The sequence below is a fragment of the Pleurodeles waltl genome, chromosome 3_1 (genome assembly GCF_031143425.1).
Source record: "Pleurodeles waltl isolate 20211129_DDA chromosome 3_1, aPleWal1.hap1.20221129, whole genome shotgun sequence".
In the NCBI taxonomy this organism is placed as follows: Eukaryota; Metazoa; Chordata; class Amphibia; order Caudata; family Salamandridae; genus Pleurodeles; species Pleurodeles waltl.
In genome coordinates, this window is record NC_090440.1 from 1075384543 (window position 1) to 1075456631 (window position 72089).

The window sequence follows — 72089 nt, forward strand, 5'->3', positions numbered from 1 at the left end:
ATGGTGGCAGGGGCTCCACCTCCTCCTCAAAAAGCCGCTGTAACAGGCAGGGGACATCAGTGTTTAGTATTGTTTTGGGGGATGTGTATTCTGAACATGACCCGCTGGGCATGCATGTGCCTTAGGATGTAAAAGAACCATATTGGAAAGGGAGTTATAGTGATATGTGTGAATTGATTGTGGTTGGGCCGAAAAAGGAAGAGGGCAAGCAGTGCAATGAGTGCTCTCATTCTAGGGATAGTGGTCATTGGTCTTACACAAACCTTACACAAAGAGGGTTAAGGAGGCATTACGGAATTGGGGGAAAGGATTCACAATTTTCCAAGCTATCATAGTGGAACGCTTTCTGAACATGGGGGCTCAATTTGCATGCTATCAGACAGGATAGTGTGCCCACATGATGAGCTTGGTGGCATGGCCTGGATGGACTACAATAAAGTGTTTAGAAGGATTAGGGCTGCTAGACCCATGTTGACTTGGGATCAGATAGACATGAACACCTGGATAAGCTTTATAAAGTCCCAGCAGCTTAACTCAACCCCTAGTCAGCCCTTTTTTGTGGGCAAAGGGGTGAGCAGCAGCCTGGGAGGAGGGGGGAAAAAGGGTATTGTTTAGATTACAATAAAAGATCCTGTACCAGACCCACTAGGACATGCACATGTAAGCATTGCTGTTCCTTCTGTGACTTGCCATCACACCCAGAGGAGAAATGTTTGAAAAAGTCTAAAGACAGAGGAACCAAAAAGCAGGTATGAGCACGCTTTTCTGATCAAGGGCCCCTTTCCAGTTTAATTGACAAGCAATGTTGCAATAACCCCATGTCAGTGCAGGCTCTGTACGAAGGTTTTAAAGAAGGTTTTAGCATCCCAGCAGCAATATGTGTAGGTGTCCCATACTGCAAAAATCAACAGTCATTCAGGTCAAATCATAGTTTTGCCAGGGCTAAGATTCTCAAGGAGATAACCTGGGGAGAGTGGCAGATCAGTTTGCATCTGTCCCACTTGAGAATTTTGTCTGCTACCCGCTGAGGGTAGTCCCCAAAAAAGAGCCTAAAGAGTGTTGGTTGATACACAACCTATTGACACCTAAGGGTCAGTCTGTGAATTGAAATATATTGACGTGACCTTATTCTCAGTCAAGTACACTTATCTTGATCAAGCAATCAGAATGCTTCAGGAGCTTTGGCCTGGGGTGCTGCTAGCAAAATCAGACATAGAATTTCCCTTCCATGTGCTTCCTGTACACCTAGAGGATTTACAACTACGGGATTTCCGGTTTGAAAGCTCTTTTTATTTTGACAACTGCATGCCTATGGCCTAATCGGTCTCCTTTGCATATTTTGAAAAGTTCAGCACTTTTCTGGAATCAGTTTTCAGAACGAGTTCAAGACATCAGTGGGTATTGCACTGCTTGGATGACATCCTATTTTTGGGCCCCCTTTGGCGCCAGGGCCTTACAGGCCTTAGAGGCCTTACAAAAACTGATTGGATCTTTGGAGTGCCCCTGAGGCAGGGTAAGACTTAGGAGTCAGCCACAACTATTGAGTTCCTGGGGATTGAGTTGGACTCCATGAGAGGGGCATCTAGGCTTCCCTTGGAGGAAGTTCATGTTTTTTCCAAGGCCCTAAAGATTTGCCTGGGGGCAAAAAAGGTGACCTTGTATCAGGTGCTGGTAGTGGTTGGGCAGCCGAATTTTGCTCTTCGCATCTTCCCATGGGCCACCCATTTTCCTGGCCAATTGCTCAAGCCATGTCTGGCTTGAAGGTGAAGCACCACTATACCAGGTTGTTGTGCGAGGTCTGCCAGGATATGAGGAACTGGGAGGCATTTCTTAGGAATTTCAATGGAGTGGTAATGTGGGCCAGGCCAGCCAGGACCAATGAAGAGATAGGTTTGTTTGTGGGTGATGCGGACAGTAAAGGTTTTGGTGCAAATTTAGGTCCTGCTTGCTGTGCTCAGCTGTGGCCAAAAGAGTGGGTGGGGTCTGGTTTGCTCACAAATACTGCCATTCTTAAACTCTTTCCTATTCTAATGGATGGCAAAGTTTGGCCAGAGTAGTTTCACAACAAGTCTGTAGTATTCTGGTCAGACAACATGAATGGGGTGGAATGCAATAAACAACAAGCAGCGAGGTGCAAGATGATTCTTAGAATGTTGAAGGAGATTGTGCTATTGTGTTTAAAGTTGAATGTCATTTTTACATCTGTACATGTGCCTGATGTACGGAACAATGCAGTGATGCTTAATCATGTTTTAAGATTCAGGCCATCAGGTACCATCATTCAGGAGCATCAGAGTTCCCTGCACTGTCCCCAGGGTGACTGTGGTGGCTTGATTCCCCAGTTTACTATACCTCATGGTAGGCAGGTTAGCGCCCACAATGAGGTGTGCCTACAAGAGGACATCCTATACATACTACAAGTAGTTTTTGGGGCACATTGGGGAGGGCACTGGTTCACAAGTCAGTTATAGCATTTCTTGGGTCCAGAGGAGAGGAGAGGCATACAGTCGCTTACACCAGACAACACAATGCTGCTCTATCTTTCTTTGTGAGGATGCTGTGACACGCCAATGGGACAAAAAGCTTTCCTAGTCTAGAGGGGGTTGAAGGGTTGGCAGGGTTTGAAAAGGAACAAATCGGGCTCTAGGCACCGCGTTGACATGGTTAGGCTAGCGGCTATCATGTCCACCTTGGGGAGTATTTGCAGGTCGCAGGAGGTGGTCTGTTTCTTCAGGGTGGCATTTGCACTTGTATTTTATGGGGCACTGGGGGGAGAGGAGCTAGTGGCCAAAAACAAGAGAGATACAACTGACGGTTTGCTAACATTCAGTGGCCAAATGGCTCCCTAGCAATAACTATCACCCATTCAAAGACCGACCAGATGGGTAGGGACAATGACATTCTGCTGCATAGGGCCCCAGGTAATGAATGCTGTAACCTGGGAAATTTAGAGTTTTCTTTTGCCCACCATACTTGGGGGACTGTTGGTCCCCTATTGGTGCATGAAGATGGGATACCACTCACTAGGTTTCAGTTCTGTAGGGTGCTTAGCAGTGATCTGAGGGTGCTCAGTTTGGACCCTACTATGTATGACTTGCATCCCTTTAGAACTGGGACCACCATTGCTGCAGCAGGGATGGGGTTAGCGGGGTCGGTAGTGTAAAGGATTGGCAGGTGGAGATCTGATTGCTGCAGGCGCTATGTGAGATTGAACGTGTTGTAGTCATCTGCCTCTATTACCTCTTTTTCCTTTCTATTCTCCTGTTGATGCAGATGGACAGTGTAAGGATTTATGGCAGGTAATGAATATCTCAGTGCCTCCTGTCAATGTAGGAGCAAAAGGTGTTACATAAGTGCTGGTGTTGGACCACTCATATGTGAGGCGTGCAAAGGTTTTCTATTCCGCAGGTGGCTACGCGGACAGGTTGAGGGAACCAGGATATCGATTGACTTTCTGTGGTTAATGGGGACTGCACATGGCCCATCTAAGAAGTGGATCAGACAAACTCTTACCTCTGGTGTATACGTCTTCAAAGATTATTATTGTAGATCTAAGCTGCAATGAACTTACTGAGATAGCACGGAAGGACTTGTGTTAGTTTGTTGTCTCTGAGATGGGCTGACTTGAGAAGAAATTCCCCGCGACTGTGATAGCATGGGCAAACATCATTCCCAGGTTGATTTGGAGAGGTGGTAAGTCAGTCAGAGCCCTCAATGACTGTGAATGTGTGAGAAAGATAATTAGTTAGTTGTTTAGTTTGGCTAGTTTGTCTTCTATATCTCATGGTTGCATGAATTGTGAGTGTTTTTTTTTCTGCAGGTTGGGGTCCACTTGTCTAAGATGGGTAATGAAATGCTTCTTGAAAATACGTTGGCATGGTTAATTTATTGCCTCTGTTAATGCAGGGCGGCAGAAAGTTGGTGAACTATGCTCACTTGTGGAGGAGGTCATGATTGGTGGGACAGTTGAGGTCCATGAAAGGCATCCTTTTAGACCAAAACAATAGAAGCCTCACAGTACCCTCCAAGGGGTGGTGGCAGCAAGCTGAAAGGAGATTGCAGGAGCATGTGGGGTTGGGTAAGTTGCTGACATGAAGCCCTTACCTGGCAGCCACACATGCAGGTACAGCAGGTGCATGCTAGCATAGCCCACTGGGGGAAGAAGATGGGTGTAGGAGAGTGCTTGGCATCGGTATCCTAGCAGGCAGATATGCCCCTTGCACAGGAACATCCCAGTATGGGAGACCAGTGGGTGAGGTTATACTATAAGGAGGGATCAATCCATGTCCAATTTTATAGGTAAATTGGTGCACTCAGATCAGCTAAAAGGAGTTTTAAGAGAAAGGGACACTGGTACCAGTCATGATCTCACTCATGAAGGTATGTTTTAAAGGAAGCACAGGAACAATCTTAGCAATGGTTAGGTAACTCCTATGTACTAGCATCTCTGTTAAGGCTAGGACTTAATCTCTTCAAGCAAAGATATAAAATTGTGGATTTTTGCCCATAAATTGATAGACGTGTTTTTGGATATATGTGCTAATAAATCCACCTGGGGTCTTTCAACCCCTAACCTGAAAAATTTGATTGGTGGTCTTGTTAGTGACATTGGTGTGTTGAGTGTTTTAGGGCAGGTGATTGGTTTTTTTTTTCCAAGGGACATCAGAGATTGCCAGCCTTTCTTCCTGCATGCCCCCACCATCATCTCCTTTTGAGCATCAATTTCACTTTCCATTGCAGATAACAGCGTGCCCTCAATCACTTTTCGTTTCTTGGCTTTACACACTAATTTTTCTACAAACAAAACAGTGACTTGTAATTTCTATCAATTTAAGTGTGATTCCTGGAACAGTTGTCAGTTGCACTAAGTTTTGATAGTGATTATACCATCACAATCCAACAATGGTATGGTTATGTAGGGCATAGTAAAGAAGCAACATCATTACATTTATGAAAATGAGTATACATTTATGTCTGATCTCGCCTGCTGAAAAGAAAAGCAGGACTGTTTTTTTCACCTTTCTTTCTATTTCCAACAAAAAGACAGTCAAGACCATTGGCTCTGTCTACTATTCTCTGGTATCCTGAGAGTCAGAGGACTATCAGACCTTCAGTAGCATCCTAAGGTATTTCACCCTGCTACCAAGGGACCTGCGCCTGACTCAAGGGACCTCAAATCTCATTCTAAGGTCCCACAACCTACAAGAGTATGAACTTGTATCTAACTACATGAACTTCTAGTAACTGTTGTATGTGCTTCAGCCTGCAACAAGAAAGTGCCAATTGTAGCTTTTCAAACTCCAAGAGCATGTGAATGCTCAATTTAGTTGGTTTTTTTGCATTTTCTGTTTGTTTAAATCCTGTGTCTTTGGCAGGTGCAGAAAACAGTAATTAGTAGGACACAGCATGTAATATTAACATGTATTGCGGTAGCCAATAGGTCTGGTCTTTTGACCTCCAGGGTAAATGTGGCGGTCCCACCACCAGCAGGCTGGTGGCGCAGACCACCACATTATGAGTGTGGCGGGTTGGCCTCTGCCAACCCGCCACATCTCCACTCATACCGCCATAGTGGTCGGAACCGCCGGGCTGGAGATGATCATCTCCAACCTGCAGTCCACAGAAGGCCACTGGAGGTATTAGGAGCTGGCTTTACACCATGGTTTTCGTGACAGAAAGACTACCGGTGACAGGGAATTTCTTTCCTGTCACCAGTAGATGGTGCCCCCACCACACCAGCAAGCACTACACCCCCGCCTCCTCTTCCCACCCCCACTTTACCTTCAGCCACAGCACCCCTATCACCACCCCACCCCCATCTGCTTCAGCGCAGCCCTCCCACTACCCCAACCCCCTTCCAACATACATGCACACACAGACACCCACATGCACTACGCATACACTTATTCACCTACATTTACATACATGCATCCACTCACACGCATCCATACATGCATTCACAACAGCATCCATACATGCATTCACAACAGCATCCATACATGCATTCACAACACGATACATACACGAATTCAAACATAGATACTCACCCGCATACACTCTTACATTCAGACACACATACAACCACGCATACACACATTCATGCAGACATGCAGATACCGCACACTCACACATGCACAAACAACACCCCCCACCCTCCCACCTCCCTTTCGGATGATCACCATACCTGTTCTAGGGATAAGTCATCTGGGAGGGAAAGGGAAGGAGGGTGCTTACTCTGCCAGCAGCGCCCCACCAGCAGGACACCGCCAGGCTGTATCATGGCCCATAATATGGCAGGGCGGGGCAGGTGGTGGAAACACCAGAGCGCCTCCACCCACCAGCACGACTACTGCTGGATCTCTGCCAGCACTGGCGGTCTCCTGGTGCCCGCAGCTTTGGTGGTCTTCATGAAAGACTGCCAAAGTCGTAATGAGGGCCATGGTCCTCGTTTTTGGTCAAATATGGGTTTGAACAAAGTTCATTGGTTACTTCACAATTTTCAATGTTTAATAATAGACTAAAAGGTCATTTCACATTAGGTATCTTCTGTGCCTACCTAAAGATAGCCATAAATAAATACCAGTTGCATTTTAGTAATAGTGCAGCTCAATAGAATATGGATTTGCATTTGAACTTAAAAGATTCAAAAAATCTACATCCTGCTTACTCCAAGGAATCATACTACGGTAAAAATGTTCGGTATGTCATACACATAGGTTATATTTAATACTAACTTTGAACCACACTTTGGGTGGGAGGGAGCACATTTTATAACTTTTAAAAAAAATCAAACCAATCAATCAAACAGTATTTGTATAGCACAGCTTTATCATCCATGAGGGTATCCGTGTGCTAATAAATTTGCAGGTCTTAGTCAAAGAGCTAGGTCTTGAGTCTGCATTTGAAATCTGTCAAGGATGGAGAGGTTTACAGGTGGAGGGGAAAGTCATTCCAGGTCTTGGTGGCGATGTAGGAGAAGGACCAACCCCCACTGAGGCTGCAACACCTGTGTGTCTGGCAGGCTGATAGAAGTTTAAGCAGGGGTCGAGGTAGACCTGTCTTTAGTTGTGTAGGGCTTTGTAGGTGTATGTGAGAAGCTTAAACCTGCCTATCTTCTGTTGGGGAGCAGGTGGAGGTTCCTGAGGTGCGAGATGATGCAGATTCATTTGGGAAGGTTGAGTATTAGTCTGGCTGCAATTTTCTTTATGGTCTGGAGTCTCTTAAGGAACTGAGTGGAGATGCCAGCATAGAGAGCGTTGACGTAGTCTAGCCTGCTGGTGATGAGGGTCTAGGTGACGATATTTCTGTTGTTGATGTGGATCCATCTGATGATTCTGAGGAGCATGCACAGGGTGTGGAACCAAAAGGGGCGACCACGTTGATTTGTCACTTTATGGTAAGTCTGTCGTCAAGGATGATGCAAAGGTTGCGGGTATGTAGGTGTGGGTACGAGTTCAGAGGGCCACAGTTGTCCCAAGTGTAGGCGTTTTTCCAGAAGATCAGTACTTCTGTCTTGTTGAAGTTAAGCTTGAGGCAGTTGTTACTCATCGAATTGGCAACACTGGTCATGGCATTGCAGAAGTTTGCTCTGGCGGTGGAGGGGCCTTCAGTGGGCAAGAGGATGAGTTGTGTGTCATCTGCATATGATGCTCAGTCCATGGGTCCTGATGATGTCTGCAAGAGGAGTCATGTAAGTGTTGAATAGGGCGGGCTGAGGAATGTTCCTTAGGGTACGCTGCAGATGATGTACTTTGGTTTGAGGTCAAGTGTGGCAGGTGGATTCTCTGTGTTCATCCCATGAGGAAGGATGCGATCCACTTGGCGATGCTGTTGAGTCTGTTGATGAGGATGTGGTGAGATACAGTGTTGAATACAGTTGATAAGTCAAGGAGGATCAGGGCTGTAGTCTCACCACAGTCAAGAAGGGATCTGATGTAATCGGAGGCTGCGATCAAGGCCATTCCTTTTTTGGCGTGGAAGCCGAATTGGGAGGCATCGAGCAAGTTGTTTTTCCTCAGGTATTCAGTCAGCTGGTGAGTGAAAGCCTTTTCAAGGACTTTGGCAAGGTATGGGAGTAGTGAGAGGGGCAGTTATTTTTGAGTTCGCAGGGGTTTGCAGAGGTTTTCTTCAGGAAGGGTCTGACCTCATCTTTCCATTATGCCAGGGAAGGCTACCACAGTGATGGAAGCGTTGAAGATGTTAGTGAGTTCTGTGTTGAATTCCTTGGATCCGACGTTGAAGTAGTGGTGGAGAAAGGAGCTAGTAGGTGCTCAGGAGTGGATGGAGGACATGATGGCTGAAGTGGTCTTTGTGATGAATGGAGTCCATGTGGTGATGGCGGGACTGTGTGCATGGGTGGGTCGGAGGTGTTGACTTGGAAGCAGGAGGGCTGTGGTACAAAGTTGTTGTAGATGGAGGCTGTATTGCTGTGGAGATAGTTTGACAGGGTGTTGCAGACCTCCTGTGGAGTGTGAATAGTGTTATCAGTGGCAGATTTATTCTAGGGGTGGGGGGAGCTCATTGATGAAAAACTTCCACAGAGGTGGAGTTCCGTGAGTGGTAGAGTACCACTGCCACCTGCTCTAGTAGCACCCTGTCCTGAATGCACCCAATCTCAGAAGCCCTAAGCAGGGCCAGACCTGGTTAGCCAGGCCTGTCCCTGCTTAGCGCTTCCGAAATTAGGCACATTCAGGACAGGGCTGTAGGCAGAAAAAGTTGCTGTTTCAGGACTGTTGTGCACTGGCCTGGCCCATACATTCCACGGTACCTCTACAGGGGCATTGTAAGGGGGTTCTAGGCTGACTCCAGATACAATTAATGGAAATAATCAAATGTAAGGAGGGAATTAAATGAAAATATAGAATGTGCCTATTCAGCAAGTGCCAAAGAAGACACAGGTGCCAATGATGCAGGCCTCATTAGCCCAGATTACTTCCCAGTAAATTGGCAACCCCAAATTTAATATGAACCACATGCCTAGAGCAAATGTAAACCCTTTCTAGAATCAGAATCTATTTCAACAGTTCCATTCATAGACGGTGCAGTGAATAGCCACCCCTGTATCATTTTTAATGACTACTGGTGCTACCTGTTATACTGTTAGAGCAGAGGTAGTTCCAAACCTTTCACTTTTGAGAAAGATTATCAAAGTAGTGGGAGTTACAAAAAGACAAATCACAAATCCAGTTTCAGAAGAGTTTTCAGTAAAAATAGGACAATTTGAAGAAAAGCACAGGCTTGTAGTGTGTGATTTGAGTCCCATAAACCTGTTAGGGAGCAGTTTATTTCTTGCAAAATTTACTATACACTGGATGGTGTTGAATTTCAATTCCATGGTGGGTGTTTAAACTAGCACAACAAGAAGCTGTAGAATTGTACCCAGTGAGGAAAGTGAAAGAGTTACCCTGCATTGCAAGAGACAGTGAACCCAGAAGCATGGGATCTTACAGGGAAAGACATCTGACTCAACAAAGGTGTAGAGCCAATCCCTATTATAATAAAGCCAAACATAGTCTTCACAAGTACACAACCACACAATTTGACCCCAGAAATAGTGGCACGAATGACACTGATAATCGAAGACATGTTGAGGAAAGGCATGCAGAAGGAAATCATTGGAAGCCCTTGTAACTCCCCTGTTATGAGCTTGAAGAGACCCAAAGGTAAAATTAGAATCATGCAGGACCTTAGAAAGATTAATACAATTGTTGTACCATGTTGTCCCATGGTACCAAATCCAGCCACCATCTATACTGCAGAATGGTTTACCATTTTAGATCTCTGTCAGACATTCTTTTTGATACCATTGTATAAGGATAGTCAGTTCTTATGGTCTTTTAAGTTTCAAAAGAGAGGTTTTGCATGGTGTTGAGTTCCACATGGGTCTACAGTAATTCCTTCTATCTTTAATCAGTCTTTGAAGAAAAGTCTGGAATTCTCACAAAATGCCTGTAGCTCTGTTCCAGTAAAGTATATTGATGACCTACTTGTGGCATCAAGTACTCGAGAAGCTTGTAAACAGGATACCATAGCCTTGTTGAATTACCTTGATGAGACCGGACATAAGGTGTCCCCAAACAAACTCCAGTGTTGTCAAAAAGAGGTCCAATACTTGGGGCATATCATTGAAAAAAGAGCAAGAAATGTGTCACATGAGAGAGGCAATGCCATACTGTGGATGAGCCCACCCAGAACTCTAAGAGAAGTCAAAATATTTCTGGGAATGGTTGGCAACTATAGACAGTGGATTCCAAACTTTCCTTAATGGCTAAGCTTCTACTGAGGATATTAGGCGAAGATGTGTCTGATCGCTTCGGTGGAACGAGTACTTGAAAGTTTTCCTAGAGATGAGAGTAAGTCTCCACCGTGCTCCAGCACTAGGAATGCCTGATGTTCACACTGTTTTGCAGTGAGAGGGAGGGCTGCATGCTCTCAGTGCTTACTTAAATGAATGAGGATTCTAAAAGACGATTGCCTTACTTTTCAATTACCCTAATGTAGTGGACCATATTTAGTTTTAATGGGAGTCAGGAGTTTAGCTTAGCCTTCTGGCTTGCAGGCCTGTGCCCGTGTCACGTATTGACTTTTAACCTACTTAACCTGCTCTCTTTTAGCACATTTATTTAACTACTTCTTTCCAGATGGCTGCTATGTTTATAGTTAGGAGGATGTTTTACTTTCACATTATCAGTGCCACTCTGTAAAAGAGTCACTATCAGCATCAAAGATAAATGAGATACGTACGTATTCACATTATGTACTTTCTCACTTTCGTGTGACATTCAGATAATGTAGCTTTTCATGGAATTGCTTATATAATTGCAGCCCCAAACATGCCTTCTTATCTATTGTTTGGGAACATACCTGCGTCAGGGATTGCACCAGATCTGTATAAATACACCTCACACAGACAAGATTATCAGAGGGATTCCTACCAGATGCCATCAACGCTATCTATGCTACATGTCGCCTTGAGGCAGACCCAGCCTTCATGTCACAATGGAGTCTGATCTAGAGACCTCATTTCAAGGTAAAGCGGGTTGGGGCTCTTGTTATGGACATGGTACTGGCAGATTAGGTTTACACACCTAGCTCTCTTTAGGCTAGAAATCATGCTAGGGTCTTAGGGTTTATTTTAGACCTACTTTACATCTTATTTTATTGCAAGATGGTGGGGGTCTTTATATTCATGACTCTTGTTTTCACAATTCTGTTTATTGCATTGTTCATTATCTTAATCATTGCAGCTCATGCAATTTACAGTAGGTTGCAGTCTTGTTTATAAACCCTAGTGAAAACATCATTGCATTTTCTTCATTGCCTATGTGTGATAGAGACATGTTGCTCATGTGAGATAAGGGTAATCTCCGTTTAACCACGACGTCGCACTCTTGAGTCCATGCGTAAATGCTGTCACAAATAACATTTTACTGTTTGGGTTTTTGGTGAGGTACTGCTTGTGAGCCAGAAGGGTTGGGCTGACAGATGTGACTTGTTGGAGGATTGGCCTAGTCACATACAAACAAAGATGCTGTCATCCCTAAACCAGCAGGCTTGCCTAAAGCAAGAGTAAAACTACGACACTAAACCCTGTAGTCGCAGGAGTGCCGGGCTTCATTACAGCTGTTGGTGTCAGCAACAAGAGTTGTAAAAACATAGGCCCTCATTATAACCCTGGCGGTCCATGCACCACTAGGCCACTGTGGCGGTCTCACCGCCGCAGGACCGGCAGTGCAGACCACCATATTACAACTGCAGCAGTTTAGCCACTGCCAAACCACCACGTCCCCCCATCCCGCCGCTTTACTGCAGCCCGCTGAGCTGGAGGTTTCTACCTGCAGCCAGGAGGAAGTCAGATAACCACCGAGGTCATTCCGACTAGTGACACTGCCAGTATTTTCATGGCAGTCTCATCACCACAAAATGCTGGCGGTAAGGTATCCCGACTACAGGAGCTTGCATTCCTATCGCTGGGATACCCCCTCAAACACCTTCACACACACACACGCATGTACCCACACACACACAATCACACACAGACACACCCCCACTCACACGCACACTCACAACATTCACTCCCATAGACATGCATACATACCTATACACTTTACACATGAACACACAGACTCACCATCCCCCACCCCTTCCTTCAAATACATACATACATACACAACACCCACCCACCTCACTCATCTTCCCACAAAACCCACCCACTTCCCAATCGTATCTCACCACACGCATGCAAACACACACACACACCATATACACAACCATTCATACATGCACCTGCACGTACTCACTCACCCCCTTACCCCTTACACTTTCACCCCTGCACACACCCTCACCCCATCCACATGCATACACATGTGCATCACCATCAGCACATTTACACACAGGCACACACTCATGCACACACAGACACTCCCCCTACCTCCCCCCACATTCATGACACGCATACACACATACCCATTCACAGGCCCCACACCCTCCCCTTGCGGAGGACACGCACGCTCTAAGGGGATGGGACTCAGAGCTCCCAGCACCACCACGCCAGAAGAAGACTGCCACACAGAATCACTGGTTGTACTTCTGTGGGTGGTCTTTTTCTGGTGTGGTGGTATCTGCAGTGTAACGGCCTAAGCGCCGCCGACCGCCGTGATGAATGCCGCCGGCTATACGACCGCTGGCGGTCATAATAGGTCGGTCATAATACGGCAGTCGGAAGACTGCCAGCACTGGTGGTCTTCCAGCAGCCACGTGGTCTTGGCAAAAGACTGCCTTAGTCATAATGGAGGTCATAGTGATGGGGCACCCTTTAACTGTTGTGGTCCCCTATTTAGTTGAAATGTTGCTTACCCAAACCAAGCCGAATACATAACCAGCAGCAGATTAACTTAGTATGAACAATTGATCCTGGATGTCGACCATATAGTTTTCAAAAGATGCCAAACACTGAACCCTTCAGAGCATTTACTGTTACCTGGAAATGACGTAGAGGATGATGAGCTTGATCATGATTGCCTTAATGTCACAGATTTATGAAACAAGCCTGAGAAGTAATGAGGGTGTCCTGAGAGCAGCTCATGCTGTCTGTACAATTCAAGATTTAGTATTAGCATCATGGCTTCGAGGTGTACCTCAGCACAAGTTGCAGAATTAATTGCCCTAGCAAGAAAATGCAGTCTAATGGCCCAAATGAGGGTGACTATATTTACAGAAATCCAATATGGGGTTGGTGTGGTTAACGACTTTGGACAATTATGGTCACTAATGGGTTTCATGACATCGTTAGGCACCCAATCAGAAATGGGGATCATATAAGAAGACTTTTAGACACACTGCAGTTTCCAACAGAGCTTGCAGTTGTGAAATGTGCAGCTCACATGAGCAACAATGGATATGTCACAGTTGGAAATTAATTTACTACACTCTGTTATATGTTTTGACTAATCTCTGATCTCCCGCAGATTTCCTACTCCATGTCCTCCCACCACTCTACCTGCCATACTACTTATGGAGGGCACTGTGCAGCCACATGAGGGACATACGCAGCTGATACGCTGCTGGTGTGCTGGAGGCATGCCAAAGGCACACCCATCTGTGCCTGTCTGCACCTGAACCACGCCCAGTGCCAGGAACCCTGGCCCTTCACAAACCCACAGATAATGCACTGTACACCTTTGTGCCCTGGACAACTGCTGCCTTGCATCATCGTGAACCATTCACCTGCACCTGCTGCCAGTTCACCGCCAACCCAGCTCCAACCAACACCACAGCAACCAGCACCATGCTCAAATCCCGGATGCCGACACCCCCGGGAACAACCCAGCTGCCTCCTGATCAATGCAAGATCTCTCTGCAAATAAGTCACTAAAGTCTGGGACACCATCTTTACCCTTGTTCTTGACATGACCTTTATCAAGGAGTCCTGACTCACCCCCACATCGGCCCCAGATATTACTACGGCAACACCCAGCGGCTACAAGATGAAATAGCATGACCGCACCAAAAGTCATTGAGGTGGCGTTGCCATCATACAAAAGGAATCAATCGCCTGTACTATCAAGAATGAGGAGACCACAACGATCATGGAACACACAAACTTCCAGTTCTGCACTGATGATTAAACTACCATTAAGGGCAACCTTGCATACAGAACACCAGGACCATGAACTGGCCTCTGCAACGCCATCGCTGAATTTATCACCTCACTTGCCATTGTATCCAAACACTAACGTCTTCCTGGGAGACCTCAATGTCCACCAGGCAGATACCAACTCCACTGACCTCCATGAAAGATTGGATAACATTGGCCTCATGCAGGTGGTCAGCGACCCCACGCACAAGGCAGGACACACACTGGACTTTTCTTTACGTCCAGAAACAGAATCAGATAGAGCCACACCTCAGAACTCACTTGGTTAGAGCATTCCATTGTGCTCTTCACCCTCACTGGACCTCTCCACACTGCCACTAATTGCCACAGCACCACCTACTGCTGCTGGCCCAGGGTCACTCAGCAACAATGAACCCACACCTTCAGCACCACACAGCCCAACATCACCACCAACCTGGACCAGACAGTACAGAATCTCAATGCCTGGATCACCAGTGCCACCAACTGAGTCACCCTGCCAAACCAGCTAAAATGCACCGACTCACTAAACGAAGCAACTGTTACACCTCATAACTCAGGATGTCAAAGTGCAGGTGTAAACAACTGGAAAGAATATAGTGCACCAGCAGGAACCACATTGACTGAGCGACCTACAAATCAGCTCTCAACAACTACCACCGCCAGCTCAAACCACAGACCTCTTCACCATTGTCAGAGAGGTCACCTACCCATCAGCCACTGAAAACTCGATCCCCTCCACACAAGAACTCTGTGACACCCTCAATGACCACTTCCACAACAAGACAGCAACCATCTACAGAAACTTTGATCCCCAAACCTAGAACCTCTTCATCAACCATTCAACCACCACCGCCGACCACCCATTCAATGCATGGGAACATCTCAGCACAGCAAACACAACCACTCTTACGAACACCATCCACTCAGGAGCACCCACCGACCAATGGTCTCACCAACTCTTCAACCTAGGAAGAGACAAGGTCAGCCGTCCACTCGCCACCATTCTCAATGCCTCCATAACCACAGCTACCTTTCCCAGTGCATGGAAACACATGAAGGTTAGACCCCTCCTCAAGAAACTTTTGGTAGACCCCAGTGAGATCCAGAACTATCATCTCATCTCCCTGCTGCCATTCCTCGCCAAAGTCCTGGAGAAGGCCATCAACCTCTGGTAGACTTGGTATCCTTGGCGTTGTCTCACCTAACTTTTTGCCTCTGCTTCCCAGGTTGTTGATGTGTGCTGACTCTGTTTCTGTCGTTTTTGATTCTCTGGGCACTTTACCACTGCTAACCAGTGCTAAAGTGCAAGTGCTCCTATGTGAAATGTATGTGTAATTGGCTTATGCATGATTGGTATATTTGATTTACTAATATGTCCCTAGTATAGTGCACTAGAGGTGCCTAGGTGCTGTAAATCAAATGCTACTACTGGGACGACAGCATTGGATGTGCCACCCACATTAGTAGCCCTGTAAACATGGCTCATCCTGCCACTGCAGTGTCTGTAGGTGTAGTTTTGAACCTGATCAATGCAAGATCTCTCTGCAAATAAGTCACTAAAGTCTGGGACACCATCTTTACCCTTGTTCTTGACATGACCTTTATCAAGGAGTCCTGACTCACCCCCACATCGGCCCCAGATATTACTACGGCAACACCCAGCGGCTACAAGATGAAATAGCATGACCGCACCAAAAGTCATTGAGGTGGCGTTGCCATCATACAAAAGGAATCAATCGCCTGTACTATCAAGAATGAGGAGACCACAACGATCATGGAACACACAAACTTCCAGTTCTGCACTGATGATTAAACTACCATTAAGGGCAACCTTGCATACAGAACACCAGGACCATGAACTGGCCTCTGCAACGCCATCGCTGAATTTATCACCTCACTTGCCATTGTATCCAAACACTAACGTCTTCCTGGGAGACCTCAATGTCCACCAGGCAGATACCAACTCCACTGACCTCCATGAAAGATTGGATAACATTGGCCTCATGCAGGTGGTCAGCGACCCCACGCACAAGGCAGGACACACACTGGACTTTTCTTTACGTCCAGAAACAGAATCAGATAGAGCCACACCTCAGAACTCACTTGGTTAGAGCATTCCATTGTGCTCTTCACCCTCACTGGACCTCTCCACACTGCCACTAATTGCCACAGCACCACCTACTGCTGCTGGCCCAGGGTCACTCAGCAACAATGAACCCACACCTTCAGCACCACACAGCCCAACATCACCACCAACCTGGACCAGACAGTACAGAATCTCAATGCCTGGATCACCAGTGCCACCAACTGAGTCACCCTGCCAAACCAGCTAAAATGCACCGACTCACTAAACGAAGCAACTGTTACACCTCATAACTCAGGATGTCAAAGTGCAGGTGTAAACAACTGGAAAGAATATAGTGCACCAGCAGGAACCACATTGACTGAGCGACCTACAAATCAGCTCTCAACAACTACCACCGCCAGCTCAAACCACAGACCTCTTCACCATTGTCAGAGAGGTCACCTACCCATCAGCCACTGAAAACTCGATCCCCTCCACACAAGAACTCTGTGACACCCTCAATGACCACTTCCACAACAAGACAGCAACCATCTACAGAAACTTTGATCCCCAAACCTAGAACCTCTTCATCAACCATTCAACCACCACCGCCGACCACCCATTCAATGCATGGGAACATCTCAGCACAGCAAACACAACCACTCTTACGAACACCATCCACTCAGGAGCACCCACCGACCAATGGTCTCACCAACTCTTCAACCTAGGAAGAGACAAGGTCAGCCGTCCACTCGCCACCATTCTCAATGCCTCCATAACCACAGCTACCTTTCCCAGTGCATGGAAACACATGAAGGTTAGACCCCTCCTCAAGAAACTTTTGGTAGACCCCAGTGAGATCCAGAACTATCATCTCATCTCCCTGCTGCCATTCCTCGCCAAAGTCCTGGAGAAGGCCATCAACCTCTGGTAGACTTGGTATCCTTGGCGTTGTCTCACCTAACTTTTTGCCTCTGCTTCCCAGGTTGTTGATGTGTGCTGACTCTGTTTCTGTCGTTTTTGATTCTCTGGGCACTTTACCACTGCTAACCAGTGCTAAAGTGCAAGTGCTCCTATGTGAAATGTATGTGTAATTGGCTTATGCATGATTGGTATATTTGATTTACTAATATGTCCCTAGTATAGTGCACTAGAGGTGCCTAGGTGCTGTAAATCAAATGCTACTACTGGGACGACAGCATTGGATGTGCCACCCACATTAGTAGCCCTGTAAACATGGCTCATCCTGCCACTGCAGTGTCTGTAGGTGTAGTTTTGAACCGCCAATTCGATCTGGCAAGTGTACCCATGTGCAAGGCCCAAACCTTCCCTTTTTAAACATGTAAGCCACCCCTAAGATAGGTCCTAGGCAGCCCCATGGGCAGGGTGCAGTGTATGTTAAAGGTGGGACATGTACTGGTGTGTTTTATATGTCCTAAGTCAAATACTGCCGAATTCCGGGCTGTCTTTAAATAACTTTTAAGTGTAGTTTCCCTTTGGGAGCAGATATAAATGTGGAGTTTGGTGTTTCTGAACTCACAATTTAAAAATACATCTTTTGATAAAGTTGTTTTTTAGATTGCCAGTTTGAAAATGGCACTTTTAGAAAGTGAAGAAACACAAATGATGAAACAGGATCAAGACTGATTTGCATATGGCTGGGTCCAGACTAGTGAGGCATGGGGAGCAAAAGAATTGATGGATTAAACCCAGATTTATGACTGGGGATGAATTCTTGAATGGTTCCACATTCCGTCCATCATTTGTGTTTGTTTATTTTTAGAAAATGGGCATTTTCTTACTTAAACCATTCTGTGACTCTGCCTGTTTGTGGATTCGCTGTCTGGGTCAGACTGACAGTTGGGCTGTTAGTGAATCCCCTTTAGACAGTGACACAAAGGGAGCTGGGGTGTAGCCTGTATATTCTGATGGGCTATCTGAGCTAGCATGGAAGGAGGAGCAGTCACCTACACCTGAATAGGCTGTGCCTGCCCTCACACAGTAAAGTCGCCAACCCCCTGGTTTGTGTCTGGGGCTAGACCTGGGCAAAGCAGGATCCTGTGAACAACAGAGACTTTCCTGTGAACAACATAGACTTCCCTTTGAAGTTTGCCTACTTCAAAAGGCAGAAAGGGATATAGGTAGTGGACCCAAACCCTAGATTTTGAGGTTACTTCTGGAAGTGTTGCCCCTGCCTGTGACTGTGCGTTGTTGGGCTATCATTGAAAAGGGGCAAATACTGTACTTTGTTGTGCATTCCTGCTTGAGAAGAAACTCCAAGGGCTTGAACAGAGCTTGCCTCCTGTTTTGAAGTCTCAGGGCCATCAAATACTTCCTCTGTCAGCACCTGGACTCTCTTCTGTGACTCCGGCACTGCCCAGTGGTGTCCTGTCCAGCCTCTGTGCCTTTGAGAGGTGAAGTTGGCAGAACAAGGACTGAAATACATGCACAGAACACTGTGCAGGGAAATTATTGATGCATGACCTGCAGCATGGTTGAAAAACGACGCCCCACCAGCTTCTCAGCTAAAATTGAAGTACCACCTGCATTGCGGCTGGGAGATCGATGCATCGCGGCTGGAGAAATGACGCAACACCCACTTGAAGCTGCTGATAACAACACAGACCCCTTGTAGCACAGTTTTCCAACACCATGCTGCCAACTTCTCACGTATCCTCGCTAGGGTCAAAGTCATAGTGAACCTGCACGGACTCAAGGTGCCCTGACTGGAAATTGATGCACCACTCTCTTGCGGGAGAGAAAAATGATGCATTGCTGACCCGACCAGAGAAGAAACAACACATGGCCTCACTTGTGAGTGAGGAATCAACGCATTGCTGACTAGTCTGACGCACACTCACCCGTGCTTCTTTATTTTTGACGCAAACCAGGTACTTTGTTTAAAATCAACTTTTGCATTGTTTTCTATAGAATAAGACTTATTCTTTTGATAATGTATATCTTGACATGTGTGCTGGATTGTTGTTGTTTTGGTCTTGTTTGATTTAGGTAAATATTACCTATTTGTCTAGACTATTGAGGTGTCCATTTTGCAGTGTTTTCACTGTAGTACTGTGTGTGTTGATACAAATACTTTATACATTGCTTCTGGGTTAAGCCTTTCTGCTTGTGTCAAGCTACCAAGGGGGAAAGGGGGGTTAACCAGGTGTGTTTCTCCTTTGCCCTGACTAGAGTGAGGGTCCTTGTTTGGACAGCAGGTAACTTGACTGCCAACTAAAGTCCCCATTTCTAACAGATGGGTTACAATAACTGGATCAAATGGTCCCCATTCAAGGTCACCCAGCCCAGGACCAAAGTTCCCACAAGGTGCACAGTCTCATTGTAGTACCTCAAAAGCCAGTAGCTTCCAGTTATTGGAGGCCCCTTTTCAGTTCCAAAACAAAGCGATGTTCGAGTGCCAGCAACTAGGTTCATTGCACCCTTGGGATAATGATGTCCCCATAAAACTTCGAAGTCCACACAAATCCGACAGGTTACGAAGGAAGAACATGGCACCAAGTCAGTAGGGAATATCCCCAGAACAAACAGAAGTCCCATTTCTTTTGTTTGTTTTGGGCAAATCTTGAAGAGTCCTGGCTGCACACCTGACTCCTACCATAAACAAATGATATGCCTCCCCCTCTTCCCAAAAGGCTTCCAAATGCCCAAAGGCTATTTGTTGGACCATGTCCCTCCAAACGAGCAAGGGTAGCATGTCACTGAGTAGAAGGTGGTCAAAAGGTTCCAATCACATCATTAAAACACACACACATATTTGGGAAGAATCATTAGAGAAAAAAGGAAAAATCCCACGAAGATCACCCCATCAAAACATTCTCCTCTGCCATGGTGAGATGAAAGGATCAAATGACCCATAAAATAAAACTCAGGTGACCCATGACTAAAACACTAACACTTCCTAAAATAGTGGCCCCTGCTAGAGCCACCCTCAAAATAAATGCACTAAAACATATGGAAAAAAGAAAGGTGCAGGAATCTCCTGAGACATAATAACAATATATTTTTTTCTAAAAGCTAACCTAGCAACCAAAGCTCTTATCCAACAGGTCTGTGACTGAACCACGATTTCACCATCTTCACAGAGGCCCGCCACCTCTTCAGCAACAACTTCCAGAACTCTGACAAGACCTGTGTGCCAAGACAAAGACCACAGACTGTTTTTGGACTGTTTTTACAGACACTCTTCTACGAACTCTCTTACCAAAGGAAAGACACTTCTGATACAGTAGACGTTGAGGGAATAGCAACACCCCCAATCACCGGAAGACTGTAAATGTTTCCCCAGGAAGCCATCCTGAGACCTTTAAGATTAAAAAAATTATGTATTATTATACCATTGTAAACCCTCTGTTTGCTGTGCGTATGGCCACATCCATCGAAAACTATCAATCTGCCTAGTCATATGGAGTCCACCTCAATGCATGAGCCTTTCCCACATCACTTACAATTACACTAAACCTAATGTAAGTATTTCACACGAACTACACAGTGTGCTCTTACACAACACATGGTATCAGCACGGCAGCCATAGGGACCCAGGCAGCAGCCAGTCCATGCTACGTCTGTGCACTGATACCACATGCCTTAGGCACAGTCAGGTTTCATTTATCCCAGGAGGTAGCCCCCTAAAAAGCAAAATGTTTCATCCACCTGTACCTTTGTAGAATCAGGGCCAAGTTACAACCTAGTAGGGTAGAGCCCCACAGAGTAGAAGTAAACGTAACTCGGCATGAGACCAATCCCACAACACTGTACCTTTACACAAAGTCTAGCAATATTCAAACTGAGCTAGACGGGATGTGCAGGCTGGGCACTGTATGGTAGGACACTGTTTGGCCCTGAGGCTTTATGGAAAAGAGGTTCTTGGAGATAGCACAACCACTGCACCAGTGCACAAACACATCCACTGCTGCTTCTGTCCGTGGCTCCAGGGTGGCCCTTACCATGTCTGGGGCCATCTTCTTTAAGAACAAGTGTACCCCAGACATGAAGTTCCTGTATAGGGCTGTCCACCTTTATGATACAAGGGGAAACAAGACTCATAGGGAAGGATTGAATACCAGCATAGATACTCCATGTCAGGAAATCTGGGATGATGAGATAGACAGGTACCCATGGTTGGAGTGGCAACCCGTAACTGTACAGAAACTTAGACTGGATTCCTTGTGTTTCAGAGGAAAAGGGGTGATCCTGCTTGTTACAACTGAGAACTGTGAAACAATACTGCAGGTATCAGACGTTCACTGGGGAACCTTTGTGCTGATGGACTTCTACTGGCATTGTGGAAAATGTTCCGATACCCAGCTCGTCCCCGAATGGCAGGGACTCCGCTCCCTCATGACCATACACCTGACCCTGGTCATCCCTGGAGAAGAGTTCCAACATCCGCTATACATGAAAACAACCCTCTTGCATCAGGCTTGAGGAAAAAGAACTGCCAATTATTTTGGCTACGCTCAGTACAAGGGCATTCCGAAAGAGTTCAGACTATTCACTTATGTTTAAGTAAAGGCGGGAGGATACATACCCTTCTTCACCCTATAGAAAAATCAAATGCCCACTGGTTGCAGATAACCATGTGGGAAATGTTGAAAATGATCAACAATACTGATGTCAGCCTCAATGCTATCAGAGGAGAACTAAGAGCCATCCGCCTTATGGTGATGCAACATCGGTATGTGTTGGAGTTGATGATCGCGATGGAGGGTAGGGTATGTACCATGATCGGTGCCCCCTGTTGTACATTTATACTGAGTTAACACTTCAACAATGGGATACTAACTTCTGCCATCCAAGCACTGCATCGTCTTTAAGCCAACATGAAGAAGGAGGAAAGTGACCCTGATTATGACTGGTTATTTGATAGTTTTTTCTGGCTCCCCCTTTGGGTGACCAGACTGTGCATGTCATTGTTTCCCATCCTCATTCTTGTGCTGTTTCCGTGTTGTTTCCTACAAGTTTGACTTTCCTGATGTAAAAACATAGGCCCTCATTATGACATTGGCGGTAAGTCCTGCTTACCCCATGCCGACTGCCGCCAATATACCCCGACCGCGGCGGTATACAGCTATCGTTATTATGACCCACACATAGCAATCTGTATACAGACATAAACACAAGTCCGCCAGGCCAAAGGTCAGTGATAAAATGGCGGTAGCAAAACCCACACCGTTGTGCCAACAGAACTACGCCCACATCATTATGACCCATGAATCACTGTGGCAGACATTCAACCACGGTAAACCGTTGGCGGTACATACTGCTGCGCTCAAAATTTTACATACAGAACAACACCACATTGGAGAATTCAAACTACATACACCTGACACTCATACACACACCACTATAAAACACACACACACTACCCACATCCCTTTATGACCCTTGACAACTGAGAGAGACACACCAAGAGCACCCACAGAACACCATCACCCATACACCATCCACACACCTCACAGCACACACCCTAACACATCACCCCAAACACTCTCCCACACACCACACACACACACAACACCCATGGCACCACAAAGACACCCCAGGTTCTCAGAGGAGGAGCTAAAGGTCACGGTGGAGGAAATTATCCGGGTAGAGCTACAGCTACTCGGATCACAGGTGCAGCAGACATCCATTGCAATGAAGATGGAGCTATGGCGGAGAATCGTCGACAGGGTCCATGCCGTGGGACAGCACCCCAGAACAAGGGATGACATCAGGAAGAGGTGGAACGGCCTACGGGGGAAGGTGCGTTCCGTGGTTGCAAGACACCAGATTGCTGTACAGAGGACTGGCGATGGACCTCCACTTCCTCCCTCACAACTAACAACATGGGAGGAGCAAGTCTTGGCAATACTTTTTCCTGAGGGCCTCGCAGGAGGAGCAGGAGGACTGGACTCTGGTAAGTCAAACTTTTACTATTTGTACCCCCTACCTGCATGCCAAAACATACTCCCACCCTCACCCTCACTCCACCACCTCCCACACACCCCACCATCACAACCTGCCCATCCCAGTACCCAGCACTGCATGCACCACCAATGCATGGACACCACTCACAGCCCTGCATGGACACCCATGACCACAGCATGCACACTAGGGAGAATCACCTAGCCCACAAAATAACTACTCACACAAGGCAAAAGCTGACAGGGCACTCACAACCATAGAGGCCAACACACCCATGCACAAGATGTCACAAGCAGAAACAATAACACTGCATTTCAACCCCACAGGTCCCCCACACAAAATCACCGGAAAAGAGGTGCCAGCAACATCCAGTCCACCTTCAGAAGAGGCTCACAGTGATGACAGCAGCTCTGCTTGCCTGGATCAGGATGACCAACCTGGCCCATCAGGGACCACCGGACAGTTGGTTACCCAGCCACAGTCCCATACCACCACAGAGCCTCCCCTCTCAGGAAACACCAGCACAGCACCCACCCAGAGGGCCCATCCCTCTGTCCCCAGGACATGTCAATCAGCAGTGTGTTCACCACTACAGGGATCCCAGGCAACCCCACAAACACAGGACGATCAGGGACCTGGGGTCAGTGGCAGAGGGCACACGGTTCAGGGGACAGAGGCACAGGACAACAGGGCAGCTGGGAGGACTGGCCCAGGGAACTGACTGTCCACGAAGCACTCACCAACATGCTGGGAGCATACCACCATTCCCAGGAGACAATGGGCCCGATACGAGCCAAGTTGCAGGAGACCCAGCGGCTGCAGGAGGTACAGTACCTGGGGATCAGGGAGGACCTGAGGGACGTCCACACCACCCTGGTCACCATTGCAGGGGTAATGGCAGATATGACCAACACCATGAGGGAGGTAGTGGCACACCAACGGGCCCCTGACACTAGCCACACTGATGAACAGCCCTCAACCCCCGCTGATGCTAGTGGACAGGAGGCCCTGCCACCAGGACCAACCTCCTCCTGCACCTCAGGACCGCACCACCACAGCGACTCTCACAGAAGTTTTGCAGCGCTCTATAAATGTTTGATTGATTGTGTGATTATAGTGATTTTCAAGTCTTCACAAAGATAATGCACTATTATAGTGATGTTCATATCCCCAAAGAGATAGTGTGTAATTATAGCGATGCTCAAGTCCCCACAAAAATAGTGTGTGGTTATTGTGATTTTTAAGTCCCATGGAGAATGTTTGTAAATACAATTGTGTGTATGTCTCCTCTGAAATAGTGTGTAAAGACAATGTTCACTCAATACACCATGTGTGACAATTGTGATGTTCATGTCCAAACATACATTGTGTGCCATTATAGGACTGTGTGAGTCTCCACAGAGATAATGTTTAAAGGCAATCATGTTCAAGTTCCCACGAAGACAGAATGGTAATAGTGTTGTTCAAGTCCCTACAAAGATAGTGTGGACATATAATGATGTCCAAGTCCCCACAGGTATAGTATGTGATTATACTGATGTTCAAGTCCCCTCAAAGACAGTGTGTGATTATAGTGATTTTCAAGCGTCCACAGGAATATTTGGTTATTATGATTATCAAGGCTTCGTAGTGATATTGTGTTCAAATCCACACAAAGATGGTGTGTGAAGACAATGATGTTCATATCCAGAGGTAATTGGCCCAATTCACCAAGGTAAAACTTAGGCCTTTGGTCTAAACTTAGATCCATCCCAAGTGCGGACCTAAAGATACTACTCGTAAGTGCCCTCTGTGAATTCCCAAAGTCATACACCTAGAGGTCTGCTCTAAGTGTAGATCAAACATCTAAGTTTACATTTGTGAATCAGGCCCAATCTATTTATATTGGCATGTTCTAGTCCCCACATAGATAGTGGGTGATTATAGTGATGTTCCAGGCCCGACAGAGAGAGTAAGTGACTATAGGGATGTTTAAGTCCCACAACGATCATGTGTGAAAGATATAATTTTCAGTTCTCCACAGTGATAGTGTGTAAAGATAATGTTCTGATCCTAACCAGTATGTGATGACAATGAAGTTCAGGTCAAAACAGAGACAGTGTGTGAATATAAGCATGTTTGAGACTCTATACAGATAGTGAGTGATTGTTGTGGTGTGCAAATCTCAACAGAAAAGTTTGTGGTGATTGTGTGGTTATACTTTGTTCAAGTACCCACACAGATAGAAACCTATAAACAAATTTCATTTTATACTAGTGAGAGTGAGGACTTTGAAGAGGGTGTGTTTGTGTGTGGGGAGCCAGTGGAAGTGTCTGAGTTGTTGGGTATGAGCGTGCTGAGTGTAAGGTTAAGAGGGATTCTTGCTGTTGTGTTTTGAATGACCTGGAGTCTTTTTGTGGGATGCACAGTGGTTCTGCTGTAGGGAGCATTTCTGTGGTCCAGTTGACTGGTGATCTGTCCTTGAGAGATGGGTCTTTGGGTGTTTAGTGGTAGCTATCTGAAAACTTTCTTCTGGATTTTGACTAGAAGGGTTTATTCCAAATTCTGAGGGTGACAAGGTTGAGGACCAAAGGAAGGTGCCTTATCTGAGTTGAGTTTCATGTAGTAAGTCCTTATCTGGTTTACGACTTCTGACATGCAGTTGGTGAACTTCAGTTGGGTGTTAGAGGTGTTGTTAGAGAAGGCGAGGGTGAGCTGGGCATCACCTGCATAGGATCCTATGTTGAGCCCATGGGATTGGGTGAGGACGGCAAGCAAGGTCATGTAGAAGCTAAGGGACATCAGGCTGAGGGAGGATCCTATGCAGACTCCACAGATCAGGTTGGAGGCAGAGTACAAGTACAGAGCCAGGAGTATGGATTGGCAAGTGTGTTGCTGAGTATCCTTTGTCCATGATGAATATCATCAGTCGAGACAATGAGGGCAGTCTCAATGCTGTGGTTTAGCCTGAATTCTGATTAAAAGAGTCTCAGGAGATGGTTGTATTCAAATGGTCATTTTATAGTTGATTATTTTTACCAAAACTTAGGCTGGATCAGAGAGGCGGTAGAAGGGTTTGAAGTTTGCCAGTGCTTTTGGGTCAGCTGAAGTGTTTTTCAGGAAAGTTGGTATATTGACGTATTTCCATGAGTCCAGGAAGGTAGCTATAGTAAAAGAGTAATTGAAGAGCAATGTCAGGACACTGCAGATGGGAATGAATCATTTTTATAAAGATGTAGTGCAGCCCGAAGGAAGTCACAAGTGGATGGATGCATCGTGATATCAGTTTCCTGAAGAGTGATGGTTGACCAGCACATCAGGGTGGTTTCTTTAATAACCTTCTCATCAGAATCACAGATGGTGATCATTTAGAGGTCCATTTTGGATGCAAAGGTGTTGTACATGGTGATGGGTTTGGTGCTGATATAGTGCAAGAGCTACATGAAGAGATCCTGTTATGGAGTGATGGACATGGAGCTGGTGGTGAGGAATATGAATTTCTCCAATATGGTGAAGATTTCCTTTGAATTGTTGGAGCTGTTTTCAATTTGTTCTGTGATTGTGGGTTGCTTAGTGATCCTACGTTGTTAGTAATAGATCCAGGGGGCTGCTTTTTATGTATCCCTGTTGGTGTCATCATGGGTCTGTTCCCAGTCATATTCCAACTGTTTGGAGTGATGTTTAGAGTGTCTAAGGTCATCCGTATACCAGCTTGTCTGTGGTTTGACCCATTCTGTAGGGATGAATTTGAGTGGCAGGGGGGTTTATGAGCAGGAAGTGATTCAGGTGTTAAATTTGAAATGGAGTGCGTAAGTTTGTTGAAGTGTCGTAGGCATTGAGATAGGAATACTGAGGTCCATACTTCCTTGTTGACCTAGTTCCATTTTCATCCATTTTTTTTGGTGAACTTGAAAGATCATTTTGCCACTCTGCAGTGATTGAATATTTGTGAGATCCATAAATTCCTCAATAAATGCCATATTGTTACCTGGTGGATGGCATTTAATCTGAAAGTGGGTAATAATGTATGTGTAAAACTAGCGATAAGCATTGAAATATGGAGAAAGAGTATTTGGTGGCTCCCTGCATAGTAAGGAGTCTGGGAAGATAGCAGTGATGCCTTGCATCACTCTTCCAGCACAATAATTTCTGATGATGGAGTCATTTGGAGGAAGCAAAAGGTCTATTATGTTGTGTGATATGGCATTGCTTGGCTACAACGTCTGCAACTAGCCCAAAAGAAGGTGCCACTACACCATGAGGGCTATTCCATCTCCATCTTCTCTGACTTTAGTGTGTTGGTACAGGAGGCACACCATAAATTTGTTGAAGTAAAACAGTCAGTGGGCTTAACTAATATTATTCTATGCTCTATCCGGCCCGACTGAAAATGGACCTGGATGGAAAATCCACATGTTCCACACTGCCCCTAAAGTGGCCACATTCTGCAAGATGGTGTCTGCTACCAGATCCCCATCATGCTCAGCTGGGAAATCTCAATGACACAGGGACCCACAAGACCGAAATCAAAACTATATCATTGACATTACTCCAATGTCTGGTGAGGCCCACTGATATTCCTTTCTTACGGCTGTTTTGGCCACTCTTTTGTCCCAAAGGAAGTGCCCTACACTGCTATTGCTCTGAGATCTGTTTCTTGTTCACAATGCCAACCAAATATTCCACACACCACTCACATCATACCACTTATTTTACAGAACATATCCCGGAACAATGCCACCTCTCACACTGTATATTACCTGACATTGGACCTACTTTCTTTGTTTTACCCTATCGCATTTCCCTGGAGGGATTTACTGCAACTGGACACATGCAACTTTGATGTTAAAGCTTGTTTTTATGTGCACACATACACTGCCTGGGTCGAACACATACTATACATTTCTATGTTTCCTTGGCTCTGTTTATCAGCTTAGAAATGTATAACTTGGATTACTTGGCATATTGAGAGTCTTAACGATTGTCCTAATGCCAAAAGGGCATTATCTTATTTGGATAGACACACTGTTGACCTTGCATTTTTAACCCCAACATCTGTTCACCCTACAAGAGAAATATGAAGATAGATAGGGGTGCTACTTATATCTCTGTACCATCGATTCACTTTGATCGGTGTTGGTTAACTTTTACACTCCCAATAATGACAACATAGTCTTCTTTCCAACCAATTCCTCCAAACTGAGAATAGCATAGACACTTTGATATGGTGAGGAGATATGAATCAGTTCATGATAACTAGCTAGGCACCTTTGGGACCAGTCGTTCCCACCACATGCAAGCTGAAAAGGTACTACATGACAATTTTGACCTTTAGGGACTGCAGGATGTATGGAGACTCTAGTACCCTACTGGTAGGAAATACACATTCTATTCTGCACCTCATGAGACTGTCTTGAATTGATTGCTGATTGGCTCCCACTGAGATGAACCATTCTGTGACTGGTATATTCCACCTGCCTCAAACACTCTCTCATCATTCACAAGTTATATTTACACTGACTGTCACACTCTGCAGATTTACCCACCTGTACAGGGGATTCCCTGCTAATTCATGTTTAGACCCACCCTTCAAGGAGTAGATTCGGGCTTCAGTAGTCAAATTATTTGAGTTCAACTCAGGTACGGTCCATAAATTAAAAATAAAATTGGGAAGCCTTTATAAGAAGGGAGGTCTTAGTCAAACAATCAGGGGTTCAAAAAGTATTCATAGACATCTAGCATGCATAGAGACTGACCTAACAGAACTGGAAGAATTGCCAGGCCAGACCCTCCCTGAACTGGAAAACAAGAAACCCATAGCCCCGTGACAATGACTTGATTCTGGAGGGCATGCTCACATTAGGGCTTCATTTTCCCCACTTTCTCACTTATGTGGATTACTATGAGGACCAGAACTGTGTCATCTGCCTGTTTCACATGGGCTACTGTCTTAAATGTCCTATAGCTTCACTCTGGATATCACAGCCAAGTTACATCTCCATGAAAGAAATGCTAGATTTCCCCGTGGAAGGCTGCGCTGCTGGGCCTCCATTTATATCCTTGTCTGTCACTGCTTTTGCCTAATGGTATAAACATGTTTACAAGTCCAAGATTGTAGGAGGCTGGCCTTGTTTGTAGTGGGCACCTAGGGTACTTAAACCTCATACAAGGACAGTTATCCCTTATTAGAGAAATGTAGTCAGTGCCTAGAAGCCGGGCTCTTTAGGGGTAGTGTGGATGAGCAGCCAAGGTCTAACTAGGAGACATGCAAAGCTCATGCAATACCACTGTGGTTACACAATGAAAGAAAATACTCAGTGTTACAGACATAAAGGTACTTTATTTTAGTGACACAAATTCCAAAAGTACTATACTCCCTTAGGAGGTAAGTAATACACAATTAATATACACTAGTATGCAGAAATAGCTGTGAAAACAGTTAGAAACAGTGCACATAGTGAAAATCACAATAGTTAGAAATGGGTCTGGGGGAACGCAAACCATACACTAAGAAAGTGGAATGCAAAAGTCGGTTTCCAACCTATGCAAGTGTAGTGTATAGAGGGGCGCTGGGAGTATTAGAAAGCATCAAAGGTAAGTAATAGAACCCACCCCAGAGCCCAGGAAAGCAGGAGTAATCCTAGAACACACAAGAACACGAGAAAGAAGATTATGCTAGAACCAGAAGAGACTGCAAGACACTAACAATGGATTCCTGGACCTGAAGACAGTGGAAGAAGGGGACCAAGTCCAAGAAGCACTGATGAGTCCAAGGAGAACAGGAGCCCCTGCTAACCCAGATGAAGGTGCAAAAGAAGAACCAGCGGTGAAGACCAGTCAGTACTGCACCCAAGAAGACGGATGCGGGATCCTGGTTGGTGCAGATGATGTCCCACTCCGGATGGATGATTGCAGTCTGGTTTGCGTCGTTGGATTCTGCCAACAAGCCTTAGCACACGCAAAGCTCGTAGCTAGCAGAAAATGGCACTGCCTGGGACAAGGAAGAACCTGGTGGACTCTGCCCAGAAGGGGGAGCCAGAGGGGGCTCCCAGCAACTCAGAGAGCCCTCAGAAAGCGAGGCAGCATGCACAGGAGTCCCCCAACATGGAGTCAATGGAGGTGTAAAAGGAGGCTCATGCAGCACTACAAGGGATCCCACACTGCCAGAGAACCATTCAGGAAGCTGTGCGTCACAGGATAGAGTGCTGGTGGCCGGAGCTGCATGGTGCACAAAGAGCTTCATGGAAGGATGCCAACAAGCCTTGGCAACTGCAAAACATGCGGTGCACAGGGGTACTGTGTTCTGTGGGGAGGCCCTTACCTCCACCAAAGTTGGACAGTAGGACATCAGGATTGTCGGGACTACTTCAGTCCACCACCTTTGATGCTGGATCCATGCACTTTGTCAGGAGAGGGGACCCACGCCACCAGTCGTAGCTGCAGAGGGGTGCCTGCTGAAACAGGGGAGTGACTCCTTCACTCCAAGTGAGATTCCTTCCTTCTTCTGTTGCAGGCTGAAGACAGGCTGTCCTCTGAGGATGCACGACCTGGAACCAATTGCAGTTGCTGGCAGGAGCTGAAGATACAATGTTGCAGAAGTCATCTTTGCTTCGTTGTTGCAGTTTTTAGAGTTCCTAGAGGGTTCAGATGCAGTTTTGTTCGGTGAGAAGGTGAAGTAGAAAATGCAGAGGATTCCTGCTGGAATCCTGCAACCCAAATCTGAAGAACCACCAAAGAGAGAGAGACCCTAAATAGCCGTGAAAGGGGGATTGATCAGCTACACAGGTAAGCAACTATCAGGGGAGGGCTTTGACTTCACCTACTGGCATTGGCCGCTCAGATGCTCCCAGAGTTCCCTGCCAACTTGGAATCCAAGATGGCAAAACCCAGGGACCCTCTGGAGGAGCTCTGAGCAGCACCCCTGGGGTGGTGATGGACAGGGGAGTGGTCACTCCCCTTTCCTTTGTCCAGTTTCGTGCCAGAGCACAGACTAGAGGTCCCTAAACTGGTGTGGACTGGATTGTGCAAGGAGGGCACCAAATGTGCCCTTCAAAGCATTTCAGTGGGCTAGGGAGGCTACACCTCCCAAGCCTGTAACACCTATTTCCAAAGGGAGAGGGTGTAACAACCCTCTCCCAAAGGGAATGCTTTGTTCTGCCTTCTTGGGCTCGAGCTGCTTGAGTAACAAGAGGGCAGAAACCTGTCTGAGAGGTGGCAGAAGTGGAGTTGCCTGGAAAACCTCAGAAGGCTGTAATGGCAGTACTGTGGCTCCTCTAAGGAGCCCCTAGAGTACATAGAATCATATAACCAATGCTTGCAAAAGCCTTGGAGTATGATTCCAACATGTTTGATACCAAACATGCTTATGTTTGGAGTTACCATTATGTAGCTGTACATAGGTGGTGACATATGTCCAGTACACGCGTACAATGGCATCCCCACATTCAAGAGGTCTGGGAAAATGGCCCTGGAGGTCGTGGGGGCACCTCTGCTAGTGCAGGGGTTCCCTCACACACAGGTACTCTGAACCCTGCCCTCAAGGCTGATGGGCCTGCTATAGGGGTGACTTATAAGTGACCTGGTGCAGTGTAAAATGGCAGTGAAAGGGTGCATGCACCTTTTCACGCGGGCTGCAATGTCAGTCTTAGAGAACCCTTTGCATGGGCTCCCTAGGGGTGGCAAAAGATATGCTGTAGCCCTTAGGGATCCCTTGGAACCCCAATGTCCTGGGTTCCTTACATATTCAAGGGACTTATAAGGGGGCACCAGTATGCCAATTTTGGGTGAAATACTGGGTTACCAGTATGCAGTGACAACATTTAGAGGTGAGAGGGCATAATCACTGGGGTCCTGGTTAACAGGATCCCAGTGAACACAGTCAAACACACTGACATCAGGCAGAAAATGTGGGTAACCATGGCAAAAAGAGGGTACTTTCCTATAAAGATTGCAAAGGAAAAGTTCTGAACTTGCTGAGTTACACTAGTATGAATTTGGGAAAGGTAGGAGCTCTGACCTAAGTCTTCAACTGTAGGACCGTACAGAGGTATCTCCTGCACACTGAGGAGTCAACAAAGACGCTTGAAGCTGGCATTACATAGGCATGGTGTTTTCTGTATGCTAGTTATTTGAGGTGCCAGCATTTGAACAACGTTTGTATTGTATTTTACAGGTGTTCAATGTACAAGTCTTTGAGACAGTGGGATCGGAATTTTTGATGGCCACCAAAAGATCTTTCAATGGTGGAAATGATGCGATTTTGAAAATTCCTATGTGCCTGAGCTGCTCATTTCTTAAAGACAATAGACCACTGTGAATCAAATATTCCTATTGTGTATTTTATCATGGAGACAGGTTTAGGAGAGGCACATTTTGTACGATTTCTATGATGTTTGCCAACAAAAACTGCTCAACTTGCTACTTTTAAGTAGGTCTCAGCAAAATGTAAATTATGCTAGTGTAATTTGTGTAATGTTCAAAATTTTGCATTCAGCTAGCAATGGATTTTTTTTAAAATTATGTCAATACGACACGATGCGTAACTATGCCTCATATACTGTATAAATTTGCAGTGAATGCGCCACTCATTGTAGAAGTTTACCATATATTCATAGGAACAGTGGAATGAACAAGGCTGTTGTTCATAGTGTTTTTGCTTTATTTGCACGATTAAGTGCAAAATGTGAAAATTGATCCACTGACACATTTCGCACTAAAATATAGCATTAAGGGCCAGATGTAGCAAAGGTTTAGCGACTCGCAAATGGCGAAAAACGCCGTTTGTGAGTCGCTAAAGCCACTTTGCTATGTTGAAATGCAATTTGCGAGTCGGAACCGACTCGCAAAATGCATTTCCGAGTCACAGATAGGAAGGGGTGATCCCTTCCTATTTGCGAGTCGCAATGGTATGCATTTTCATTGCAAATGAAAGCGCAGTTACCATCCACTTGAAGTGGATGGTAACCCAGGCGCAAACGGGAAGGGGTCCCCATGGGACCCCTTCCCCTTTGTGTCTGGCACAAAAAAAAAAATTCAGAGCAGGCAGTGGTCTAATGGACCACTACCTGCACTGAAAAATACCGAAACAAAAGGTTTCGGTTTATTTTTCAAAGTGCAGCTCGTTTTCCTTTAAGGAAAACGGGTTGCACTTTGAAAAAAAAAACTGCTTTATTTAAAAGCAGTCACGGACATGGTGGTCTGCTGTTCCCAGCAGGCCACCATCCCCGTGAGTGCCCTGACTCTCTATGGGGTCGCAATTTCCGACCCACCTCATTAATATTAATCAGGTGGGTCTTTGCGACCCCATAGCGACTCGCAGAAGGTGTCTGAGACACCTGTCTGCATTCCAAATTGCGAGTTGCAATTTGCGAGTCGCTGGGACTCGCAAATTGCAAGTCGCAATTTGGAAGTTTGCTACATCTGGCCCTAAATGATTGATTTGCATTTTGAGTTATTACATGTAATTTCACAAAATTGTGTTAACATTTCACATATTTACACAAAAGGAAATTATGTGAATTTCTTGAACCCCTAATTTTAAGAATTCTGTGGGGTTGCAAATAGAGATTGTAGAAGACAAAATAGCTAGGCTAGTTAAAAGCTGCTGTAATCTGTGGTGACATACATATCATGAGTCAAAATCCTCCCAAGGTCAACTCAGCCTTCCATCCTTGTAAGGCTGGATAAAATAAGTACCACATTAGCTTAGATAAGCCTCTGATTTACACCGCTTAGAAATGACCACTGTTAAGAAAAAAAACGATTACTTTAAGCAGTAGCAGTCTGGTGATGAGGCACTTCAACCAAAGAAATCATACATCAACACAGCCTAGGGAGAGTGCAGTTGTGCCAAAAGCTCACAGCTGATCCAAAGAGAAAATACCTAAAAGTGCTGTTCTGCCAGGGCATACTGTGAAAGAACTGCCCTATAATTCGGCAGTGAAGGATTTTCTGTTGTGATCTGAAAACGTCTCCAAAATGAATGTGCCTTATTCACCTTCGATTTAGGGCAGAATTGGAGGGGGAGTTGCTCAGGAGTTGATCCTGGCTTCTAACTGTCAGAGGTGACAATATTCCCTTTTGCCTGAGGCTGTGGGAGGAGGGGATGGCATCCCATTTCATTTAATCAGAGCAATTAAGTACCCGTCCGCGCTGCTCCTCTGCTCTGTCATGCAAATTTACCTTGGCCGCACAGGGTGCTTTGTAACTCTCCTGGCTGCCGTCGATATGTAAGAGAATGGATCAGGAGAGTGGTGTCTTCCAAAACCAAAACTGTCTGTAGAGGAACCTGCTTGCCATTAACTTTGTATGGGCCTTTTGTAGCCGTAATCAGAAGCACGGGATCGTCCGGCTTGTGGCAGAAAATGCGGTTTTGTGAATGGAATTAAGTTAAAAACAATACTTCTAGGAAACAAAAGTGTAATTTTCCCAATCAAAGCTGCTGCAGACTTTAGTAGGACCGCGAGCCACTGAATAAAACGAGCAGTCGTTAAATTAATCACACCTCATAAAAACAAATCCCTGAGTTTGTCAGAGACATGTGTTGCTTCCCTTAAAAGGGGGGTGCCATGGATTTCCAAGGAGAGCCGGTTCTAAGGTGGTGCGACCAGCGCTTCTGAACCGGGGGCTGACTTTGGTGGGCCCACCCTATTTGTAAGTATATGATCGTTTTTTAAAAAGCAGCTGCTGCTGTGTTCGTGCCTCCAACAATTTTCAGGCAACAAAAAAAATGTTAAGATAACTCAAGTGAGTAATGTTCTTCCCTGAGAGAGATCGGAGTTTTGTCTGGTATGACTGCTACAAAGAACGTATACCATATAGATCACAAAGTGTATATATTGTAAGTAGGTCAGTGGGTTATCGCATTTGTCAGAGATGCTCTTTTGTTACTTGCAGTTTAGATGTTAAAATCCTGTTATATATAACAATGAGCTAATAACTGTCATCAAAGAGCTGCATGCAAAATGCAAGTTATAGATGAGAGCGTTATGATTTTTCCTCCGTCTTTCATTATACTAATGTTGAAAAAAGAGTTTTAATGTGGGTACATTTTAAATTCTGAGTTTGTGCTTCTCCAGACCGAGCACTTTTAAATTATACTGCCCACCAGCATGGATGACATGTGGCTCCTACACCTTGCAGTCCTTGTCTTATGTAACATTTCCTATACACTGATTTTCATACATATGATTTACTGTCTCTGTGTCATGTGTGTTTCATGTAAAGTGCTCTTACACCCTACACTGGTTTGAGTGGTGCTATAAAACGAATTTTACACATCTGAGAGAGAGTGGTTGTTGAGACTTGAGGGGCACTGTTAAAGAGTGATGGAGAGGGAACCGTGGCAGAGTTGGTCTTTGGGTAGGTGCCAACAATCATTGTTTTGCAAGGTGCCACCAGTGCTAAAGTCGCCCCTGGCTCAAAGTATCCAAGGACAGGAGTATTCTTAAATGTATCAAGAAAGGGGTAATTCTTCCCTACATATAGCTTTTTTACTTATTCTAAATCAATTCTCTTATCTTTGTACAGAGCTCGTCTAGGGCATGGATTAACATCTTCTTGAATTAGGGCTTCATATACAAGAAACGTGTGCATCAGCATCGATGCGCCAGTTTTCTTATGCCAGCCCCAGGCCCCTTAATGACGCCATGGTAGCACTGTATTTATGTTATAGTGCTCCATGGCATACGATTTCACAAATGTGGCAGAAAATCTCACAAATCTATTGGCGCAAAAGTGGCACAGTGATGGATAGCGTTGGTAATCTGATGCTACTCCAGAATTGTGTGCAGGGTCACTTGTTAAGAAGCCCATCTTCACTTGAACGCCTTCTCTGAGCAGGTGTGGAAAAAGTGACACTGTGAAGATGCAGAATGACGCAGTGAAATGTAGTAAATTTCACTGCCCCAGTTCTGCGTAGCTTTTAACGTGGGAACGCCAACCCTGCATACATAACTCCTGGCACAGGAAGAATGTGGCACAGGGCTTTACAAACGGGCTCAGTGTTTCCATTGCGGCAGTTTGTAAATGTGGTGCAGTGTAGGGGACTGCTTGCACCGCTGCAGCGTCACAAAAATGATGCTCCAGCAGTGCAAAAGTCTTGTATATATTGAGTGTTCAGATGTATTGTTATGCTTCCATTTACCAGAACCTTATGGAAGTAAATAGGTTAGATAGTAAATCCTTGTTCAATTTAGCAGCCTAAACAAGATGCGAATTGAGCAACTGGGCCACTGGAAATATGAGATTGTGGAGCTGTGGCAAATTTTGCATAATTATAGGTTTGCCGCATTGACACATAATCCATCATCTGCTGCAAAATCTGCAGATTTCATTAAAAACATTGTTTATAGCTTAAATGGTTCAAAGGTTACTAAAATTGTAACAACACTAGTCGCTGCAGAGTGGAAGGCCCATTAAAAAGCTGAACTGGTCATATTTCTGTAGCTTATTCCTTTTTTTTGGTGTGTGAGGTGCAAGCGATGCCCAGAGAGTATTACCAACTTAAAAAATGAAATAATGAATTAATACTATACAAAATGTGCTGCATAATTTACATTTTAATGCTGCATAATTTATTCAAGCCTGCTGCATAATTTGGCGCTCTCCTGCTACGAAATTCCAGTGGCCCTGATTATAATGAAAGATTATTGTCCATCCTTCACTATTTATTATAGATTTATTTTCAATATTTCTTACCTAGTTGCTAAAAGGAGTTCGTTATGCACCATAGACAAAAGTAAAATAACATTTTTGCTCTGTAAACAATTGACATGTTTTACTCTTGATGACTTAGAAATCCCCCCAATACCCCAATTCTGAGTTGCCCTCTATTACTAATTTGGACAGAAACTGGATATACCTCCTTCTTGTGTTAATTCCACACGCAGTTTGATCACAACCAGGGCATTCTGAGGATACATTTCACCAAATCAAACATGGAGAAATTAGGGTCTGTAGATAACCAGGTAATTCATCATTGAAGTCTGCAGTGAAGCAGATTTGCATGGCAATGTCCCTTCTCAGAATGAAAATCAGATATGGATGATTAATAAAGTCAGATCCTGCAGATCTCACAATTTCTCTGCTCAGGACAATAAACTTGAAACAAAAAGCCTCAGAATATACAAAGTAGAATGGTAACAAGCTAAGTGGACTACGAACATAAGAAATATAGTACAGCGACCCTCAGAGCTGCTGAAACCTGCCAGCATAGTAAAAACCATAAATTGTGCTCCTGTCTCTCACAGTCCTTCAACATTCACACAGCTAAGTTCTGTGTCCCTTAAAATGATAACCATACATTGGTGGTCTTTATGCGCAACATGGAAACACTACCCAAAGAGGATCAAAACAAAGGCAGCACATTTCCAACCAGGCTTCCTACACGGTGTAGCATGGTACCCCATGTAGGCAGGCACTTCAGTGCCCCACAGAGCGGTAGTAGGTGCTATATAAATGTTACAATACAATTCCTATGCAGAAATGCATTTTGCGAGTCGGAACCGACTATTTGCGACTCACAGTGGGATGCAATACCATTTGCGACCGCGTACGCGGTCGCAAATGGCATCGCAGTTACCATCCACTTCAAGTGGATGGTAACCCACTCGCAAATTGGAAGGGGTCCCCATGGGACCCCTTCCAGTTTGTGACTGGACCCAAAATTATTTTTTCAGGGCAGGGAGTGGTCCAAGGGACCACTCCCTGCCCTGAAAAAATACCGAAACTAAAGGTTTCGTTTTTTTTTTTAAGTGCAGCTCGTTTTCCTTTAAGGAAAACGGGCTACACTTAAAAAAAAAAAAAACTGCTTTATTTAAAGCAGTCACGAACACGGAGGTCTGCTGACTACAGCAGGCCTCCATGTTTGCGAGTGCCTTGACTCGCTATGGGGCCGCAATTTGCGACCCACCTCATGAATATTCATGAGGTGGGTCATTACGACCCCATAGCGAGTCGCAGTCGGTGTCTGAGACACCGTACTGCATACCAAATTGCGAGTTGCAATTTGCGAGTCGGATGGACTCGCAAATTGCAACTCGCAATTTGGTTTGTTGCTACATCTGGCCCTTGATGTGGTAATACTTTAGCTAAAAATGTCAATTTTGTGGGGTGCAGTATTTTTAAGGGATGGGGTAGGTGCACCATAACGTAATGTCCCCTATGAGACAGAAAATTATTTCAGAAATCACTGGGGCCAATTCACAAAAGCCTGAATGGATACCTAAGGGTGTTCAACATGTTTTTTCACAATGAAATGTGTCACTGAAAAATCCTGTGTGCACTATTACTTTATGCCTCAAAATCTCATTTCAGGCAGAAACTCCTCTTTCTTCACATTCCAATGAATCTTTTTAATCGTTACCACAAACAGATAGTACTGGCAGAAAGCAAAACATTTTAGTTGACTGCATGTTTTTTCCAGCCCACCTTCTATTTGACTGGCATACAGATGATCAAATATCATTCCCAGTGAACAATCAATTTGTGAGAGGTGTGGGGAAAGACTCATCTCTAGCCATTTCCTGAATATTGACTTGCTTTGGATGTCTCTTATTCTGTCCTAGAATTTTCTCTGTATTTAACTTAGGGTTGAGATTTTCTCATGTTTCTTAGGGCAGTATATGACCTCATACAAGTTTTCCCTAAGCTACAGTGATCCATTTTTAACTACCAATGTGTCCAGTTAGGGATCTTTGGACTTCCCCAGAGTCTGGTTAAGTCTCGGCAGACAATTATAAGTTCCAGAAATTATAGCATACGGTTATATTTTAATAATGTGTCATGTCTATATTCCCAGTATCACAACCTTTGCATTTAGTCATAGCATGGCCTTTAGTACTGTGTTTAAGCATTTATGAATGCCATCATAGAGGTTCTTCAATTGAAAAGAGAACCATAATATATGGCAAATATCTCCCATCAGATGACACCTTGTCAGGTAAAGACCATACGCCATTTTCTTCATGTTTTTCAGCAAGGTCCACGTATAATAAAGAGGGTGTCATACTCTAATGTGCAATAATTTAGAGCACACTTGAATAGCAACCTCCCGGTCCAACTCCCTATTTCTCTTGTGTCTATCACCCATGTGGCCCTTAACCTTTCTAGATTTCTTGGGAAAATATTAACCCGTTTTCTATAACTCATACAACATGCCTTCACCATCAGATGCTCAGATGGCACTGCATGTGCTTGTAGACCAACATGTGGTCTTTGTGATTTATCACTAGTGTGGACTCACAGGATTGTCAAATTAACAACTGAGGAGTTTAGGGTCGACATTTTTCCAGAATCCAAGTCATTCTCCTATTACTAAGTATGGCATTGGGAATTAGTAAGTGACAAAAATAAAACCATGTAGCTAACTTCTAAAAGTTACTTCTATTTAATGTAAGATCCGGAAAATCACCAGGACAAAAGAGATAGGAGAGAGATCTTAGAAAGGAGCTCAAAGAAGTTGACTGGGACATGGTCTCTCAATATGTCCACAAATCATATTGAAGAGAATGTTTTAGATAGAGTAGCTTTCTATTGGTATCACACACCTGAGAAGATCAGATAGATGCTAGGATGGATTTGGGCTACAGGTGCATTAGTACATCTAATGTTATGGTAGCTGAGGTTATGACTTTTGATTGATGTTTGATGCCTCTCGGCCTAGGACCTCAAAGTGGCACTTTTGGATATTTTCATCATGGGGACCTTACTCTTATGCTCCAGGAAGGGGATGCAAATAGCACTAGGTTTGAATGCAGCCACACAACCTTAACAGCACGTAGGGACAAGGTGACAATCAAAATATAGATAGAGTGGTTGTTTCACGTGTAGGACCTGCTAGCAATTGAGAAACATGTTCTGCCAATAAAATATAAACCTAAAGCCTTAAATTCAGAGCAGTCACATTTTTAGTACTCGTTGTCAACAGAATTTAGAGAGCTTACTTAAATGCCATAGTTACTTGAGAGTTCTCAGAACAATACCTTCAAAGGTGTCAAGGTATTACAAAAAAGGCCAAAACCAAGTCCTCAAATGCTGATGCAGAATGAGCTGTTAGGACACAAGTGATTGTTTATTTTTTTAAATATTTTTTTTTGGCATTTCAACAACAACCAACTTCAAATTTGCACCTGTCCTCTATCTCACATTATCTTCAAACCACTTTCTTTTTCGCACATATTCCATAGTGCATATTAGTATTTGAACAAATCCAAAGCAACATAAGGAGCCAGACTTACAAGGCCCTAAAGGCCTCTTAGGACCAAAGTAGTGTCATTTTTTTTGTGCTAATGTGGCGTTAAGAAGGCCATTCTCATTTGCCATATTTACAAAGTGGCGCAATGCATGCATTGCTCTACTTTGTGATCCCTTGCGTCACTTTATGCCCGTGCCAGACAAAATGTATGCAAGGGGGTGTTCTTGCGCAGGGAGGCCCGTAACAATGGTGCAGTGAAATTTTCTACATTTCACTGCAGCAATTTTAGCGTCATTTTTAATGCATGCCTATGGCAGGTGTTAAAATGACACCCCATTACCTTCGATGGCCTGCTCTTTACTTTGCAGGATTAGCACCACAAATCGTATACCTCAATAGCATAAAAAATCTTTGCTACTATTATCCTAATGTCCTCCATGGTGCGCTGTGTTGTAAATACAGCACACACATGGTGTTGTTAGGGAGGTGCAGGGGGAGTGCAAGAAAAGTGGTGCATCAAAGCTAATGCTTCACTTTCTTGTAAATATGGCCCAAAGTCTCTGAATTCCTGTTAAAAGCATTTAAATGTTACAGTAGGCATTGATGCCTCTAGGTGGTTTGCAAAAAACAACCAGATCAATTTATATCATATCTCAGTGCCGAGCACCAACATTCTTTAATTGCATATAAGGATCAAACAGCAATAGTGAAGTATTCTGAGAATTGAAAACTGCCCCGATTGCTTTTAGCAATGTTTATAAAACCACTAACAATTTCTTGTAACAAAGTGTAAATTCAATAGCTTCATGTAAATAAAATGTTAATTTAATGAATAGAAAAAAGGTTAATGTGGCTGAAAGCTATTTGGATAAATACAGGATTATGCAGTTTTTCCTTTGAAATGTCTACCCTTTCTCCTGCCAGCATGTGTTTTTGGTGAGGAATGTGTGTTTAAATGCAAAGTGTGTTTAAGACTGCAGTACCATCTCCTGTCTACAGGGGCAGAGCAGAGCAAAAGTATAAACACTCTTCGTGAAACACAGGTCCCCACAAGACAATTTTTAAAAAAGTTGTAAATATTGACACAGATGTTCCTGAAGTCATTTTTTATCATTTAGAAGTCATTATAAGTGCAATCACATCCCCACAGCATGATTGTGTTATCACACCCAATTCCCCATAAGGATAGTAACACGAACCCACACTCACACACACACACACAAAATAAAAGTCAAAGCCATTTTATGTTAACATTATTTCCCAAGGTGTGTTATATTAGGTCTCTGCCTTTAATATTTTGTATAGGAATGTGCTGCAGTACCTGTGAGTACATTTATCACTATACTGTCATTACTACAGCCGTAGTAACTTTAGAAGTCTGTTGTGAATAGCAACACACTTAGGATGTTTGTAGGAGCATGTTACTCTCTAAACCCCTCTTTAGCCATCCCTTAATCCCCTCCATCTAGGTATATCGATATTTCCAGTTTCGCCCACAACTTCCCCTGGTGCCTTCTACATTTACTACTAATTAGTAAATTTGCATGTGTGGAGCTCTCACCATAATTAGGATAGGAGATGTTGTGATTTCCACTCATTGGTCTGGGAATTGTATTTTGTAATAAATATTGTTAACACTATTGTACTAATTTATGTACTAAAAGATACATGGATGTATTTACAAAAACAAATGGCATTGGGCAGTGTCAAAAGTTTTTTTTCTATGCTGCCCAATGCCAATTTGAAAGGGCAGGAATGCACCATATTTACAAGATACATGCTTTCCTGTCCTTCCAGCCAGCGAAGGTGCACAATCTGGTGCCTAAAACAGTGATGCTCCAGTGGTGCATGGGGCTTGTAAATATGCCCCGAAGTTTGTGGATTCTGCCCAATATTATTAAATATTGAGATCCTCAAATTTTACAGAAACTAAACATGGGATAAACCATTGCTGGCAGAACTATAATAATATAAAAAATATAGGAAATATTTCACACAATATTTGTAAAAATGTCAGTGTAGTATCCTGATAACATGGACAAAAAATTAAGAAATCATTCAGACATTTTAACTAAACGTGACACAAGATAAGTATTGTGGACAACCTTACCAATCCATTACTCATATGCTGACAATAATATAAATCTAAGCCGATTAAACCAGTTTGGCCAGTTCCCACTTGCAGGAATTTTACAGTATCCTGTGGGATTAAGTTTATCATAACTTTCAACTACTTAATGTAAGCATGAGGACACCCTAAACTGATTAATGTTCAGAGTATGGCAAGACATAAGGAGATTATCCTTTACCATTTGCGTAAAGGGTTGGCTGTTGATCTCCATTTGGCAGCTTTTGGATAGAGCTTGAAAGAAGAGGACAGAAAGCTCGCTCAGAAAACGCACGCCAGCCTATGTGCATTGTTTTACAGCGACCTTGTATAGCTGCATACTTAGCAAGCCCAATGAAATTGACAAATAAAAAAAGATCTCATGAGGATGTGGTTTGGCTCAATTCCACTAAAATCTATAAATATAGGTGTTTAAAAGGCTCATTAGAACACAACTATCGCCAGTGTAATTTCAGAACAGAGTTGCTGCACATCATCTGCCTCTGCCCTGCCCTCAAGAGTCTAAGGTACTACTTGCTAATGCCTGTATTCAGGCGCCTGGGCATCACTCCATGCAACAAAGCAGTTACTGATTGCCTGAGTGGAGCTGATGTCCAGATTTCAGCAAGATGTATACAATTTCTCAGGGAAGCACTGATGCTACTGAATTCAAGCTCCAAGTAAAATAACACAGTTGATGACATGACCCTGAAGTATAGCTGCTGTCGGCCCTCCCCTTCTAGTTGCGGTGTTACACCCAGAGAAGGGTCTCCGATGCCTGGGCGTGTCTCGATTTCAGGACCTCCCACACCTTATGATCCTAATGAGAGCTTGGACTGCTTGCCTATCTTGCCTAAAATAGTTGCACAGGGCTGTGCTTCAGGTAGTTCTGAGGCCATCCACACACCCCTAATATGAATGGACTTATTGCTGACATGACATATTGATTAACTGATTTTATTGGATTTTATCTTGTTTTTATTTTTTGTGTATTTGGTGTTTTAAGGAATATTGTTATGGTTCAAAATAACCAAGGACAATACATTTTTTACTTACTTATCATCTGCAGTGAATCAGTCAGATAATCAGACCCAAGATTGGAGATTGTTAAACTTTTGAGTTTATACAGGGTCATCCCCAAACTGTTTGCCTCCTGCCTCCTATTTGTTCTGACCTGTTGCTGTTGGCTTCTGAACTCTGCGCACTTTACCACTGCTGAACAGTGCTAAAGTGCATATGCTCTCCGTGTAAATTCTATCATTGATTGGTTTATCCATGATTGACATATTTGATTTACTGGCAAGTCCCTAGTAAGGTGCACCAGAGGTGCCAGGGCCTGTAAATCCAATGCTACTAGTGGGCTTGCAGCACTGGTTGTGCCACCCACCTAAGTAGCTCTTTAATCATGTCTCAGACCTGCCATAGCAGTGTCTGTGTGTGCAGTTTTTAACTGTAAATTCAACTTGTCACGTTTACCCGCTTGCCAGGCCTAAACCTTCTCTTTTCTTACATGTAAGGCACTCCTAAGGTAGGCCCTAGGTAGCCCCAAGGGCAGGGTGCCGTGTATGGTTAAGGTAGAAGATATATAGTAATGTGTTTTATAAGTCCTGACCGTGAAATATTGCTAAATTCGTTTTTCACTGTTGCAAGGCCTGTCCGTCCCATATGTTAGCATGGGGGTTATCTAAATATGATTAAAGCGTAGATTCCCTTTGGGAGCGGATAGACATGTGGAGTTTGGGGTCTCTGCGCTCACAATTTAAAAATGCCTCTTTTAGTAAAGTTGATTTTAAGATTGTGTGTTTGAAAATGCCACTTTGGAAATTTAGCATTTTCTTGCTTATACCATTTCTGTGACTCTGCCTGTTTGTGAATTCCCTGTCTGGGTCAGTTTGACCATTGGGCTGGTTGCACCTTACACTAGACAGTGACACAAAGGGAGCTGGGGCGAAGTCTGCATATCCTGATGAGCCGTCTGTGCTAGGAGGGAGGGGAGGAGTGGTCACTCACACCTGAAAGGGCTGTGGCTGCCCTCACACAATGCAGTCACCAACCCCCTGGTGAGTGACTGGGGCCTGGCCTGGGCACGGCAGGATTTCACATTCAAGAAAGACTTTACTTTGAAGTAGGCCTACTTCAAAGGAGAAATTGGGTATAAGAAGGGCACCCAAAACCACAGACTTTGGAACACTTCTGGAAACCAACAGGAATCTCTGCCTGGAGGAGAGCTGAAGAGCTGAGGAAGAAGAGCTGCCCTGCCTGTGCTTTGTGGAACTATCCTGCAGTTGCTACTTCTGCCAGAGTAAGAGGGCAAAGACTGGACTTTGTGTCTCTTCCATCTTGAGAAGAAAATTCCAAGGGCTTGATTTACAGCTTGCCTCCTGTTGTTTGAAGTCTTAGGGACAGCAAAGACGTCTCTCTGACAGCACCTGGAGTCTCTAGAGAGACTCCTACTCTGCCAAGTTGTGCCCATCCAGTTCCTTGGACCCTGAAAGGTGAAGCTGGCAGCCTGAGAGGGACAAATCCAAGCACAGGGTGCTGTGCGGGGAAAAGATTGACACAACTCTGATGTGCGGCTGAAAAATCGACACGCCGGTGGCTTCGTGGCTTCACCTGGCTGAAAATCGATGCTCGCCTTCAACGCGACTGAAGAATCAACGCACAGAGCTGGAGAAACAACATGCAGCATCGCTGACTGAGGCTGGTGAGACTGCAACCCGCGCTGTGTGGTTTTTAGATCGTGCGGCTGGATTTCGGACGCAAACACCACTGGGCGTGTAGAAACAACGCAAGGCCTGCCTGGACCTGAGAGTGCTGACCGGACTACTAATTTTAAGGTAAGGTTTTCCTTTTGGTTTTTATGGTTTATTAGTTGTTTAGAATATATATATATATTAGTTGTTCAGGCAATTGTTATTCAGACACAGTAGTTGTTCAGACAGTAGTTGTTCAGTACTTAGTTGTAGAGACTTTTTAGTTGTTTAGCAGTAGTGGTTTAGGCTATAGTTGTTTAGGACCTAGTTGTTCTGTCACATATTCTTTAAAACTACATGAAGACTCTTTTTGCTTTTTAACTGATAACTTGATTTGTGTATTGTGGATTGTCATTTTGGTCTTGTTTTGTTTAGATAAATATTTTCTATTTTTCTAAACCAGTGTTGTGCCATTTTGTAGTGTTATCATTAAGTTACTGTGTGTGTTGGTACAAATACTTTACAGATAGCACTCTAAAGTTAAGCCTACTGCTCGTGCCAAAATACCAAGGGGGAAAGCAGGGGTTAGCTGAGGGTGATTCTCTTTTACCCTGACTAGAGTGAGGGTCCTTGCTTGGACAGTGGGTAACCTGACTGCCAGCCAAAGACCCCCATTTCTAACAGAGATCTTTTGAACATAGTAATAATCAATGCAACTCTAGTTATGAAGGTAGAATAAATGTGTTCACCAGTTTTCTTGCAACAGCCCTGGACCTCCTAAAGACCCTTGATAGCGCTCCATTGCAAACGTTTCCACAGATGCATCAGAAATTCTAACACATCTGTAGCACTAAACCGACACATTTCTGGACTAGCTAAAAAAAAAAGACATTTCTCCAGTAACACGAGGGGGGTTCTATGCAAAAAAGCCCAGCATTAATTTAACGTCTGCTCTGAGTAGCCTTAAAATGACGCTGTGAAGGCTCAGAATAGCACCGCGCATCCAAAGAAAATGACGCTACAGTGGCTCAAGGGGCTTAGAAATAACCCCCTATGAGTCTTATTCATCCAGTTTGTGTGGAGAGCTTGCAGGGAGAAGAGCACATGAGTCACTTATGTTGGAAAACCCCAGCTTGCATAACACACAAGGTAATTGTTACACTCTCGTTAGGCATCGGCCTATTACAAGTGATTGTGTTGTAATCTAAAACTTAACATAAATCATTACAGAAAGAAAGATGTCAGGATGCTGTTTTGCCTACTTCCTAATCTGATTTAAACCTGTCAACTTTTGCCCAAGGCAGGTCTGGATATATGCTTTCATATCTGCAAACCGATTCTCTTCCTTCTCGGCTCTCAACAGTTAACCACTTGATGTCCAAATCTTCCTCCTCTTTCTCTAGTGAAAAGACATTTGTTTCCCTTTCCTTTCCATCCTCCTGCCTCTGTGGCTGACTCTGGGTTACACATTTATTATCTTGCTTGTTAACCTGCCTGCTATCTTCTTTTCGGTCCAGGCCTCTTTCATGGAACATTTTGCACAGCCTTCTGGTATTTATTCCATCAATCTGCTCCTTACTGACACTATCTTTCAGTAATGCCATAAACATGTCTCTCCTAGATGCTCAGTTATTTTCTGTGCAACCGTCAGACCTTGAGGCTCTCTCTGGTTTACTCTATTCTCCCAGCTCTCCTAACTCATAAACTGCCTCCAACACCTCTTTTATTCTCTGCCCTGTCTGACTAATTAGGAGAGTCATTATTACTTGCCTGTCAGCTGGAGGGGCAATGCAAATTATTTTATTTCGTACTGAAATGGTCAGTGGAGCCTCTAACAAATTGTGAGTTTCATTTAATAGAATAGCAGCTTTCATACTTTCTTCCTTAATTCTTTGCATAGCATCTCTCAATGTGTATCAAGCCGTATCATTTGGCAGCCAATCTGATTCAGTATGATATTTTTGATTACATCCCATGACTGCCAATTGTAATAAATTGGTCACTCCTTGATTACCCTAACTCCTACATTTTTTTTGCATTAGGGGGTCAGTGCTAAGAGTACAAAACTTCCTTAAATCTCCTGAATCTAACGTCACTCCTGAAGCACCTGTGTCAAACAACCTCACCATCCATATAAGCAATGCTTCCCCACTTTTCTGTTTAAATCTGCCCATAATAGCATTAACTTCTTGCTGAGTGTAATCTTCTAAAGAATGCATTTCAATTCTTCCCGGGCTCTGTTGGGTGCCCTGTATTTTTCCTATAAATATGGGATGTGATTGAACCATTTTTGGCTCATCTGACTCAAACTGGCCCTCAACTTTTTTAACCTCTTCTTCACTAGAATTTGAAAAGTAATTTCTATGCCAAATATTCATGTCCCATCCATCCGGATTCCAATCAAACCCCACTTTGGCAATTGCTAAATTAACTTTCTTTTGATTTATTTTACATCTGTGTTTACAAAATCTGTTCTGAGCTGCCTTTTATACGACAGACTGCTAGGCATCGGCCTTTTCTTGCAATAGCTTATTCTTACAAGACAGCATAGTTACAGTATTTTTGGTTTCAACTAACTGCCTTTCTAATTGCTTGTTCTCCTGTTCTAAATGTTTGCATTTTTCATGCATTTCGCTATAGGCAGAGAGCAGTATCCCCCCTCTCAGACCTAAAATAGATACATCACCACTTTGTTCAAAAGGTACTTTTTGTAAACACATAAGGACATTTTTTGGTTCTGCATCATTAAGACATTCATCCCAACACTCTGAAAGTCCTGATCCGCAGGACCACTAATTCGCCAAGACATTATAAGGTTGTTTGATCCACCCTGGAATCTCACATGCATGTTTAGGAATGGTTTGTGAAGTTGCTTTTGACTTATTGCCAAATATATTTCACTTTTAAATATTACATTTTTCAACCTTTCCCCCCTTTTCTGACTACACCAACGCCAAAGTGTTTTGCCTGCTTCAGACTGAAAGGAAATAAAATGAAAGGAATGCAAAGAATGCAGCACTCTTTGTCTGAGTAATAGATTTACTAAGGCACTTCCCAAGGTTCGTACAGGGAAAGAATAATGTGAACGTTTATGTCAAATGCAGCAACACAAGTGTACTTCTGAAAATAATCATAGTAGTAGAATAATAGTGATCACAGAACTCAACAATTAATATTAATATTGCATCCCTTCCCTGGCACCGATAGGGGTCTCCCGCAACCCCCACCGACTCCCTCCCCTACAGCCCCCACCACCCCTGCCACCCCCCAAAGGTGGCAGGACCCCCCTCCCCACCCCGACCCCAAACATCACAGCACTCATGCACACACGACACGCACGCAGGCATCACCAACACACATACACGCACACACACCGACATACATGCCAACATCCACACACACAGTCAGACACGCACACCCACATTCAAACATACATGCACACAACCATACAGACATACCTACAGACATACACGCACTCTTTCCCAAACACACAACACCCCGCAAGCATACATGCACTCACACATCCCTACTACATACACACGCACACCTCCATGCACGCACACAACACACATCACCCCCCTCCCCTCACGGACGATCGACTTACCTTGTGCGACGATCTTCCGGGAGGGGACGGGAGCCATGGGGGCCGCTCCGCCGACACCACACCGTCAACAGAACACAGGATGTGATTCGGTGGGCACTGTTCTGTTGGCGTGGCGGTGGAGCAACCTCCACTTTCCCGCCGCCCGCCAGTATGGCTGTTGGCGGCTCTCCGTCCGAAAAAGGACAGAGAGCTGCCAACAGTCATAATACGCTGAGCGGAAAACTGCCACCACTGGCTTAAAAAAGACAGCCGAGGTCAAAATGACCCCCATAGTCTTTTTGGGAATATAATCAATTTCTATATAATATAAAAAGTAGTAGAATAATATTGATCACAGAACTCAACAATGAATATTGAAAGCATAACTCTGTATATATATATATATATATATATATATATATATATATATATATATGTCACACATATTTTCTTATCCAATATAAAGAAAAGGTCAAGACACAAAAGGGCAGTTGCAAAATATATTAACAAAAACAGAAACAGTCTTCTTCCCAACGCGTTTTAGCCGTAGCCTTGTTCACGGATGGGGGAGAAGTGCATACACCAAAATTAAATACCCAAACCTAAACATAGAAAAAGGACTCAGTAACAATCAGTACATATGTTAGTTTAAAATCGGTGGGCGCCATCTTGTCATGATTTGTAGAACAGTTTTCACTTAGACCTCGTATTTGACAGACACATAGGGGGTCATTACAACATTGGTGGTAAAAGCCGCTTACCGCCGTGCAGAAGACCGTCAACATACCACCGTGGAATTCCGCCATAGCTATTATGACCCACATCTCGGAATCTGCCAAAAGTCAGACACCCACACAAGTCCACCACACCAAAGGTCAGTGATAAACTGGAGAAAACAAAACCTCCCACACTATCATGACACACGTATCCACGCAGCAGACTTTCATCCGCGGTATTCCATTGGCGGTACACACCGCCGCGCTCAAAATACACTCACTCTTACAAAACATCCCCACATTGGACAATTCAAAATACACACACCTGAGACACATACACACACACTACCACACACACATTACAATATAAAACACACACCCACATCACCCACAAACCCCCACGACAAAAAATTGAGAAAGAAGGCCAGAGAGAGACACCACCAGTAAGAACAACAGCATCCACAGGCACACAACACCATCACCCACACAACTTTCACGCACCTCACACAACACACCACTACATATCACCACACTTATCACCACACACTCCACCCCACACATCACCTACACCAGCCATTGGCACGGCAAAGACACCCCAGGTTCTCGGAGGAGGAGCTCAGGGTCATGGTGGAGGAAATCGTCCGGGTAGAGCCACAGCTATTCGGAGCACAGGTGCAGCACACCTCCATAGCTAGGAAGATGGAGCTATGGCGCAGAATAGTGGACAGGGTCAACGCAGTGGGACAACACCCAAGAAATCGGGAGGACATCAGGAAGAGGTGGAACGACCTACGGGGGAAGGTGCGTTCCGTGCTCTCAAGACACCACCTGGCGGTTCAGCGGACTGGTGGCGGACCCCCACCTCCTCCCCCACAACTAACAACATGGGAGGAGCAGGTCTTGGCGATTCTGCATCCTGAGGGCCTCGCAGGAGTAGGTGGAGGAATGGACTCTGGTAAGTCAAAGCTTTACTATTACATCCCCCACCCTACCTGCATGCTATCACATACCCCACCCTCACCCCCAGCACCCCAACTCCTCACAAATGTCCCAACATCACAAACCACACATCCCAACACCAAGCCCTGCATGCAACTACAAAGCATGGACACCCATCACCAAAGCATGGCCACTGCACAAACCCATATACCCCCCTAAACCACCATCACACAAGCTCCCACACAGGAATGCTAGCATTGCACACCATTACACACACAGATTTAACAAACATCCTTTTATACCCCTGCAGGACCCCTACCCAACGTCACTGGGCAGAAGGGTCCACACATGTCCACACCACCAACAGAAGAGGCCCACAGTGATGACAGCACCTCTGTCCAACTGGATCTAGATGACCAGCCCGAACCATCGAGGACCTCTGGACAGTCGGTTCCCCTCACACAGGCACAGGCTACCACAGACCTTCCCCCCTCTGGAAACACCAGCACAGCACCCACCCAGCAGGCCCATACCTCTGTCCCCAGGGCCCATACCTCCGTCCCGCAGGACACAATCAGCTGTGTGTCCACCACTACAGGGAACCCAGGATAACCCACCACCCCAACAACAACAGGGACCTGGGGTCAGTGGTAGTGGGCATACGGTCCAGGGGACGGAGGCACTGGAACACAGGGGAACTGGGAGGGCTGCCGTGCGACAGGGGGCGGACAGGCCAAGGGAACCCACTCTCCACGAGGCCCTCTCCTCCATCATGGGAGCATACCATCACTCCCAGGAGACAATGGCAACGGTACTGGCCAAGTTTCAGGAGACCCAGCGCATTCAGGAGGAACAGTACATGGGCTTCAGGGAGGAACTCAGAACCATCAGCTCCACCCTGGGCACCATCGTAGGGGTGCTGAAGGAAGTACTCAACACCAGGAGGGACACTGTGACACTACAAGGGGCCCCTGACACTAGCATGGACGATGAACTGCCCACCACCTCCGCCAGCGCTAGTGGACAGGACGCCCCGCCACAGGACCACCACACCAGCACCCCACCCCCTGCAGAGGGAGAACCACCCTGCAAACAGTCCCTGAGATCCAGCAACAAAAAAGAGAACGATGCCAAGACCACCGCCAAGAAATGAGACCACCCTGATTGTCACCCTACTGTTCCACTTTGTCACCCTGTCCATAATTAAACTGCCCCAGCTCCACTTCCTATATCCATATTGGCAATGCACCTGTGAGACTAATAGACTGGACTCTGCCATGGACACTCCTCCGCCATCACCCCTCACCATTTCACTACCCCCTCCAATATTTAGCATTTAAATAAACACACCTAAAGCACGAAATGATCTGGAGTCTGTCTGTGATTTCAAAATAGTGTATTAGCAATTACAGTGACAAAATGTCTTTGAAATGGTAATGTCAACATACCTATGTCACACAGCTCTGGTCCATGAAGAATCTAAGCAGATGTCACACAGTGGGACCCACATCTGTGAAATCATAAGGGAAAGTGAAAACTCAGTGACCATACACTGGGTGAAAACGACAGACAGGAGAGAGGTAGTAGTGTTAAAGTACATGTAGTAGGCAGGATTGTATTCTTACCTGTGTCTCACTGGAAATATTGCTGGATCACTGAGTCCCTGTTGTGCATGTCTTCTTCCTCTGCTTCCTCTTCATCACTGTGCACAGGCTCCACAGCTGCAACAACACCGCCATCTGGACCATCCTCCTGCAGAAAAGGCACCTGGCGTCGCAAAGCCAATTGTGAAGCATACAGCAGGCCACGATGATCTGGCACACCTTCTTTGGTGAGTAGAATAGGGATCCACCTGTCATATGGAGGCACCTGACCCTAGCCTTCAGGAGGCAGAAGGTCCGCTCGATCACCCTCCTAGTTCACCCATGGGCCTCATTGTAGCGTTCCTCTGCCCTGGTCCTGGGATTCCTCACTGGGGTCAGTAGCCATGACAGGTTTTGGTAACCAGAGTTACCTGCAAATGGTGAGGGACAACTGTTAGACACGCACTAACCTGGAAGGATATCCCCAGACCCAGACAACCATTCCCACTGACTTGCCTCCAGGTGCTCACCTAATAGCCACACACTGTGCCTCTGGAGTTGGCCCATCACATAAGGGATGCTGCAGTCATGCACTGAGCCAGGGAACTTGGCATTCACATGGGAGATGTACTGGTCTGCCAAACATACCATCTGTACATTCATAGAATGATAACTCTTCCGGTTTCTGTACACCTGTTCACTCCTGTGGGGGGGGGACCAAAGCCACATGGGTCCCATCAATGGCACCTATGATGTTGGGGATGTGTCCCAGGGCATAGAAATAACCTTTCACTGTAGGCAAATCCTACACCTGAGGGAAAACGATGTAGCTCCGCATGTGTTTCAGAAGGGCAGACAACACTCTGGACAATACGTTGGAAAACATAGGCTGGGACATCCCTGATGCTATGGCCACTGTTGTTTGAAATGACCCACTTGCAAGGAAATAGAGCACTGACAGCACCTGCACTTGAGGGGGGATTCCTGTGGGATGGCGGATTGCTGACATCATGTCTGGGTCCAACTGGGTACACAGTTCCTAGTGGCACGGTCAAGCCTGTATGTGATAATCACATGTCGCTCCTCCATTGTCGACAGGTCCACCAATGGTCGGTACACCGGAGGATGCCGCCATCTCCTCACATGTCCCAGTGGACGGTGCCTATGAAGTCAAACAACTCAGAGGTACGTACCCACAGTTTACCCAGAACACCAATCATACACAAAAGGTGGCCTGTATGTGTGTTGAGTCTAGGCCTAGGCATGTGTGATGCAGTTGGAAATGAAGCCATGTGGGCCCCTGAAATGGCGGCTGCCTGACCTGTAAAGTGGGACAATGGGATGTCGGGTAACTGCGCTGGCATTGTACACTGTCGCGGTAGGCGGTCGAAGACCGCAGCGCAATGCTGCATTGGTTAACATTGTACCTTATGGGTCCCAGAAGCCAATGATGATATACGCTGGCGGTGACGATACGCACCGCCGCGGATGTGACCGCCATTTTCTATCTGTTCAATCACTCGATACCTGATCTTCGACAGGAGAGGACCTACACTGCAAGTGCTGCTCTGACCTCGGTCTGGAAGAGACAATGGCTTGAGTGTCTGAGGAAAGGGCCCCTGCCTTCACATCAGAGGAGTTGGAGAAGCTCGTGGATGGGGTCCTCCCCCAGTATACGCTACTCTATGGTGCTCCAGACAAACAGATAAGTACACAGGAAGCATGTTGTATGGGCTATGCCTGTGTGGAGAGGGCTGGATGTAAGAATGAAGGGGGGAGAGTGCTGCGTGCATGAAAGATGGTGAATGCATGAGCCACATGGCAAGGGTAGGGATGGGGGCCAATCACTTTGACGGTGCAGTTGGTAATAATTTCTCTTTTTCCCCTGTAGATTTCATGTAGGTCAGCGCCCACCAGAAAAAATATATTTGGCGTGCCATCACCAAGGACGTCCGGACCCTGGGTGTCTACCACAGACGGAGCACCCACTTCCGGAAAAGATGGGAGGACATTCGCCGCTGGAGCAAGAAGACAGCGGAGGCTCAGCTGGGGATGGCCACCCAATGTGGGAGGGGTGCCCGTCGCACCATGTCCCCCCTGATGTTCAGGATCCTGGTGGTGGCCTACCCGGAGTTGGATGGGCGCTTGAGGGCATCACAGCAGCCAAAAGGGGGTGAGTACACTCTCATTCTGGTGACTTTGCGCGCAGTGGAGGTGTCTGGGTGGGGGAGGTGGGCTGTGGGTTTACCTAGGCCAGGGCGAGTTCCGTAGGCAAGGCCCCTCCATAAGGCAGGCCATGTGGCACCCCACCCCACCTCTGTAGAGTGCCAAATACACCTACTCATGCCCCTGTGTCATCTATGTGTGCAGATGTCGTCCATAGCCTTGTAGGCCATTTCCCAGGAATTTGAACAGTGGACCCCAAGAGCGCGGCGTAGTGCAGGGGGCTTCTGCGTCTGTCGTGTCCGCCAACGGTAGCGGTAATGCATGCACTCAACATGTCCTTCTTCTGTCTCCCCCCCCCCTTTTTGTGGTCTCCCTGTTCTTGTGTGCATTAGCATCATCAGGCAGAGGAGCAGTGGCACCAGAGCACGAGGGAGCTGCATCCCACATGGCCCTGGAGGGCGAGACTATGGGCTCAGAGTTCACCAGTGAGACAGAGGGCGAGGGGAAGCTCCACAGCAGGGACAAGAGCTGACACCAGCAACACAGACTCGTCCTCTGATGGGAGCTCCCTTGTGTTGGTGGCAACATCTGTGCCACCCGCATCTACAGGTACAGCCGCCACCCCCCTACCAGCACCGCCCTCCCAGAAGCCCCTCAGCCTTTGCCCCGTGCCCGCTCACCCAGGAGGGTGGGCATCACCTTCGCCCCAGGCACCTCAGGCCCTGCCCCAGTCACCCCTGCTTCCCTCATTGAGGAGGCCATTGACCTCCTCAGGTCCCTCACTGTTGGGCAGTCTACCATTTTGAATGCCATCCAGGGTGTAGAAAGGCAGTTGCAACAAACCAATGCATTCCTGGGGGGCATTCATTCTGGTCAGGCGGCCCTTCAGCAAGCTTTTCAGACTCTGGCCTCAGCACTGATGGCAGCCATTGTCCCCGTCTCTAGCCTCCACCTCCAACTTCCTCCACCCCGACCCAATCCCTTGTACCTCAGCCTATCCCAAGCACACCTACAGACCAACATGCACACACCTCAACACACAAGGGAAGCTCAGGCAAACATAAGCACCACACATCCCACAGGCACTCCCGCAAGCATCACACACATGCAGACACAGCAACATCCACTGCCTCCACTGTGTCCCCCTCCTCCTCGTCTCCCTCCTCCCTCCCAGTCTCGTCTACACTCACACCTGCATGCACTACCTCCACAGCCACTATGTCCCTCTCCAGCACACACACCACCACACCCCGCTCACGTGCAGAAACCACCCCCACTACCATTCACACGCCCCCTGTGTCCTCTCCCAGTGTGTCTGTGACGCCCCCTCCCAAGATACACAAACACAGGTGTTAACGCGTCCTTCTATGTCAATTTATACACATTAGGACTCGTTTTAGGCCGATGAATCTTTTGACCCAGTGGTGAGACACCGGAAGGCCAGGTAACTGATCAATATGTCAAGTAATATATCAATAATATTATCAACATATATCACCACAATATATCTCAATTTAGACATTGGTTAAAACTTTCGGCGCAACCATGACCTTTCAGTCATGAATAACCACACCTTTGTTGAAGTTTTGTGATTTTTATTCCCTATTGATTACAATCTAATAGCAGATGTATTAATCTCAAAACCAAGAAGCAAAGGAGCATAATCACGATATGGCAATTGTGATAAGATTTTGACAATGTGAAGATGACAAACATTAAGCCACTAATATATGATATATGCACAAATCAAATAAGTAGAACAGCATGTATGACTCAGTTCAGCATAGCACAATGTCAGTCACGTTCGTCGCGTCAGTCAAGGTGAACCCTATTCTAACCACTAATTAGCATCAGCATGTTGGACTTCATGCAAAAACAATTTAGAACATCAATTTGGAAAACATCTAACTAAGGTCTCTAATCAAAAATACAGCACTTGGTACCTAGAAAGGAAAAGCAAATAGACAAATTACAAAAGCAACTGTCATAATTACCTTCCTCAGAATGAGTCAGCATACAGGATCAGTCTTCGTCTTCAGGACATCAGTTGTATCGTTGTCAGTCTATCTGGTCTAAGGGCAGGGGACACTTCCCTCATAAGGAAGAAAGTGTAATGGGGCGACTAAGGGTGAGGATGGTTTATTAAGTCTCAAATCACCAAACAGAGTGACAGAGTTTCTGGATGCAATCAATATCATTCCCTACCTAGTTCTCTCGAGTCTTGTGTGTCATGGGTTTTTATCCCCTTGTGGCAATACCTTCCCCCAAAATTCTATTGGATATTCTCTACACCCCACTATCTTTAACCTATCAAATTATACATTAAGTCATGTAATTTTCACCCCGCGATAACTTATAACACTTTGATTGGTCTTCATAATTGACGTTTTTCGTAGGTGGCACATCCGGGGTTACTTCATTCTCTGGCACACTCTTCGGGTCAAAAGTTCTCTTTTCCATGGTTGAATGTCCTTGAAAGTTTCAGTAAATGTTGCAAAAATGTTTAAAACTTATACTAAAGCAGCTAGCATGCGGATGAGAAAAACTAGCAATGTTGCAAAAACAAAGAAGAGAACAAATGCTGGGTCATGGCCCTTTGCAAGTCAGCACACTGGAGAAACAGAAAAATATGCTTTAATATGAGAGCTACACAGCTAATTCTTCTGCTCACGCTAACTTAAGACTTATGGATTCTAATAAATGCAATCCTCGTACGTGTTAACATATTCAATTAATCATAACTCAAGTAATCATTTCTTCTTATTGATATTAGTATATGCATACGATAATTCTCCACGTTTAAAATACGTTTCAATGAATAATATTATTAATGCAGCATTGTTAGGTATAAGCATTTCACATCTAAAATAGATAATGTTTAGATTACACTCTCTCAGTCCCTCCTCTGATGACGGTCGTCATCACACAAATCTTTCTTTGATCTAATTTTCCACCTTACTCATGATGCGCATTTCAACATTTTGCCCTTTATGAGAACTTTACCATATTTCATTGAACATTTTCTCTCTTTCACTTTCTTCATTTCTTCTGGTTCTTTTGGTCCAATTTCTTTTTACTTTGTCATTGATTTTACATGCCCTCCATAATCCTAATAGACAAACCAAAACAATTAATAGACCCATCATAATTTTTGCAAGTACCCCATTCCAAATGTTGGTAAACCAGCTTCCCACTCGGGCAATTCCTTTCCCAAATTTCTCCCAAACACCAAGTTCTTTTAGATCCTTTAAATCTCTACTATCTCTAGTAAGGTTAGTAAGCATGCTTCTGATTTTCTTACTGTTATCTGGAATAAATGAGCAACAATGACACTCATTAAGCATTTTGCAGACCCCTCCATTCTTTGCTAAAAGAATGTCTAAAGCAAGCTGATGTTGAAGAGTCATAGCTCTTTCTGCAGCAAGTTCAGTATCCATCAGGAGTATGGCTCCTGTAAAGTTTGTCAGCATGTTATCCACAATAGTAGACAACTTTTGAATTTTCATAGAGTTCAAGATAACCCCTACTGATGGGATTATGGCTCCAAATATATCACCAATGACAGCCGCCACTGATTCTCGTTTTTGTCTAGAATGTTGTAATTCAGACGTCTTAGGTATTTGTTTCAAGTCATCAATCTGATATATCTTTGGGAACACTATCCCCAAATAACTTGTCCCATACCATCCCTTAGGGAGACGTAATAAGCATTTAGACCACAAATGTAATAGATTCCAGGAATCGCTGGATCTTGTCCATTCAACATAAAGGTCCATTTACTCTGAAACAAAAACACATGCCTACACTCACTCGTACCCACAAATAAATTGTCTTGATCAGATTTTGGCCTATATACACAGAGCCTACCTACGTGTAATGCATCTATAGCTAGTTTGCCTTGTGTTTTGATTGCAGTATAAGCATAATCATTTGCATAGGTACGTTTTTCTAATCCTTTCTCTAACCTTTCTTTTAATATATTGCGTCTATCATCTGTGTGATCTAGAAAGCTCTTTTCTACAGGCAACAATAAGCAAATTGTTGCGATGTGCATAAGCCGTTCCAAATGTAAGTGTTGGCTCAAAGAATCCTCTAACTATTTTTATATCATGCTCTTTAGCTAATTTATTCAAAAATTCAATCACCGGCACAAAGGAAAACACAACATCCAAATTCGAATAAAAGTATTGCACATGCTCTTGATTATAGAATCTTGTTAGTAGCAGGCTGCAACTCATTCCATAAGTAAGAGGGAGGCTAAGATAAGTAACTCCCTCCTGCACAAATGAAGGAATTTTAGTACATACATAACACTTTTTCGCATCCATTGTTTCCACATATTCATTTAGTAAGCGATATAAGACATTAGTAGAAAGCTCCCCTTTTGCATTAGTTCCCTCATGCATATGTCTTGCATCCTGCTCAAATCTCTCCCACGGTGTTAGTTTAGTTGCAGTTTCAGGTTTTGAAGTTGCATTAATATTTTCTTTCTCTCTCCATGGCATTCCCACAATCACTCCTACAACCATTATTGCACACACAACACCTATTATAAGACCTAACCAACCACACACCTTACTTCCCTTGCTACTATTTCTATTGTAAGCCATGTTTGTATAGAATCAGAATAGCAGATCAACAATCAACTTGAGGAAAACCTTTTTTGTTCTTTTTTTTTTTTCTGCGTATATTACAGCGTCTTCACTCACTCCAGGACCCTTTTCATCAATTCAGGTTAGAAGCTTGTCGTAATCAGGTTTCTTTTCAAGTCAAGTCCGGTTTTAGTGTCACTTCCAGTAATGTTCTAGAGTTTCTTTCTTTTAGTATAAAAATTTTCAAACTTAGCCAACTCTTCCTTGAGTTTTGTTCAGGTACCGTAATACTGGCCTGGTACTTCTTGATCAAAACAGAATGCTAGGAATTCTTGTTGCCATTCAGATGTTGTAGCATACGCCCATTAAGGACCTGTATATCTTCTGTTCGCAATTCTTTTCCTCTTTACTCGTCGTTCTCCTTGTTGTTCTCCTTCACTCAGATCATCAGCTTGTGTGGTATCACTCTCTTCTATTATGGTGTCATTCGATACCTCTCTTATTTTAAGATGCAATTTGTCTGGCCAATTATCACCTCTATGTGTCTTTTCCCGACGCTTCCCTTCAGGACGTTGGACAGCGCCCTCCTCTTGTGATATGGTGTTTTCTCTTGACGGACCTGCAACTGGTTCGGGAGATTTTGACACGTTTTGATTTGTATCTCCAGTTCCTGCTTCTCTTTCCTCTTCTGGTTCTGTGTTGGGTTCAGATTCTAACCCGTATTCGTCTACTTCTGGTAGAACCTCTCCTTGGCTTAGTTCTCCTGCTGCCTCTACTGAGATAGGCAGTCTGTCACCTCTCTCGAACTCATTGACAGCTTGAGGGACAAGGCTGTTCTCAGTGGGCTCTCCAGTAGTCTCAGTTCCTTCTTGACTGATCTCTGACTCTGAGACTTCTCTTCCTGAAGTTGCTGTACCGGAAACTTCAAGTTCCTCTTCAACAGGACATGTTACCTTTTTCGTGTGACTGGCATGTATCCAGTTGGGGACCCCGGCACACTTCACAGCAGTGGTAGTCGTCAATATTACTTGATACGGTCCTTTCCAACGTGGCTCTAGACACGATTTTCTCACGTGCTTCTTGACAACCACCAAATCTCCAGCTTGCAGAGAGTGGCCTGGATCGCCAATTGGTGGCAACGTGTTAGCTTCCACCTGGTGAGAAAAAGAGCGAATCACGTCAGCCAAACCTTTGCAGTAATCCAACACCATATCATCTGTAATATTCACTAGTGCATTTGCAGGTACTGCTGGTAATCTCATTGCTCTGCCCATGAGGATTTCGGGGGGGGACAGTCCAGTTTTCTTGTCTGGGGTATTTCTCATAGACATCAGTACTAGAGGTAAGGCATCTGGCCATTTCATGTTTGTTGCTGCACACATTTTTGCCATTCTTGATTTCAGAGTACCATTCATCTGCTCAACTAGTCCTGATGCTTCAGGGCTGTAGCTACAATGCAGCTTTTGTTCAATGTTGAGTGCAGCGCACAGGAGTTTAATCACCTCGTTGTCAAAGTGTCTTCCCCTATCTGATTCTATAGAAACCGGAAACCCGAATCTTGGTATCAGTTCCCTAAGTAGTAGTTTTGCAACTGTAAGACTGTCATTCCTACGTGTGGGATATGCCTCAATCCAATGACTGAAAACACACACAATCACCAACACGTACTTCAATCCTCCACAAACAGGCATCTCGATAAAATCCATTTGCATTTTGTTGAATGGACCTCCAGCTCTCCCAATGTGGCTCAAAGTTACCACAGTTCCTTTTCCAGCGTTCATCTGTTGACAGATGACGCACCTGTGTCAAGTGATTTCTGAATTTTGGATTGAACCAATCAATCTTAAAGGACCTGATCATGGCATCCCTTCCTAGATGTGCTTGCCCATGGTATAGCCGGGCAAACTGTGACAAAAGGCTATTTGGCAAGACCAATTTTCCCTCTTCTTAAACCCATAAGTCTTCAGCTCTTTGTACACATTGCATTCTTTGCCATGAGCGTTTCTCCTCTTTACTCGCACGACCTTGTAATGTTTTCAGTTCATCTAAGGTGTCAACCACTCATAATGCCATATTCAATTGTGTGTCATTCTCAGATTGTGGTAACAATTCCCATTGTTCTTTAAACGATATACAGTTCAATGCACAAAATCTTGCGACTTGATCTGCATAGCCATTTCCCATAGACACAAAATCTTGTGACCTGATGTGAGCACTGCACTTCACCACGGCAATTTCTTGAGGTAACTGAATTGCATGCAACAAATCTCTTATTTGTTCACCGTTTTTCACTGGAGAACCAGAGGAGGTCATAAAACCCCTCTGTGACCAAAGTTGGCCAAAATCATGCACAATTCCAAATCCATATCTGCTCTCAGTAGAGATAGTGACTTTCAAATTTACAGCTGCGTGGCATGCTTTAGTAAGGGCAATTAATTCAGCCACTTGTGCAGAAAACACTTTCTCGAGCCAGGAGGCTTCGACAATGCCAGTTATGGTACATACTGCGTAACTGGCTCTCAATGTTCCTGCTGAATCTCTTAGATAGGACCCATCAACAAACATAATGCAGTCATTTTCTTTTAACTGGGTATCCTGTATGTCTGGGCGAGGTTTGGTACAGAGTTCAGTCACTTCAAGACAATCATGCTCAAATTCTTCCCCATCTTTGATTTCAGTGTTTCCATTAGTAAGCAAGGTTGCCGGGTTCAGCACAGTGCATCTTTTGAGAGTGACATTCGGTGACCCCAGTATGATCGTCTCATACCTAGTGAGACGTGCATTTGTCATGTGTTGTGTCTTAGTTTGTGTCAAAAGAATTTTAACTGAATGTGGAACCATTACTGTCAGAGGGTATCTCATGACTATGCCTTCGCATTGTAAAAGGCTCTGACCAACTGCTGCGACTGCCCGCAAACAACCCGGTAAGGCTGCTGCGACAGGGTCCAAAGTAGCTGAAAAATATACTACAGGGTGATTTGCATCTCCATGGACCTGCGTTAAGACAGACTAAGAACAAGCATCACGTTCATGACAAAACAACAGAAAAGGCTTTTCGTAGTCTGGCATTCCTAATGCTGGTGCCCTGCACATGCATTCTTTTAATTCTATGAATGACTCAAGCTCCTCTTTTGACAAAGTTATTGTGTATGGCTCATCTTTGACTTCCTTTCCTGTCAATTTTATTAACGGCTTTGAGATGATTGAGAAGTTGGGTATCCACTGACGACAGTAGCCCACCATTCCCAAAAACATCCTGACATCTCTTTTTGTCGTTTGAGGATTCAATTGCAAAACTGCTGTTATTCTTTCCTTTGAGATTCTTCTGGACCCTTTCTCAATTAAATGTCCCAAGTATTTTACTTCTTTTTGACAATATTGTAAATTTCTGGGCGACACCTTGTGTCCATTCCTTCCCAGATGATTCAGTAATGCAATGGTATTGTATTTACAACTGTCTCTGGTTTTGGACGCAATTAGCAAATCATCGATGTACTGCACAAGAGTTGAATTAAAAGGCAGCACAAGAGGTTCCAAATCCTTTTTCAATATCTGATTGAAAATGGATGGTGACTCTGAGAACCCTTGAGGAATTCTGCACCAACTGTACACCTTATCCAGGAATTGGAAACTGAACAAAAATTGGCTATCTTCATGGAGAGGTATCGAAAAGAAGGCTTGTGATAGGTCTACTACGGTAAACCATTCAGCATCACAGGGAACCTGGAACATTATTACCGCTGGGTTAGGTACCTCAGGGCAGCATTTTATCACAATTTCATTTATTTTTCGCAAGTCTTGCACAATTCAAACTTTTCCACGGGGCTTCTTTAAACCCATGATGGGTGAGTTACATGGACTGCTCAAGACTTCTTTCAGGACTCCCTGTCTGAGAAAATCTGCAATTATTTGTGACACCTCAATGAGGACATCTTGGGTCATGTGATACTGTGACACTTGTGGGAACACTGCATTTGGTTTGATCTGAACTTTGACTGGTTCTACCCCTTTTATTAATCCGACTTCCTTCCCAGTCAAATCCCACACTTTCTCTGTCACTGTCCCTTGTAATTCAACAGGTAAGTCAATCAATGTCTGCATATACAAAGTAATCAAAGGGTAATCTTCATTTGTCCCTGTTTCTTCCTCTATGAAATGACTCTCCTCTCCTTCATCGTCACTGTTTGTCTGTACCTCAATTCCATCATTGGAACAGGTAATCGAACATTTTGTCTTACACAGTAAGTCCCTTCCTAGTAAAGATACTGGACTTGAAGCGCATATGACGAATCTATGCAGCCCTTGGAAGTTGCCAATTTCAACTTGCACTAGATCAGTAATCGGGTTAGTCAGGTACTAATATGCTACTCTAACTACTCGTATGATTCGCCCTGAAAGAGGTAATGTTGGGACTTCTACACTTCGAACTGTAGAGCGTGTAGCTCCTGTGTCAACCAAAAATGAGACCTTATAGCCCATCACCTTTCCTTCTACATATGGGCCTCTCTGATCCACCTCTAGGGATGCTGCAAGCCTGCACTCTTCACTGTCTGAGCTATCATCTGGAGCAAGAGGGGGAGGGAGGGACCGGGAGATTATGTGGTCCAGTGTACAGTCTCCCACTAATATAATATACACAAGGTACACTGTTCCAAACGTGCTCAAATAGCCTAGGGCACCCGAGGTGTCAGGAGCAAGACCCTCACGCATCACAATGGATGACTAGCATCATCATTGGGAATTGCTCCTCGCCAGGCCGGCGCTGCAACGCCTGACGGGCTCCCCTAAAAAGGAGGGCACTCAGCCGTACTGTTCTGATGAAACCTCATCAGACAGGGATGTCTATACTCAGGCACCAGCATACGCTCGGAGAGAAAGATGTGAAACTAAAATTGGTTATTCATCCCAAAAATATTTCATTCCTTTAATCAATATACTGGGATGAAGACCAAGATTAAAATCAAAAATGAAAGTAATAAACTGAGTATTGATGCTCAATTACTTTCAAAGAGCAACAAAATGTAGAGCACTGTAGTTATAACAGTACCCTCAGGTCAGGGTCGACATGTTTCACGTCGTGTGGTCCTACAGGATCCAATGACGCTTCATCAGGACCAAACAAGAATTATTATATCATTTCTTCTCCAATTAACAAAAGGAAAAATGTGACGAAAGTTAAATATATGTACCGGTCACTTACACTTCAAGTAAACTGGCTACATCACTGTCAGGTCACCCTAGGGGACAGAGAAGGGTAAATCAAAGAACCAACAAAAATAAATAATCATACACCTATTAATACCTCTTATTGTGAATATCATGGTAAAAAGGTGTTAGTTTCTAAAGTAAATCAGGCAGTCATTAATGTGAAAAGGGCTTACCATCCCCTTAGTCAGGAAAGGACTCCTTAAGATGCACGTTTCGGGGACTTGGAAAAACTCTGCTTAATAGTAAACATAAATCATCAACAGATACAAGGTAAATATGTACTCCATTTATATAGCTCATAAGGGTAGCACCATCTGCTCTTTGTTAAGTGTGCTGTAATTGTGAGGCAAAGTTGGTGCTACAAATGACACAGCAATGTTTGTGCATGACAAGTATTAGTAAAAGTCATGAAAAGCGAGAATTCCATACAAAATTAGTAAAAATCAGTGCAAAACACCATCAGTGCCACACAGTAAAACAGATATCGACAATTGTGCCCACAGCAGTGTATTCCAAAATTCTCTACTGTGTATTTACTGCAAGGATAAATGTCCGACAAATGTAATAACGGTGTGCCAAAAAGTGGTAAAACGCGTGTTTCTAAGCTCGGAAATACGGGCTACAAAGTCACCTTAGCTCTACTCACATTGGTAATCCAGGTCCGTGACTGTGGACCTACCCTCCGAACCCGGCGTCTCGCACGAATGCGTAGCGGACGCCGTCGGAGCTCCATAAGACGCCGCGAACCCGGAAGTGACTCCATTTCCGAGGGTCTCGCGCGTCTGTGGTCGTAGAAAGGGAGAAAGGACTCCCGAATCTACGGTCCGGACTGGAAAGGAGACTAACTGTGTCAGGTCTTCAATAAAAATACCCGGTAGGGTTCAGGAGGAACAGCGGGGACAGAAGCCCACATATAGTCAATAAGTTGTAAATGCAGGAGTAAACGTAAGCCTGTAAATACCAAGTATAGAACCATAATTTAAGTTCCCAGACATCAGTATAAGTACTCATAATCAAAAAATTTATGAAAGAATGATTGGTAGAGGTGTCTCAAAATTAATAATACCTTGTATATAACGGAGGCTGGATGTTGACTGATACTGAGACAAAATGGCTAATTAAAAGTCAAATCAGGTTAATGAAGTCCAAGGTATGTCATCGTTCAAACCAAGTAAACTAGTGCCAAGTTTGAAAATCCATCTTTGTTCTATTCTGAAAAGGTGACCAGTGTCATCCGGGCGGTTTTTTGGTGCCTCTATTACCACCCACCACATGTCATCGGGTGTGTGTTTGACGTCCAGAAAATGCTCACTGAGTTTGGTAGTGTTCTCTTACAACGAATGTTACTCCTGTGTTCGTTGATATTTTGTCTCAGTATCAGTCAACATCCAGCCTCCGTTATATACGAGGTATTATTAATTTTGAGACACCTCTACCAATCATTCTTTCATAAATTTTTTGATTATGAGTACTTATACTGATGTCTGGGAACTTAAATTATGGTTCTATACTTGGTATTTACAGGCTTACGTTTACTCCTGCATTTACAACTTATTGACTATATGTGGGCTTCTGTCCCGCTGTTCCTCCTGAACCCTACCGGGTATTTTTATTGAAGACCTGACACAGTTAGTCTCCTTTCCAGTCCGGACCGTAGATTCGGGAGTCCTTTCTCCCTTTCTACGACCACAGACGCGCGAGACCCTCGGAAATGGAGTCACTTCCGGGTTTGCGGCGTCTTATGGAGCTCCGACGGCGTCCGCTACACATTCGTGCGAGACGCCGGGTTCGGAGGGTTGTGAGTAGAGCTAAGGCGACTTTGTAGCCCGTATTTCCGAGCTTAGAAACACGCGTTTTACCACTTTTTGGCACACCGTTATTACATTTGTCAGACATTTATCCTTGCAGTAAATACACAGTAGAGAATTTCGGAATACACTGCTGTGGGCACAATTGTCGATATCTGTTTTACTGTGTGGCACTGATGGTGTTTTGCACTGTTTTTTACTAATTTTGTATGGAATTCTCGCTTTTCATGACTTTTACTAATACTTGTCATGCACAAACATTGCTGTGCCATTTGTAGCACCAACTTTGCCTCACAATTACAGCACACTTAACAAAGAGCAGATGGTGCTAACCTTATGAGCTATATAAATGGAGTATATATTTACCTTATGTCTGTTGATGATTTATGTTTACTATTAAGCAGAGTTTTTCCAAGTCCCCGAAACGTGCATCTTAAGGAGTCCTTTCCTGACTAAGGGGATGGTAAGCCCTTTTCACATTAATGACTACCTGATTTACTTTAGAAACTAACACCTTTTTACCATAATATTCACAATAAGAGGTATTAATAGGTGTATGATTATTTATTTTTGTTGGTTCTTTGATTTACCCTTCTATGTCCCCTAGGGTGACCTGACAGTGACGTAGCCAGTTTACTTGAAGTGTAAGTGACCGGTACATATATTTAACTTTCGTCACATTTTTCCTTTTGTTAATTGGAGAAGAAATGATATAATAATTCTTGTTTGGTCCTGATGAAGCGTCATTGGATCCTGTAGGACCACACGACGCGAAACATGTCGAACCTGACCTGAGGGTACTGTTATAACTACAGTGCTCTACATTTTGTTGCTCTTTGAAAGTAATTGAGCACCAATACTCAGTTTATTACTTTCATTTTTGATTTTAATCTTGGTCTTCATCCCAGTATATTGATTAAAGGAATGAAATATTTTTGGGATGAATAACCAATTTTAGTTTCACATCTTTCTCTCCGAGCGTATGCTGGTGCCTGAGTATAGACATCCCTGTCTGATGAGGTTTCATCAGAACAGTACAGCTGAGTGCCCTCCTTTTTAGGGGAGCCCGTCAGGCGTTGCAGCGCCGGCCTGGCAAGGAGCAATTCCCAATGATGATGCTAGTCATCCATTGTGATGCGTGAGGGTCTTGCTCCTGACACCTCGGGTGCCCTAGGCTATTTGAGCTATCATCTGACCAGTCCTCATTCATGCCATTTTCACCTCGTAATGGGAACTGTTGTACAGTGTTATTTTGATTTGTTACCTGACCTGTGACCTGCTGAGGAAGCATCACCTGTTGCTGTCCCATCGGAGCCATTGGTAATTGCATTTGCTGTCCAGGTACCATGGGAATCTGCTGCTGCACTGGTTGTATTGGTATTGACTGAAAACGTGGCATTTGCATCTGCTGCATGGGCTGTACCCTTTGCATATGTACCAAATTATTCTGGAAATTTGGGTTTTGATGTCTCATCTTTGGACCTCGTAAATTTTGTAATGTACCAACATTAGTGCTCTGCTGAATTGCACCATCCTGCACCACATTCGGACACTCCCGTTTCCAGTGCCCCACGCCCCCGCACGCGTGAGATGGTGACATATTTTTCACTCCTTGAACATCATTTTGAATAACGACATTATTCATGTCCGAACCGCTGTTCACAAACCCTCGACCTCGGCCTCTCGGCTGTGCCTGAAACACACCATTCATTTGCGGTTGCTGCTGTATCATCTGTTGAATCTCATTTCCCTGTATTCCAGCCTGTGCAGCCCTTATTTGCATCACCAGCACTTTCTCTTTCAGCTTTTTCTGTTTCAACTCAATCTCGTCACTACAGTATTTCGCATACTGTAACACCTCATCAATCGGCTTTGCTTGCCAACAAATCAAATGATTCTTAATCATTTGACTAACTTCTGGTCTCAATCCTTAGACGAATCTAAACACAAGGTGATTCATGTCTTTTGGTTCAATTGTCTCAGTACCACTGTAATGCTTAAATGCTTTCAACAATCTCTCATAATAAGCATGTATTGACTCTTTAACCTCTTGAGAGGTCCGGTCGATTTTCTGCCAATCAGTCACCTTCGGTGACACCTTTTGTTTCAAAAACTCAATCACTTTATGATAATATTTCATCACCTCCTCTGAAGGTGCTCCGGTCACCTTATCTCTCGCCGGCTCCTTTGTCGGCCAATCTATCCCTCTCTTGCACTCGAGCCACAAATCCGGCGGAACAATAATCTCAAACAAAGTATTCGAGTCTTCCCAGAGACATTTTGCAAGCTTCACAAACCTATCTGTTTGTTGATACAACTCGATCGGCTTTTCTCTTAGCCTAGGATAATCATTTGTAAAAGATAGAATGTCTCCTCTAGTCCATGGCACATGTACTAAAACACCACCAGCTGTCTCTCTCATAGGCAGTATTTTTACTGAATCCAAATCAGGTGAGGTCCTAGCTTGATTAGACCCTGGACTATGACTCTTTCCCTTATCTCTTTTCTTTGCCCATCTTCCTTCCCATTTCTCCAAGGCACCCCAAATTTTTGCACTCTGCAACAATTCTCTCAAATGTGCCTTCATGCCTGCAGATCTCATGTGTTCAAAATCTTTTGAATCAAAATCTAATCTGTAACTCCTTTTCAAATGTTTAGTGTTTCCAATATCGATATTGTATTTGTTAGAAATGGGGTTTCTGGTTGGCTAGGGTATGTACCTCAGCCAGGCAGAACTTACCCACTCTAGTCAGGGCAAGGGAGTTACACGTCCAAGATAACCCCTGCTCACCCCCTTGGTAGCTTGGCACGAGCAGTCAGGCTTAACCCGGAGGCAATGCGTAAAGCGTTTGCACAACACACACATACATGTGACGCAATATCCCCACCACAAAGGAAACACAACACCAGATTATATGAAAATACACTGTATTGTACACAACGTAATTATTAGACCAACATCACATAACAGTACTATCCTGCTACCTTAGCAGTTGTCAGAACGTTACACATTAGTTACTCTGCAAACTAGCAGTAGTCACACATAACACACAGGTTACTCAGTATTCTGCAACATAAGCAGTAGTCAGGAAACACGTTATCACATTAGAACACTTGTCATAAGAATATCATAAAACGCCCATAGTAGGAACATTAGAAAACCTATGGCAAGTTAAGCAAACATATTAGCAAGTCATGCCCATAAAAGGAACATGTGCACACATATGTCAACACATCAAAGAACAGGTAGGCAATATAACAGAATGAATAAAGTCTGTAGAAAGAACTTTAAATTATCAGCATATTGGTTTCTTTGAACAGTACCTGTTTTGATGAGGAGGCACTTCCGTGCCTGAAACGAATAAATGGGGCCCCCGGCGCTCCTCTGCGCAAAACGGGGGCCTCCCTAACTTGGCAACTAGAGAGGGGCGGCACGCACCCTCTCTGATTCCTTGCCGGGCCCCTTCTGGGACCCGGGATCACTGGGGGGCCCCCGGGCCTCCACCGGCCCTCTCCAGGGGGGCCAAGGTTACCCAATACTGCAAAGGGGGAGGGGGGCGCCTCGCGCTCCCTCCTCGCTGAAACGCAGGCCCCTCCGGGGACCCGCTAACTCCTGGGGTCTCCCTGGACCTCCGTGGCCCTGCCACTACGGGAGACCCCTAGAGAAAATACTCCTGGCCCGCGAGGGGGCCAACAATAGAGCCGGGGGCCAGGGCGAGCCTCCGGTGAGGCTGCCGCCCGGCCCGGAATGGCAGGAGAGTCCTCCGGGACTCCTGCACGCGAGGGAGAGGCGTCCTCCTCTCCCTCTGCGTCCAGATGACGTCGCGGCCCAAGGTGGGGCCTGTTGGTGCCCCGGGGGCGCTCCTCGGAGCGATCCCTACCCCGGGGGCACCGCTAGGAGCGCGCTGGCTCCTAAAAACACAAAGAAGGTTGTCTTCGTGCCCTGGGGGCACTGGTAAACGCGCAATGCTCGCGTTATACCAATTAACTTCTCTGGGCTGCGGCGGTGATCCGAACGGAGCGCTTTTCACAGCGCTAGAAAGATTATGCAGCCTGGGCTGCGGCGGTGATCTTAACGAAGCGCTTTTCACAGCGCTAGGAAGATTATGTAGCCTGGGCTGCGGCGGTGATCTTCTGCAGCATTTCCACAAGAGCGCTTTTCCCCTAAGCGCTAAGGCAATATTATAGAAGATCGGTGCAGGGGTCAGGGGCCACAGCACCCTGCCCCTGGGAACAATAATCAAGGAAAAGGTACAGGGCTGGTGGGCCCAGCTACAGGCCAGCACAAGGGGTGCAGATGGTGGCAGTTCCTCCTAGTGACCAGGCAGGTCACAGGTCAGCACAGCAGCAGCAGTCCATGGCGGTTTCCTGGTGAGTCCATTCATCAGCGTTCTGTGTCCAGTTTCAAGTTCCAAGAATGTTCAAATTGTGGGGAAAATTCCCCTGTACTTATAGTCAGTTCTTACAGTGTTTTACAGTGGTAGGGAGAGGAGGTTCCAGCCAGTTACAACTGGTTCTGGGAGTGCCCCCTCTCTCCTTTCAGCACAGGCTCCAAACATCAGTGGGGGGTTAACGACCCTATTGTGTGAGGCCAGGGCACAGCCTTTACAAATGTAGGTGTGCCCCGCCTCTCCCTTCTCTCAGCCCAGGAAGACTATTCAGTATGTAGATGCACCTCAGTGACACCTCCACCCTCCCTGTGTACAGGCTGTCTGAAAAGTATGCACAAAGCCCCAACTGTCACTCTGCCCAGACGTGGATTGGAGTCAAGCTGCAAAACACCAGAATCATAAGCACAGATAAATGCGCACTTTCTAGAAGTGGCATTTCTGTGATAGTAATAAAAAATACACCCACACCAGTAAGCAGTATTTATTATCACCATCACAACCATACCAAACACGCCTACGCTAGCCCTCATAAATCAGACAATACCCCTACACATAAGGCAGGGCATTTCTAATGCAATCCTATGAGAAGGCAGCACTCACAGCAGTGAGACACCAAGTTAGGCTGTTTGTCACTACCAGGACAGGCCATGCAATATGGCACATGTCCTGCCTTTCTACATACATGGCACCCTGCCCACAGGGCATACTTTAGGGGTGACTTACATGTAGTAAAAGGGGAGTCCTGGGCCTGGCAAGTAAATTTAGATGCCAGGTCCCTGTGGCAGAAAACTGCGCACACAGGCCCTGCGCTAGCAGGCCTGAGACAGGTTTGAAAGTCTACTTCAGTGGGTGGCGCAAGCAGCGCTGCAGGCCCACTAGTAGTATTTAATTTACAGGCCCTGGGTATAGAGATACCACTGTACAAGGGACTTATAGGTAAATTAAATATGCCAATCAGGTATAAGCCAATCATACCAACTTTAGATGGGAGAGCACCTGCACTTTAACACTGGTCAGCAGTGATAAAGTGCTCAGAGTCCTAGAGCCAACAGCGAAAGGTCAGAAAAACCAGGAGGAAGGAGGCAAAAAGACTAGGGATGACCATGCGTATGGCCAAAAGTCCAACACAACCCCCTACCAGCCAAAATCCAGGGGAGAACAATCAATACCTTGATGTACTTTCCTGATTGGGGCGATAGAACAAGGACCCAGGCCCACAACAGCAGGGGCATGTTCCAGTTCTACGCCTTCCTGACTCCACTGGGATCTCTCTGTCAATGCGTCCCAGGCAGCCTAGACCAACCCACGGGGATTCTCTAGCTGCCAATGGCCAGAACCAGGCCCCAGGCCATCTAGGAGCCTCTGGTCTCTGAAACCATAATGAGTGGGGGGCGGTAGCCCCAGGTGCAAAGCAACCTGTCTCCACTCCATTTTTGATCAGTTCAGGGGCTCTACCCTGCCACTGATCCACCAACCTAGGGTCCGCACCCATAGGTTCTACAGGGGCTAGAGGCGAGGCTCTCCTCCCTCTACCCCTCCTTCTAGGATCCCGCCCTCCTCTCCTAGGAGGGGTATCACCAGAATCCACACTTGCCAGGGTGCTGGGTACAGCAGCCCTGCACAACTTTCTCGCCAGCCCAGGATCACTACCTGGCGACTGACCACCCAACCCAGGGACGACACCCTTGGGTTGCACCGGGGTCCGGGGCGGGCTTCCCCCTCCCTGAACCCCACTTCCAGAGTCCTGCATCTCCCCACCTCGGGAGAAGCCACCAGAAGTTTCACACAGGGGGGTGAGCACACTAACCGCCCCCCCAACCAGGTCAGAGTTTACCCCCTGAACCTGTCTATCTAGTCCAGGGACGACACCCTTAGACTGGACCATTGCCCAGCGAACCAGGACTTCCTTGGGAGCACACCTACCCCCTACCAGATCAGAGCTTACCCCCTGAATCGGGCAATCCAACCCAGAGTCACTACCCTGCGGTTGAACCACTGCCT